The following is a 72,089-nucleotide window of genomic DNA, read 5'->3' on the forward strand; positions in this document are numbered from 1 at the left end:
CACGGCATGTATTAAACAAAACTGGTACATTGATTAAGACCAATGCAAATCTTTGTCATGGCTAAAGTTAGATAAATACAGATTTTGGAGTTAACGAAAATTTCGGATCAATTGAACGATTAATCAATATGAAATGAAAAATAAACTTCGTACTTACGGTACAATTGTCTGAATATAGTCATACTGTTTTTGAAAAGGCATAGAATCTAGGTCCACTCCGGTCCTTTTAGGGCTGGTGAAGGTAAAACTAGCGTGTTTGTGATAGCAGTGATCTCCTCGTCTTTGTCTGGTGGCAAAATCTCCCATTCGAACTGAAATTGTTTAAATGACATGTCGATTCAAAAAACAAAAAACGGACACGGCATGTATAAAACAAAACTGGTACATTGATTAAGACCAATGCAAATCTTTGTCATGTCTAAAGTTAGATAAATACAGATTTTGGAGTTAACGAAAATTTCGGATCAATTGAACGACTAAACAATATGAATTGAAAGATAAACTTCGTACTTACGGTACAATTGTCTGAGTATAGGCATACTGTTTTTCAAAAATCATAGAATCCTGGTCCAGTCCGGTCCTTTTAGGGCTGGTGAAGGTAAAACTAGCGTGTTTGTGATAGCAGTGATCTCCTCGTCTTCGTCTGGTAGCAAAATCTCCTGATTGTATTGAAATTTTTTAAATGACATGTCGATTCAAAAATAAAATAACGGACACGGCATGTATAAAACAAAACTGTTGCATTGATTAAAACCAATGTGAATCCATGACATGGCTAAAGTTAGTTAAATACAGATTTTGGAGTAAACGAATATTTCGGATCAGTTGAACGACTAATCAATATGAATTGAAAGATAAACTTCGTACTTACGGTACAATTGTGTAAATATAGGCATACTGTTTTTCAAAAGGCATAGAATCCAGGTCCACTCCGGTCCTTTTAGGGCTGGTGAAGGTAAAACTTGCGTGTTTGTGATACCAGCGATCTCCACGTCTTCGTCTGGTAGCAAAATCTCACATTTGAACTGAAATTGTTTAAATGACATGTCGATTCAAAATAAAACGGACAAGGCATTTATAAGACAAAACTGGTACATTGATTAAGACCAATGCAAATATTTGTCATGGCTAATGTTAGTTAAATACATATTTTGGAGTTAACGAAAATTTCGGATCAATTGAACGACTCATCAAAATCAATGGAAAGTTAAACTTCGTACTTACGCCAAAAAATTGTGAGTATAGGCATACTGTTTTTCAAAAGGCATAGAATCCAGGTCCATTCCGGTCGTTTTAGGGCTGGTGAAGGTAAAACTTGCGTGTTTGTGATAACAGCGATCTCCACGTCTTCGTCTGGTAGCAAAATCTCACATTTGAACTGAAATTGTTTAAATGACATGTCGATTCAAAAAACAAAAAACAGACACGGCATTTATAAAACAAAACCGTACATTGATTAAGACCAATGCAAATCGTTGTCATGGCTAAAGTTAGTTAAATACAGATTTTAGAGTTAACGAAAATTTCGGATCAATTGAACGACTAATCAATATGAATTGAAAGATAAACTTCGTACATACGGTGATAGTCTGAGTATAGGCCTTTTGTTTCTCAATAGGCATAGAATCCAGGTCCACTCCGGTCCTTTTAGGGCTGGTGATGGTTAAACTTGCGTGTTTGTGATAACAGCGATCTCCACGTCTTCGTATGATTGCAAAATCTCCCATTTGACCTGAAATTGTTTAAATGACATGTCTATTCAAAAAACAAAAAACGGACACGGCATTTATAAAACAAAACTGGTACATTGATTAAGTCCAATGCAAATCGTTGTCATGGCTAAAGTTAGTTAATTACAGATTTTGGAGTTAACGAAAATTTTGGATCAATTGAATGATTAATCAATATGAATTGAATGATAAACTTCGTACTTACGGTACAATTGTCTGAGTATAGGCATACTGTTCCTCGAAAGGCAAAGAATCCAGGGCCACTCCGGTCCTTTTCGGGCTGGTGAAGGTAAAACTAGCGTGTTTGTGATAACAGTGATCTCCTCGTCTTCGTCTGGTAGCAAAATCTCCTAATTGTATTGAAATTATTTAAATGACATGTCGATTCAAACAACAAAAAACGGACACGGCATGTATAAAACAAAACTGGTACATTGATTAAGACCAATGTGAATCCATGACATGGCTAAAGTTAGTTAAATACAGATTTTGGAATTTACGAAAATTTCGTATCAATTGAACGACTAATCAATATGAATTGAAAGATAAACTTCGTACTTACGGTACAATTGTCTGAGTATAGGCATACTGTTTTTGAAAAGGCATTGAATCCAGGTCCACTCCGGTACTTTTAGGGCTGGTGAAGGCAAAACTAGCGTGTTTTTGATAACAGTGATTTCCTCGTCTTCGTCTGGTGGCAAAATCTCCCATTTGAACTGAAATTGTTTAATTGACATGTCGATTCAAACAACAAAAAACGGACACGGCATGTATAAGACAAAACTGGTACATTGATTAAGACCAATGCGAATCTTTGTCATGGCTAAAGTTAGTTTAAAACAATTTTGGAGTTAACGAAAATTTCGTATCAATTGAACGACTAATCAATATGAATTGAAAGATAAACTTCGTACTTACGGTACAATTGTCTGAGTATAGGCATACTGTTTTTCAAAAGGCATAGCATCCAGGTCCACTCCGGTCCTTTTAGGGCTGGTTAAGGTAAAACTTGCGTGTTTGTGATAACAGCGATCTCCACGTCTTCGTCTGGTAGCAAAATCTCACATTTGAACTGAAATTGTTTAAATGACATGTCTATTCAAAAATCAAAAAACGGACACGGCATGTATAAGACAAAACTGGTACATTGATTAATACCAATGCGAATCTTTGTCATGGCTAAAGTTAGTTAAATACAGATTTTGGAGTTAACGAAAATTTCGGATCAAAAGAACGACTAAACAATATGAATTGAAAGATAAACTTCGTACTTACGGTACAATTGTCTGAGTATAGGCATATTGTTTTTCAAAAGGCATAGAATACAGGTCCACTCCGGTCCTTTTAGGGCTGGTGAAGGTAAAACTAGCGTGTTTGTGATAACAGTGATCCCCTCGTCTTTGTCTGGTAGCAAAATCTCCCATTTGAACTGAAATTGTTTAAATGAAATGTCGATTCAAAAAACAAAAAAACGGACATGGCATGTAGAAAACAAAAGTGGTACATTGATTAAGACCAATGCGAATCTTTGTCATGGCTAAAGTTAGTTAAATACAGATTTTGGAATTTACGAAAATTTCGTATCAATTGAAAGACTTATCAATATGAATTGAAAGGTAAACTTCGTACTTACGGTACAATTGTCTGAGTATAGGCACACTGTTTTTCAAAAGGCATAGAATCCAGGTCCACTCCGCACAGTGGTCTGAAATTGAAAAAAGCTGGACAAAAGTCCAAATGACGTTTTTTAGATAGAGACTTCAAACTTGGCGTAAATACTTATAAATGATTACCAACTATAGATGTATGTGCCTTTTTACATCAATACGACTCGTAACCGAGATGCAGTGGCCCAAACATGACCAACTTTTTAGAAATACGCGCGATCTCGTTTTTCTTCAGAAACCTTTGAGTTTAATCAGGTGGCGTTGCGTTGGCATGATTTTTATGGAATAAAAAACGCAATATTCCTTTGACCTGATGCTTTGCCTATACTTTCCATGAATTTTGAAGATTTTGGTTCTCATTTGACTGGTTTTACAACGCAAAATGGCGGGCCCGTTTTTCACGTGAAATTTGACGTAAAGTAGACATTATCTTTCGTTCACGAAATATATAACTCGGGAAATTCACATTATGGTGTAAAGTAGAGATTTCTTAATAATACTAAGCAGAAATCTTGGAAAAAAGTCTGCGACGAAGGAAATTGAGAGCGATTTTTCGATCGCGAGTCAAGACTGAGCTACACGCCGCGGGACCCTGAGGCTCGGTAACAGAGGTCGATGTTTCAAGTTTTTTGAAACTTTATTCGTGAAAACCGTCATTATAAGCACAGAACCTAGTCAGTATTGATCTAAAACACTATACTGATGACATTAACAAGCATTATGGATCGACCGAATTGACCATTTAACGCGTTACTCGAGTGAAAATGCTAGGGATTGGATATTTGTCGGAACCAACGTATAAGAAACATGCTTCGGGTATTGAAGTGGAGTTAAGAGATTAAGTTGGCATACTAAAGAGAGAGAAAAACAAACTATTTCCGTGAAAGGCAACTACCGATACCCTTTTCCATTTCCAACCTCGCCGAGGTGGGTCGCGCGGAAAGGGGCGTTTTATGACGACGAACAGCCTTTGAAGGTATTTAGCGGATTCTTTCCCCAGTCTTTATCATTTTTTAATTTAACCATGAGATGTACAATAGGGGAACGTTTTAGTGTAAAGGAAAAAAGTTTAAATTTAAATTCATAATTTTTTCATTATTATAAAATGTTATGTTAAATGAAGAGTTAACTTGACCAGGTAAAATTTCACTTTCGGTCGTCTAGCGCAAAGTCAATATACGTGGCAACATGTCTAATAAATGGAAATTGAAAATAAAATCATGCAAATGCATAGGAAAAATGTTTGATAATGTTTTGCTCTCTCCGTATAGGGATATTTAAATATGAATAAAATATAGCATCGATGGAAATCCACGGATTACCTTAAACTTTCATATAATATCAATGCAGAATCATAAATTGGGATATAAATAGAATGGATGTATATTTGTCACACATTATTGTTCTTCCTTTACTGAATTGTATTGAATTGTATAACTGATAGTTGCTGAATTGTATTTTTTTCATTTATAGAGTTTCCACCTTCAATCTGCCGATGAACTTATTTCCTCACTAGCGTTTGTTCCTCTTCTACACTCATAAAAAATAAGATCTCTTAAATCTTTTGGCATTTCCTTTGGTCTCCTCGGAGTTGATACCAGGATGGAGGAAGTAATGTATCAGACGATAATAATAGTCGTTTGAAAAGGTCTTCATACGATGCCTCTCTGGAGTGCTTTCTGTTGAATCTCAGACGGAATTTACGGGTGTCCTTATTCCGGGCTCCAAATGCCCCCTCAGATAATTGTCCCATAGGAAGAGTCAACTCTTTTGCAAAATCGCTTCTATGCAGATGCATCTTATGTACCGTGGTTGTTATATAATACCTGGGATACATCTAAGCGAATAACTCCGCAGTTCTCTGGCAGTAGTCCGAGAAAGCTATATAATTTAAAGTTATGCCACTTGATATTGCCCTCAGAATGATGGAAAAATGTTTAATGAGGTCAAAGTTGATAGCTGGAATCATGAAAAATTAATTTTCTTCTGATGGTGCATTACATTTTCTTATGAAAACATACAATTTAGATAAATTATATTACCATTTCATATGCAAATATGCGTGAATGTTACATATGCTTTACAGTGCATGGTTTGCATATGCTATTACCGTCGACATTTACTCAATTACCCGTCTTATCATCGGTCAAGTTTGGGGAATCGAAGAAACGCATCGCGATGTTACCGTCATTCATGTTCCCTGATAAAGGCCTTGGAATATGAACAATAAACCCCATCTTTCCCCTAAAATCATTCTAAAATATAAATTTTCTGTTCACAAGTATTGTTTTCAGATTTCCTCGGGCCTGTAAAGAATGTTGGCCGTAATAAAAAGGCATTTTCACCATTGAACTAGATTCCAGATTTGTTGTATTCTTTCTTGCCTGCAACTTTATTAATTATATCCTGTACGATAAAAAAATCGGATGTAGCAATGTGAGGTTGATAATCCAAAAGATATTTGATCACACCAACAAGTCGATTCTATATTGCCTTCAAATCATTCACCACCGTAGCTGTTGATCCGAAGATGTAGCACTAAAATATTTCCTTATTCCGTCAATATTGTCTCCACATTTTTTCATAATAGGACGAGAATCTCAACTTAAGTCGTTCACGGAGACAATCTTTAGCAGCCTCGTAGCTCCCAACATTTAATCTCCGCTACAAAAAATCCAAAAAGTGTATTTTTTGGCCTGGTGTCATTTCCTTCGTTTGTAATAATTCATAATGAAACTCAAAACGAGTAACTTGGTTTGAATCCATTTGTACGTCAAAAAGCGCTCGAAACCCTACGAGGTGAATTGAAAATTATAAATATAAGTTAAGGAACACGCATCATAATTGCCATGGTTACTGAGTGACAAAAATAGTAAAAATCGATAGGTAATTAAAATATATCATTAAAATGAACTAAAACAACTCATCTTTGAAAAGGAAAGAATAAATAAACTTACTGTTTAAAATTTAAGCTGGAAAATCACTGCGACGTCAAACTCCGAGAAAAGATAGAATTTCAGAAAAACCCGCAAGAAATCAATAGGCAAAACGAACTTGACAATCACACTACTGCACGACACAACACTAGGAGAACAAGCTCGACACTACTTCACCTTTTCCAAAATAAGACTGCAAGTTGACACGTATTTTTGCTCAGGAAAGGGAAAAACCCTTGAGGAAGAATCCGCTAAATGCCTTCAAAGGCTGTTCGTCGTCATAAAACGCCCCTTTCCGCGCGACCCACCTCGGCGAGGTTGGAAATGGAAAAGGGTATCGGTAGTTGCCATTCACGGAAACAGTTTGTTTTTCTCTCTCTTTAGTATGCCAACTTAATCTCTTAACTCCAATTCAATACCCGAAGCATGTTTCTTATACGTTGGTTCCGACAAATATCCAATCCCTAGCATTTTCACTCGAGTAACGCGTTAAATGGTCAATTCGGTCGATCCATAATGCTTGTTAATGTCATCAGTATAGTGTTTTAGATCAATACTGACTAGGTTCTGTGCTTATAATGACGGTTTTCACGAATAAAGTTTCAAAAAACTTGAAACATCGACCTCTGTTACCGAGCCTCAGGGTCCCGCGGCGTGTAGCTCAGTCTTGACTCGCGATCGAAAAATCGCTCTCATTTCCTTCGTCGCAGACTTTTTTCCAAGATTTCTGCTTAGTATTATTAAGAAATCTCTACTTTACACCATAATGTGAATTTCCCGAGTTATATATTTCGTGAACGAAAGATAATGTCTACTTTACGTCAAATTTCACGTGAAAAACGGGCCCGCCATTTTGCGTTGTAAAACCAGTCAAATGAGAACCAAAATCTTCAAAATTCATGGAAAGTATAGGCAAAGCATCAGGTCAAAGGAATATTGCGTTTTTTATTCCATAAAAATCATGCCAACGCAACGCCACCTGATTAAACTCAAAGGTTTCTGAAGAAAAACGAGATCGCGCGTATTTCTAAAAAGTTGGTCATGTTTGGGCCACTGCATCTCGGTTACGAGTCGTATTGATGTAAAAAGGCACATACATCTATAGTTGGTAATCATTAATAAGTATTTACGCCAAGTTTGAAGTCTCTATCTCAAAAAACGTCATTTTGGACTTTTGTCCAGCTTTTTTCGATTTCAGACCACTGTGCTCCGGTCCTTTTAGGGCTGGTGAAGGTAAAACTTGCGTGTTTGTGATAACAGCGATCTCCACGTCTTCGTCTGGTAGCAAAATCTCACATTTGAACTGAAATTGTTTAAATGACATGTCGATTCAAAAAAAAAAAACGGGACGGCATTTATAAAACAAAACTGGTACATTGATTAAGACCAATGCAAATCGTTGTCATGGCTAAAGTTAGTTAAATACAGATTTTGGAGTTAACGAAAATTTCGTATCAATTGAACGACTAATCAATATGAATTGAAAGATAAACTTCGTACTTACGGTACAATTGTCTGAGTATAGGCATACTGTTTTTCAAATGGCATAGAATCAAGGTCCACTCCGGTCTTTTTAGGGCTGGTGAAGGTAAAACTTGCGTGTTTGTGATAACAGCGATCTCAGAGTCTTCGTCTGGTAGCAAAATCACACATTTGAACTGAAATTGATTAAATGACCTGTCGATTCAAAAAACAAAAAACAGACATGGCATGTATAAAAAAAAAACTGGTACATTGATTAAGACCAATGCGAATCCATGACATGGCTAACGTGAGTTAAATACAGATTTTGGAGTTAACGAAAATATCGTATCAATTGAACGACTAATCAATATGAATTGAAAGATAAACTTCGTACTTACGGTACAATTGTCTGAGTATAGGCATACTGTTTTTCAAATGGCATAGAATCCAGGTCCACTCCGGTCCTTTTAGGGCTGGTGAAGGTAAAACTTGCGTGTTTGTGATAACAGCGATCTCCACGTCTTCGTCTGGTAGCAAAATCTCACATTTGAACTGAAATTGTTTAAATGACATGTCGATTCAAAAAAAAAAAAAACGGGACGGCATTTATAAAACAAAACTGGAACATTGATTAAGACCAATGCAAATCGTTGTCATTGCTAAAGTTAGTTAAATACAGATTTAGGAGTTAACGAAAATTTCGTATCAATTGAACGACTAATCAATATGAATTGAAAGATAAACTTCGTACTTACGGTACAATTGTCTGAGTATAGGCATACTGTTTTTCAAAAGGCATAGAATCCAGGTCCACTCCGGTCCTTTTAGGGCGTGTGAAGGTAAAACTTGCGTGTTTGTGATAACAGCGATCTCCACGTCTTCGTCTGGTAGCAAAATCTCACATTTGAACTGAAATTGATTAAATGACATGTCTATTCAAAAATCAAAAAACGGACACGGCATGTATAAGACAAAACTGGTACATTGATTAATACCAATGCGAATCTTTGTCATGGCTAAAGTTAGTTAAATACAGATTTTGGAGTTAACGAAAATTTCGGATCAATTGAACGACTAATCAATATGATTTGAAAGATAAACTTCGTACATACGGTCATTGTCTGAGTATAGGCATACTGTTCCTCAATAGGCATAGAATCCATTTCCACTCCGGTCCTTTTAGGGCTGGTGAAGGTTAAACTTGCGTGTTTGTGATAACAGCGATCTCCACGTCTTCGTATGATTGCAAAATCTCCCATTTGAACTGAAATTGTTTAAATTACATGTCAATTCAAAAAACAAAAAACGGTCACGGCATGTATAAAACAAAACTGGTACATTGATTAAGACCAATGCGAATCTTTGTCATGGCTAAAGTTAGTTAAATACAGATTTTGGAGTTAACGAAAATTTCGGATCAATTGAACGACTAATCAATATGAATTGAAAGATAAACTTCGTACTTACGGTACAATTGTCTGAGTATAGGCATACTGTTCCTCAAAAGGTAAAGAATCCAGGTCAACTCCGGTCCTTTTCGGGCTGGTGAAGGTGAAACGTGCGTGTTTGTGATAACAGCGATCTCCACGTCTTCGTCTGGTAGCAAAATCTCACATTTGAACTGACTTTGTTTAAATGACATGTCTATTCAAAAAACAAAAAACGGACACGGCATTTATAAAACAAAACTGGTACATTGATTAAGACCAATGAAAATCGTTGTCATGGCTAAAGATAAAAAATAACAAATTTTGGAGTTAACGAAAATTTCGGATCAATTGAAAGATTAATCAATATGAATTGAAAGATAAACTTCGTACTTACGGTATAATTGTCTGAGTATAGGCATACTGTTCCTCAAAAGGCAAAGAATCCAGGTCCACTCCGGTCCTTTTAGGGCTGGTGAAGGTAAAACTTGCGTGTTTGTGATAACAGCAATCTCCACGTCTTCGTCTGGTAGCAATGTCTCACATTTGAACTGAAATTGTTTCAATGACATGTCGATTCAAAAAACTAAAAACGGACACGGCATGTATAAAACAAAACTGGTACATTGTTTAAGACTAATGCAAATCTTTGTCATGGCAAAAGTTAGTTAAAAACAGATTTTGGAGTTCACGAAAATTTCGGATCAATTGAACGACTAATCAATATGAATTAAAAAATAAACTTCGTACTTACGGTACAATTGTCTGAGTATAGGCATACTGTTTTTGAAAAGGCATAGAATCCAGGTCCACTCCGGTCCTTTAAGGGCTGGTGAAGGCAAAACTAGCGTGTTTTTGATAACAGTGATCTCCTCGTCTTCTTCTGGTGGCAAAATCTCCCATTTGAACTGAAATTGTTTAAATGACATGTCGATTCAAACAACAAAAAACGGACACGGCATCTATAAAACAATTCTGGTACATTGATTAAGACCAATGCGAATCCATGACATGGCTAAAGTTAGTTAAATACAGATTTTGGATTTAACGAAAATTTCGGACCCATTGAACGACTAATCAATATGAATTGAAAGATAAACTTCGTAGTTACGGTACAATTGCCTGAGTATAGGCATACTGTTTTTCTAAAGGCATAGAATCCAGGTCTTCTCCGGTCCTTTTAGGGCTGGTGAAGGTAAAATTTGCGTGTTTGTGATAACAGTGATCTCCTGGTCTTCGTCTGGTAGAAAATCTCACATTTGAACTGAAATTGTTTAAATGACATGTCTATTCAAAAATCAAAAAACGGACACGGCATGTATAAGACAAAACTGGTACATTGATTAAGACCAATGCGAATCTTTGTCATGGCTAAAGTTAGTTTGATACAGATTTTGGAGTTAACGAAAATTTCGTATCAATTGAACGACTAATCAATATGATTTGAAAGATAAACTTCGTAGTTACGGTACAATTGTCTGAGTATAGGCATACTGTTTTTCGAAAGGCATAGCATCCAGGTCCCCTCCGGTCCTTTTAGGGCTGGTTAAGGTAAAACTTGCGTGTTTGTGATAACAGCGATCACAACGTCTTCGTCTGGTAGCAAAATCTCACATTTGAACTGAAATTGTTTAAATGACATGTCGATTCAAAAAAAAACGGACAAGGCATTTATAAAACAAAACTGGTACATTGATTAAGACCATTGCAAATCTTTGTCATGGCTAAAGTTAGTAAAATACAGATTTTGGAATTAACGAAAATTTCGGATCAATTGAACGACTAAACAATATGAATTGAAAGATAAACTTCGTACTTACGGTACAATTGTCTGAGTATAGGCATATTGTTTTTCAAAAGGCATAGAATACAGGTCCACTCCGGTCCTTTTAGGGCTGGTGAAGGTAAAACAAGCGTGTTTGTGATAACAGTGATCCCCTCGTCTTCGTCTGGTAGCAAAATCTCCCATTTGAACTGAAATTGTTTAAATGAAATGTGGATTCAAAAAAACAAAAAAACGGACACGGCATGTAGAAATTAAAACTGGTACATTGATTAAGACCAATGCGAATCCATGACATGTCTAAAGTTAGTTTAATACAGATTTTGGAGTTAACGAAAATTTCGTATCAATTGAACGACTAATCAATATGATTTGAAAGATAAACTTCGTAGTTACGGTACAATTGTCTGAGTATAGGCATACTGTTTTTCAAAAGGCATAGCATCCAGGTCCACTCCGGTCCTTTTAGGGCTGATAAAGGTAAAACTTGCGTGTTTGTGATAACAGCGATCTCCACGTCTTCGTCTGGTAGCAAAATCTCACATTTCAACTGAAATTGTTTAAATGACATGTCGATTCAAAAAAAACGGACGAGGCATTTATAAAACAAAACTGGTACATTGATCAAGACCAATGCAAATCAATGGCATGGTTAAAGTTCGTACTTACGCCAAAAAAAGTCTGAGTAGAGGTTTACAGTTCCTCAAAAAGCATACAATCCAGGTCCGTTCCTCTTCTTTTAGGGCTGGTGAAGGTAAAACTTGCGTGTTTGTGATAAGAGCTATCTCCACGTCTTCGTCTGGTAGTAAAATCTCCCATTTGAACGTTAATTGTTTAAATGACATTTCAATTCAAAAAAATAGAAAAAAAACGGACACGGCATTTAAAAAACAAAACTAGTACATTCATTAAGACCAATGCAAATCTATGTCATGGCTAAAGTTAGTTAAATACAGATTTTGGAGTTTACGAAAATTTCGGATCAATTGAACGATTAATCAATATGAATTGAAAGATAAACTTCGTACTTACGGTGCAATTGACTGAGTATAGGCATACTGTTTTTCAAAAGGCATAGAATCCAGGTCCACTCCGGTCCTTTTAGGGCTGGTAAAGGTAAAACTAGCGTGTTTTGATAACAGCAATCTCCACGTCTTCCTCTGGTAGCAATGTCTCACTTTTGAACTGAAATTGTTTAAATGACATGTCGATTCAAAAAACAAAAAACGGACAAGGCATTTATAAAACAAAACTGGTACATTGATTAAGACCAATGGAAATCTTTGTCATGGCTGAAGTTAGTTAAATACAGATTTTGGAGTTAACAAAAATTTCGGATCAATTGAACGACTAATCAATATGAATTGAAAGATAAACCTCGTACTTACGGTACAATGGTCTGGGTATAGGCATACTGTTTTTCAAAAGGCATGGAATCCAGGTCCACTCCGGTACTTTTAGGGCTGGTGAAGGTGAAACTAGCGTGTTCGTGATAACAGCAATCTCCACGTCTTCCTCTGGTAGCAAAATCTCACATTTGAACTGAAAATGTTTAAATGACATGTCGATTAAAAAAAAAAACGGGACGGCATTTATAAAACAAAACTGGAACATTGATTAAGACCAATGCAAATCGTTGTCACGGCTAAAGTTAGTTAAATACAGATTTTGGAGTTAACGAAAATTTCGTATCAATTGAACGACTAATCAATATGAATTGAAAGATAAACTTCGTACTTACGGTACAATTGTCTGAGTATAGCCATACTGTTTTTCAAATGGCATAGAATCCAGGTCCACTCCGGTCCTTTTAGGGCTGGTGAAGGTAAAACTTGCGTGTTTGTGATAATGCGATCTCCACGTCTTTGTATGATTGCAAAATCTCACATTTGAACTGAAATTGATTAAATGACATGTCGATTCAAAAAACAAAAAACAGACACGGCATTTATAAAACAAAACTGGTACATTAATTAAGACCAATGCAAATCGTTGTCATGGCTAAAGTTAGTTAAATACAGATTTTGGAGTTAACGAAAATTTCGGATCAATTGAACGACTAATCAATATGATTTGAAAGATAAACTTCGTACATACGGTCATTGTCTGAGTATAGGCATACTGCTCCTCAATAGGCATAGAATCCAGGTCCACTCCGGTCCTTTTAGGGCTGGTGAAGGTTAAATTTGCGTGTTTGTGATAACAGCGATCTCCACGTCTTCTTCTGGTGGCAAAATCTCCCATTTGAACTGAAATTGTTTAAATGACATGTCGATTCAAAAAACAAAAAACGGACACGGCATGTATATACAAAACTGGTACATTGATTAAGACCAATGCAAATCTTTGTCATGGCTAAAGTTAGTTAAATACAGATTTTGGAGTTAAGGAAAATTTCGGATCAATTGAACGACTAATCAATATGAATTGAAAGATAAACCTCGTACTTACGGTACAATTGTCTGTGTATAGGTATACTGTTTTTCAAAAGGCATAGAATCCAGGTCCACTCCGGTCCTTTTAGGGCGTGTGAAGATAAAACTTGCGTGTTTGTGATAACAGCAATCTCCACGTCTTCGTCTGGTAGGAATGTCTCCCATTTGAACTGAAATTGTTTAAATGACATATCGATTCAAAAAACAAAAAAACAGACATGGCATTATAAAACAAAACTGGTACATTGATTAAGACCAATAAAAATCGTTGTCATGGCTAAAGATAGTTAAATACAGATTTTGGAGTTAACGAAAATTTCGGATCAATTGAACGACTAATCAATATGATTTGAAAGATAAACTTCGTACTTACGGTGCAATTGACTGAGTATAGGCATACTGTTTTTCAAAAGGCATAGAATCCAGGTCCACTCCGGTCCTTTTAGGGCTGGTGAAGGTAAAACTAGCGTGTTTTGATAACAGCAATCTCCACGTTTTCCTCTGGTAGCAATGTCTCATTTTTGAACTGAAATTGTTTAAATGACATGTCGATTCAAAAAACAAAAAACGGACAAGGCATTTATAAAACAAAACTGGTACATTGATTAAGACCAATGCAAATCTTTGTTATGGCTAAAGTTAGTTAAATATAGATCTTGGAGTTAACTAAAATTTCGGATCAATTGAACGACTAATCAATATGAATTGAAAGATAAACCTCGTACTTACGGTACAATTGCCTGAGTATAGGCATACTGTTTTTGAAAAGGCATAGAATCCAGGACCACTCCGGTCCTTTTAGGGCTTGTGAAGGTAAAGCTTGCGTGTTTTTGATAACAGCAATCTCCACGTCTTCGTCTGGTAGTAATGTCTCACATTAGAATTGAAATTGTTTAAATGACATGTCGATTCAAAGAACAAAAAACTAACACGGCATGTATAAAACAAAACTGGTACATTGATTAAGACCAACGCAAATCGTTGTCACGGCTAAAGTTTGTTAAATACAGATTTTGGAGTTAACTAAAATTTCGGATCAATTGAACGACTAATCAATATGAATTGAAAGATAAACTTCGTACTTACGGTACAATTGTCTGAGTATAGGCATAGTCTTTTTCAAATGGCATAGAATCCAGGTCCACTCCGGTCCTTTTAGGGCTGGTGAAGGTAAAACTTGCGTGTTTGTGATAATGCGATCTCCACGTCTTCGTATGATTGCAAAATCTCACATTTGAACTGAAATTGATCAAATGACATGTCGATTCAAAAAACAAAAAACAGACACGGCATTTATAAAACAAAACTGGTACATTAATTAAGACCAATGCAAATCGTTGTCATGGCTAAAGTTAGTTAAATACAGATTTTGGAGTTAACGAAAATTTCGGGTCAATTGAACGACTAATCAATATGATTTGAAAGATAAACTTCGTACATACGGTCACTGTCTGAGTATAGGCATACTGCTCCTCAATAGGCATAGAATCCAGGTCCACTCCGGTCCTTTTAGGGCTGGTGAAGGTTAAATTTGCGTGTTTGTGATAACAGCGATCTCCACGTCTTCGTATGATTGCAAAATCTCCCATTTGAACTGAAATTGTTTAAATGACATGTCGATTCAAAAAACAAAAAACGGACACGGCATGTATAAAACAAAACTGGTACATTGATTAAGACCAATGCAAATCTTTGTCATGGCTAAAGTTAGTTAAATACAGATTTTGGAGTTAAGGAAAATTTCGGATCAATTGAACGACTAATCAATATGAATTGAAAGATAAACCTCGTACTTACGGTACAATTGTCTGTGTATAGGTATACTGTTTTTCAAAAGGCATAGAATCCAGGTCCACTCCGGTCCTTTTAGGGCGTGTGAAGGTAAACCTTGCGTGTTTGTGATAACAGCAATCTCCACGTCTTCGTCTGGTAGCAATGTCTCACATTTGAACTGAAATTGTTTAAATGACATATCGATTCAAAAAACAAAAAAACAGACATGGCATTATAAAACAAAACTGGTACATTGATTAAGACCAATAAAAATCGTTGTCATGGCTAAAGATAGTTAAATACAGATTTTGGAGTTAACGAAAATTTCGGATCAATTGAACGACTAATCAATATGATTTGAAAGATAAACTTCGTACTTACGGTGCAATTGACTGAGTATAGGCATACTGTTTTTCAAAAGGCATAGAATCCAGGTCCACTCCGGTCCTTTTAGGGCTGGTGAAGGTAAAACTAGCGTGTTTTGATAACAGCAATCTCCACGTTTTCCTCTGGTAGCAATGTCTCACTTTTGAAATGAAATTGTTTAAATGACATGTCGATTCAAAATACAAAAAACGGACAAGGCATTTATAAAACAAAACTGGTACATTGATTAAGACCAATGCAAATCTTTGTCATGGCTAAAGTTAGTTAAATACAGATTTTGGAGTGTACGAAAATTTCGGATCAATTGAACGACTAATCAATACGATTTGAAAGATAAACTTCGTACTTACGGTGCAATTGACTGAGTATAGGCATACTGTTTTTGAAAAGGCATAGAATCCAGGACCACTCCGGTCCTTTTAGGGCTGGTGAAGGTAAAACTAGCGTGTTTGTGATAACAGCGATCCCCACGTCTTCGTCTGGTAGCAAAATCTCACATTTGAACTGAAATTGTTTAAATGACATGTCGATTCAAAAAACAAAAAACGGACACGGCATGTATAAAATAAAACTGGTACATTGATTAAGACCAATGCAAATCTTTGTCATGGCTAAAGTTAGTTAAATACAGATTTTGGAGTTAATGAAAATTTCGGATCAATTGAACGACTAATCAATATGAATTGAAAGATAAACCTCGTACTTTAGGTACAATGTCTGAGTATAGGCATACTGTTTTTGAAAAGGCATAGAATCTTGGTCTACTCCGGTCCTTTTAGGGCTGGTGAAGGTAAAACTACCGTGTTTGTGATAACAGTGATCTCCTCGTCTTCGTCTATTAGCAAAATCTCCCATTTGAACTGAAATTGTTTAAATGACATGTCTATTCAACAAACAAAAAACGGATACGGTATTTATAAAACAAAACTGGTACATTGATTAAGACCAATGCAAATCGTTGTCATTGCTAAAATTAGTTAAATACAGATTTTGGAGTTAACGAAAATTTCGTATCAATTGAACGACTTATCAATATGAATTGAAAGATGAACCTCGTACTTAAGGTACAATTGTCTGAGTATAGGCATACTGTTTTTGAAAAGGCATAGAATCCAGGTCCACTCCGGTCCTTTAAGGGCTGGTGAAGGTAAAACTAGCGTGTTTGTGATATCAGTGATCTGCTCGTCTTCGTCTGGTAGCAAAAACTCCCATTTTAACTGAAATTATTTAAATGACATGTCGATTCAAAAAACAAAAAACGGACACAGCATGTATAAAACAAAACTGGTACATTGATTAAGACCAATGCGAATCCATGACATGGCTATAGTTAGTTAAATACAGATTTTGGAGTTAACGAAAATTTCGGATCAATTGAACGACTAATCAATATGAATTGAAAGATAAACTTCGTGCTAACGGTACAATTGTCTGAGTATAGGCATACTGTTTTTCAAAAGACATAGAATCCAGGTCCACTCCGGTCCTTTTAGGGCTGGTGAAGGTAAAACTAGCGTGTTTGTGATAACAGCGATCTCTACGTCTTCGTCTGGTAGCAAAATCTCACATTTGAACTGAAATTGTTTAAATGACATGTCGATTTAAAAAAAAAACGGACAAGGCATTTATAAAATAAAACTTGTACATTGAGTAAGACCAATGCAAATCTATGTCATGGCTAAAGTTAGTTAAATACAGATTTTGGAGTTACCGAAAATTTCGGATCAAGTGAACAAATCATCAATATCAATGGAAAGTTAAACTTCGTACTTACGCCAAAATTCTGAGTATAGGTATACTGTTCCTCTAAAAGCATGCAATCCAGGTCCGTTCCTCTCCTTTTAGGGCTGGTGAAGGAAAAACTTGCGTGTTTGTGATAACAGCGATCTCCACGTCTTCGTCTGGTAGTAAAATCTCCCATTTGAACGTTAATTGTTTAAATGACATGTCGATTCAAAAAAAAAAAAACGGACACGGCATTTATAAAACATAACTGGTACATTGATTAAGACCAATGCGAATCCATGACATTGCTTAAGTTAGTTAAAGAGGGATTTTGGAGTTAACGAAAATTTCGGATCAATTGAACGACTAATCAATATGAATTGAAAGATAAACTTCGTACTTACGGTGAAATTGACTGAGTATAGGCATACTGTTTTTCAAAAGGCATAGAATCCAGGTCCACTCCGGTCCTTTTAGGGCTGGTGAAGGTAAAACTAGCGTGTTTTGATAACAGCAATCTCCACGTTTTCCTCTGGTAGCAATGTCTCACTTTTGAACTGAAATTGTTTAAATGACATGTCGATTCAAAAAATAAAAAACGGACAAGGCATTTATAAAACAAAACTGGTACATTGATTAAGACCAATGCAAATCTTTGTCATGGCTAAAGTTAGTTAAATACAGATTTTGGAGTGTACGAAAATTTCGGATCAATTGAACGACTAATCAATATGAATTGAAAGATAAACCTCGTACTTACGGTACAATTGTCTGAGTATAGGCATACTGTTTTTGAAAAGGCATAGAATCCAGGACCACTCCGGTCCTTTTAGGGCTGGTGAAGGTAAAACTAGCGTGTTTGTGATAACAGCGATCCCCACGTCTTCGTCTGGTAGCAAAATCTCACATTTGAACTGAAATTGTTTAAATGACATGTCGATTCAAAAAACAAAAAACGGACACGGCATGTATAAAATAAAACTGGTACATTGATTAAGACCAATGCAAATCTTTGTCATGGCTAAAGTTAGTTAAATACAGATTTTGGAGTTAAAGAAAATTTCGGATCAATTGAACGACTAATCAATATGAATTGAAAGATAAACCTCGTACTTAAGGTACAATTGTCTGAGTATAGGCATACTGTTTTTGAAAAGGCATAGAATCCAGGTCCACTCCGGTCCTTTTAGGGCTGGTGAAGGTAAAACTAGCGTGTTTGTGATATCAGTGATCTGCTCGTCTTCGTCTGGTAGCAAAAACTCCCATTTTAACTGAAATTATTTAAATGACATGTCGATTCAAAAAACAAAAAACGGACACAGCATGTATAAAACAAAACTGGTACATTGATTAAGACCAATGCGAATCCATGACATGGCTATAGTTAGTTAAATAGAGATTTTGGAGTTAACGAAAATTTCGGATCAATTGAACGACTAATCAATATGAATTGAAAGATAAACTTCGTGCTAACGGTAAAATTGTCTGAAAATAGGCATACTGTTTTTCAAAAGGCATAGAATCCAGTTCCACTCCGGTCCTTTTAGGGCTGGTGAAGGTAAAACTAGCGTGTTTGTGATAACAGCGATCTCTACGTCTTCGTCTGGTAGCAAAATCTCACATTTGAACTGAAATTGTTTAAATGACATCTCGATTAAAAAAAAAACGGACAAGGCATTTATAAAACAAAACTGGTACATTGATTAAGACCAATGCAAATCTTTGTCATGGCTAAAGTTAGTTAAATACAGATCTTGGAGTGTACGAAAATTTCGGATCAATTGAACGACTAATCAATATGAATTAAAAGATAAACCTCGTACTTACGGTACAATTGTCTGAGTATAGGCATACTGTTTTTTAAAAGGCATAGAATCCAGGACCACTCCGGTCCTTTTAGGGCTGGTGAAGGTAAAACTAGCGTGTTTGTGATAGCAGCGATCCCCACGTCTTCGTCTGGTAGCAAAATCTCACATTTGAACTGAAATTGTTTAAATGACATCTCGATTAAAAAAAAAACGGACAAGGCATTTATAAAACAAAACTGGTACATTGATTAAGACCAATAAAAATCGTTGTCATGGCTAAAGTTAGTTAAATACAGATCTTGGAGTTAACCAAAATTTCGGATCAATTGAACGACTAATCAATATGAATTGAAAGATAAACCTCGTACTTACGGTACAATTGTCTGACTATAGGCATACTGTTTTTGAAAAGGCATAAAATCCAGGTCCACTCCGGTCCTTTTACGGCTTGTGAAGGTAAGACTTGCGTGTTTGTGATAACAGCGATCTCCACGTCTTCGTCTGGTAGCAAAATCTCACATTTGAACTGAAATTGTTTAAATGACATGTATATTCAAAAAACAAAAAACGGACACAGCATTTATAAAACAAAACTGGTACATTGATTAAGACCAATGCAAATCTTTGTCATGGCTAAAGTTAGTTAAATACAGATCTTGGAGTTAACCAAAATTTCGGATCAATTGAACGACTAATCAATATGAATTGAAAGATAAACCTCGTACATACGGTACAATTGTCTGAGTATAGGTATACTGTTTTTCAAAAGGCATAGAAACCAGGTCCACTCCGGTCCTTTTAGGGCTGGTGAAGGTAAAACTAGCGTGTTTGTGATAACAGCGATCCCCACGTCTTCGTCTGGTAGCAAAATCTCACATTTGAACTGCAATTGTTTAAATGACATGTCGATTCAGAAAAAAAACGGATACGGCATGAATAAAACAAAACTGGTACATTGATTAAGACCAAATCAAATCTTTGTCATGGCTAAATTTAGTTAAATACAGATTTTGGAGTTAACGAAAATTTCGGATCAATTGAACGACTAATCAATATGAATTGAAAGATAAACTTCGTACTTACGGAATAATTGTCTGAATAGTGGCATACTGTTTTTCAAATGGCATAGAATCCAGGTCCACATCGGTCCTTTTAGGGCTGGTGTTGGTAAAACTAGCGTGTTTGTGATAACAGCAATCTCCACGTCTTCGTCTGGTAGCAATTTCTCACATTTGAACTGAAATTGTTTAAATGACATGTCGATTCAAAAAACAAAAAACGGACACGGCATGTATACAACAAAACTGGTACATTGTTTAAGACCAATGCAAATCTTTGTCATGGCTAAAGTTAGTTAAATACAGATCTTGGAGTTAACCAAAATTTCAGATCAATTGAACGACTAATCAATATGAATTAAAAGATAAACCTCGTACAAACGGTAAAATTGTCTGAGTATAGGCATACTGTTTTTGAATAGGCATAGAATCCAGGTCCACTCCGGTCCTTTTATGACTTGTGAAGGTTAAACCTGCGTGTTTGTGATAACAGCGATCTCCACGTCTTCGTCTGGTAGCAAAATCTCACATTTGAACTGAAATTGTTTAAATGACATGTCGATTCAAAAAAAATGGATACGACATGAATAAAACAAAACTGGTACATTGATTAAGACCAATGCAAATTTTTGTCATGGCTAAAGTTAGTTAAATACTGATTTTGGAGTGTACGAAAATTTCGGATCAATTGAACGACTAATCAATATGAATTGAAAGATAAACTTCGTTTTTACGGAATAATTGTCTGAGTATAGGCATACTGTTTTTCAAATGGCATAGAATCCAGGTCCACTCCGGTCCTTTTAGGGCTGGTGCAGGTAAAACTTGCGTGTTTGTGATAACAGCGATCTCCACGTCTTCGTTTGGAAGCAAAATCTCACATTTGAACTGAAATTGATTAAATGACATGTCGATTTAAAAAACAAAAAACAGACACGGCATTTATAAAACAAAACTGGTACATTGATTAAGACCAATGCAAATCTTTGTAATGGCTAAAGTTAGTTAAATACAGATTTTGGAGTTAATGAAATTTTCGGATCAATAGAACGACTAATCAATATGAATTGAAAGATAAGCCTCGTACTTTAGGTACAATTGTCTGAGTATAGGCATACTGTTTTTCAAAAGGCATAGAATCCAGGTCCACTCCGGTCCTTTTAGGGCTGGTGAAGGTAAAACTAGCGTGTTTGTGATAACAGCAATCTCCACGTCTTTGTCTGGTAGCAAAATCTCACATTTGAACTGCAATTGTTTATATGACATGTCGATTCAAAAAAAAACGGATACGGCATGAATAAAACAAAACTGGTACATTGATTAAGACCAAATCAAATCTTTGTCATGGCTAAATTTAGTTAAATACAGATTTTGGAGTTAACGAAAATTTCGGATCAATTGAACGACTAATCAATATGAATTGAAAGATAAACTTCGTACTTACGGAATAATTGTCTGAGTAGAGGCATACTGTTTTTCAAATGGCATAGAAGCCAGGTCCACTCCGGTCCTTTTAGGGCTGGTGAAGAAAAAACTAGCGTGTTTGTGATAACAGCGATCTCCACGTCTTCGTTTGGTAGCAAAATCTCACATTTGAACTGAAATTGATTAAATGACATGTCGATTCAAAAAAAACGAACAAGGCATTTATAAAACAAAACTGGTACATTGATTAAGACCAATGCAGATCTTTGTCATGGCTAAAGTTTTTTTAAATACAGATTTTGGAGTTAACGAAAATTTCGGATCAATTGAACGACTAATCAATATGAATTGAAAGATTAACCTCGTACTTACGGTACAATTGTCTGAGTATAGGTATACTGTTTTTGAAAAGGCATAGAATCCAGGTCCACTCCGGTCCTTTTAGGGCTGGTGAAGGTAAAACTAGCGAGTTTGTGATAACAGCAATCTCCACCTCTTCGTCTGGTAGCAATATCTCACATTTGAACTGAAATTGTTTAAATGACATGTCTATTCAAAAAACAAATAACGGACACGGCATGTATAAAACAAAACTGGTACATTGATTAAGACCAATGCAAATCTTTGTCATGGCTAAAGTTAGTTAAATACAGATTTTGGAGTTAACGAAAATTTCGGATCAATTGAACGACTAATCAATGTGAATTGAAAGATAAACCTCGTACTTACGGTACAACTGTGTGAGTATAGGCATACTGTTTGGAAAGGCATAGAATCCAGGTCCACTCCGGTCCTTTTAGGGCTGGTGAAGGTAAAACTAGCGTGTTTGTGTTAACAGTGATCTCCTCGTCTTCGTCTGGTAGCAATGTCTCACATTTGAACTGAAATTATTTATATGACATGTCTATTCAAAAAACAAAAAACGGACACGGCATGTATCAAACAAAACTGGTACATCCATTAAGACCAATGCGACTCCATGACATGGCTAAAGTTAGTTAAATACAGATTTTGGAGTTAACGAAAATTTCGGATCAATTGAACGACTAATCAATATGAATTGAAAGATAAACCTCGTACTTACGGTACAATTGTCTGAGTAGAGGCATACTCTTTTTGAAAAGGCATAGAATCCAGGTCCACTCCGGTCCTTTTAAGGCTGGTGAAGGTAAAACTAGCATGTTTGTGATAACAGCGAAATCCACGTCTTCGTCTGGTAGCAAAATCTCACATTTGAACTGAAATTGTTTTAATGACATGTCGATTAAAAAGAAAACGGACAAGGCATTTATAAAACCAAACTGGTACATTGATTAAGACCAATGTAAATCTTTGTCATGGCTAAAGTTAGTTAAATACTGATCTTGGAATTTACCAAAATTTCGGATCAATTGAACGACTAATCAATATGAATTGAAGGATAAACCTCGTACTTACGGTACAATTGTCTGAGTATAGGCATACTGTTTTTGAAAAGGCATAGAATCCAGGTCCACTCCGGTCCTTTTAGGGATTGTGAAGGTAAAACTTGCGTGATGGTGATAACAGCGATCTCCACGTCTTCGTCTGGTAGCAAAATATCACATTTGAACTGAAATTGTTTAAATGACATGTCGATTCAAAAAACAAAAAACGGACACGGCATGTATAAAACGAAACTGGTACATTGATTAAGACCAATGCTAATCTTTGTCATGGCTAAAGTTAGTTAAATACAGGTTTTTTAGTTAACGAAAATTTCGGATCATTTGAACGACTAATCAATATGAATTGAAAGATAAACCTCGTACTTACGGTACAATTGCCTGAGTATAGGTATATTATTTTTCAAAAGGCAAAGAATCCAGGTCCACTCCGGTCCTTTTAGGGCTGGTGAAGGTAAAACTAGCGTGTTTGTGATAACAGCAATCTCCACGTCTTCGTCTGGTAGCAAAATCTCACATTTGAACTGAAATTGTTTAAATGACATGTCGATTCAAAAAACAAAAAACGGACACGGCATGTATAAAACAAAACTGGTACATTGATTAAGACCAATCCAAATCTTTGTCATGGCTAAAGTTAGTTAAATACAGATTTTGGAGTTAACGAAAAATTCGGATCAATTGAACGACTAATCAATATGAATTGAAAGATAAACCTCGTACTAACGGTAAAATTGTCTGAGTATAGGCATACTGTTTTTGAACAGGCATAGAATCCAGGTCCACTCCGGTCCATTTGGGCTGGTGAAGGTAAAACTAGCGTGTTTGTGATAACAGTGATCTCCTCGTCTTCTAATGGTAGCAAAATCTCCCATTTGAACTGAAATTATTTAAATGACATGTCGATTCAAAAAACAAAAAAAAGACACGGCATGTATTAAACAAAACTGGTACATTGATTAAGATCAATGCAAATCTTTGTCATGGCTAAATTTAGTTAAATACAGATTTTGAAGTTAACGAAAATTTCGTATCAATTGAACGACAAATCAATATGAATTGAAAGATAAACTTCGTACTTACGGTACAATTGTCTGAGTATAGGCATACTGTTTTTCAAATGGCATATAATCCAGGTCCACTCCGGTCCTTTAAGGGCTGGTGAAGGTAAAACTCGCGTGTTTGTGATAACAGCGATCTCCACGTCTTCGTCTGGTAGCAAAATCTCACATTTGAACGAAAATTGAATAAATGACATGTCGATTCAAAAAACAAAAAACAGACACGACATTTATAAAACAAAACTGGTACATTGATTAAGACCAATGCAAATCTTTGCCACGGCTTAAGTTAGTAAAATACAGATTTTGGAGTTAACGAAAATTTCGGTTCAATTGAACGACTAATCAATATGATTTGAAAGATAAACTTCGTACATACGGTCATTGTCTGAGTATAGGCATACTGTTTTTCAAAAGGCATAGAATGCAGGTCCACTCCGGTACTTTTAGGGCTAGTGAAGGTTAAACTTGCGTGTTTGTGATAACAGCGATCTCAACGTCTTCGTATGATTGCAAAATCTCCCATTTGAACTGAAATTGTTTAAAAGACATGTCTATTCAAAAAACAAAAAACGGAGACGGCATTTATAAAACAAAACTGGTACATTGATAAAGACCAATGCAAATCGTTGTCATGGCTAAAGTTAGTTAAATACAGATTTTGGAGTTAACGAAAATTTCGGATCAATTGAATGACTAATCAATATGAATTGAAAGATAAACCTCTTACTTACGCTACAATTGTCTGAGTATAGGTATATTATTTTTCAAAAGGCAAAGAATCCAGGTCCCCTCTGGTCCTTTTAGGGCTGGTGAAGGAAAACTAGCGTGTTTGTGATAACAGCAATCTTCACGTCTTCGTCTGGTAGCAATGTCTCACATTTGAACTGAAATTGTTTAAATGACATGTGGATTCAAAAAACAAAAAACGGACACGGCATGTATAAAACAAAACGGGTACATTGATTCAGACCAATGCAAATCTTTGTCATGGCTAAAGTTAGTTAAATACAGATTTTGGAGTTAACAAAAAATTCGGATCAATTGAACCACTAATCAATATGAATTGAAAGATAAACCTCTTACTAACGGTACAATTGTGTGAGTATAGGCACACTGTTTTTGAAAAGGCATAGAATCCAGGTCCACTCCGGTGCTTTTAGGGCTGGTGAAGGTAAAACTAGCGTGTTTGTGATAACAGTGATCTCCTCGTCTTCTAATGGTAGCAAAATCTCCCATTTGAACTGAAATTATTTAAATGACATGTCGATTCAAAAAACAAAAAACGGACACGGCATGTATAAAAAAAACTGGTACATTGATTAAGACCAATGCAAATCTTTGTCATGGCTAAAGTTAGTTAAATACAGATTTTGGAGTTAACGAAAATTTCGGATCAATTGAACGACTAATCAATATGAATTGAAAGATAAACCTCGTACTAACGGTACCATTGTCTGAGTAAAGGCATACTGTTTTCGAAAAGGCATAGAATCCAGGTCCACTCCCGTCTTTTTAGGGCTGGTGAAGGTAAAACTAGCGTGTTTGTGATAACAGCGATCTCCACGTCTTCGTCTGGTAGTAAAATCTCCCATTTGAACGTTAATTGTTGAAATGAAATGTCGATTCAAAAAACAAAAAACAGACACGGCATTTATAAAACAAAACTGGTACATTGATTAAGACCTATGCAAATCTTTGTCACGGCTAAAGTTAGTTAAATACAGATTTTGGAGTTAACGAAAATTTCGGATCAATTGAACGACTAATCAATATAATTTGAAAGATAAACTTCGTACATACGGTCATTGTCTGAGTATAGGCATACTGTTCCTCAATCGGCATAGAATCCAGGTCCACTCCGGTCCTTTTAGGGCTGGAGAAGGTAAAACTTGCGTGTTTGTGATAACAGCGTTCTCCACGTCTTCGTATGATTGCAAAATCTCCCATTTGAACTGAAATTGTTTAAATGACATGTCTATTCAAAAAACAAAAAACGGACACGGCATTTATGAAACAAAACAGGTACATTTATTAAGACCAAATCAAATCGTTGTCATGGCTAAAGTTAGTTAACTAAAGATTTTGGAGTTAACGAAAATATCGGATCAATTGAACGACTAATCAATATGAATTGAAAGATAAACTTTGTACTTACGGTACAATTGTCTGAGTATAGGGATACTGTTTCTCAAAAGGCATAGATTCCAGGTCCACTCCGGTCCTTTAAGGGCTCGTGAAGGTTAAACTTGCGTGTTTGTGATAACAGCGATCTCCAAGTCTTCGTCTGGTAGCAAAATCTCACATTTGAACTGAAATCGTTTAAATAACATGTCAATTCAAAAAAAACGGTCAAGGCATTTATAAAACAAAACTGGTACATTGATAAAGACCAATGCAAATCTTTGACATGGCTAAAATTAGTTAAATATAGATTTTGGAGTTAACGAAAATTTCGGATCAATTGAACGACTAATCAATATGAATTGAAATTTAAACCTCGTACTTACGGTACAATTGTCTGAGTATAGGTATACTGTTTTTGAAAAGGCATAGAATCCAGGTCCACTCCGGTCCTTTTAGGGCCGGTGAAGGTAAAACTAGCGTGTTTTTGATAACAGCAATCTCCACGTCTTCGTCTGGTAGCAATGTCTCACATTTGAACTGAAATTGTTTAAATGACATGTCGATTCAAAAAAAAAACGGACACGGCATGTATAAAACGAAACTGGTACAATTTTCTGAGTATAGGTATACTGCTTTTCAAAAGGCATAGAATCCAGGTCCACTCCGGTCCTTTTAGGGCTGGTGAAGGTAAAACTAGCGTGTTTGTGATAACTGTGATCTCCTCGTCTTCGTCTGGTAGCAAAATCTCCCATTTGAACTGAAATTATTTAAATGACATGTCGATTCAAAAAAAAACGGACAAGACATTTATATAATAAAACTGGTACATTGAATAAGACCAATGCAAATCTTTGTCATGGCTAAAGTTAGTTAAATACAGATTTTGGAGTTAACGAAAATTTCGGATCAATTGAACGACTCATCAATATTAATGGAAAGTAAAACTTCGTACTTACGCCAAAAAATTCTGAGTATAGGTATACTGTTCCTCAAAAAGCATATAATCCAGTTCCGTACCTCTCCTTTTAGGGCTGGTGAAGGTAAAACTTGCGTGTTAGTGAAAACAGCAAGCTCCACGTCTTCGTCTGGTAGCAAAATCTCACATTTGAACTGAAATTGTTTAAATGACATGTCGATTCAAAAAAAAAAACGGACACGGCATTTATAAAATAAAACTGGTACATTGATTAAGACCAATGCAAATCTTTGTCATGGCTAAAGTTAGTTAAATACAGATTTTGGAGTTAACGAAAATTTCGGATCAATTGAACGACTAATCAATATGATTTGAAAGATAAATTTCGTACATACGGTCAATGTCTGAGTATAGGCATACTGTTCCTCAATAGGCATAGAATCTAGGTCCACTCCGGTCCTTTTAGGGCTGGTGAAGTTTAAACTTGCGTGTTTGTGATAACAGCGATCTCCACGTTTTCGTATGACTGCAAAATCTCCCATTTCAACTGAAATTGTTTAAATGACATTTCTATTCAATAAACCAAAAACGGACACGGCATTTATAAAACAAAACTAGTACATTGATTAAGACCAATGCAAATCGTTGTCATGGCTAAAGTTATTTAATTACAGATTTTGGAGTTAACGAAAATTTCGGATCAATTGAACGACTAATCAATATGAATTGAAAGATAAACTTCGTACTTACAGTAGAATTGTCCGAGTATAGGCATACTGTTCCTCAAAAGGCAAAGAATCCAGGTCCACTCCGGTCCTTTCCCGGCTGGTGAAGGTAAAATTTGCGTGTTTGTGATAACAGCAATCTCCACGTCTTCGTCTGGTAGCAAAATCTCCCATTTGAACTGAAATTGTTTAAATGACATGTCGATTCAAAAAAAAACGGAAGGGCATTTATAAAAAAAACTGGTGCATTGATTAAGACCAATGCAAATCTTTGTCATGGCTAAAGTTAGTTAAATACAGATTTTGGAGTTAACGAAAATTTCGGATCAATTGAACGACTAATCAATATGAATTGAAAGATAAACCTCGTACTTACGGTACAATTGTCTGAGTATAGGCATACTGTTTTTCAAAAGGCATAGAATCCAGGTCCACTCCGGTCCTTTTAGGGCTGGTGAAGGTAAAACTAGCGTGTTTGTGATAACAGTGATCTCCTCGTCTTCGTATGGTAGCAAAATCTCCCATTTGAACTGAAATTGTTTAAATGACATGTCGATTCAAAAAAAAACGGAAGGGCATTTATAAAAAAAACTGGTACATTGATTAAGACCAATGCAAATCTTTGTCATGGCTAAAGTTAGTTAAATACAGATTTTGGAGTTAACGAAAATTTCGGATCAATTGAACGACTCATCAAAATAAATGGAAAGTTAAACTTCGTACTTACGCCAAAAAATTCTGAGTATAGGTATAATGTTCCTGTAAAAGCATACAATCCAGTTCCGTTCTTCTCTTTTTAGGGCTGGTGAAGGTAAAACTTGCGTGTTAGTGATAACAGCGAGCTCCACGTCTTCGTCTGGTAGCAAAATCTCACATTTGAACTGAAATCGTTTAAATGACATGTCGATTGAAAAAAAAACGGACACGGCATTTATAAACCAAAACTGGTACATTGATTAAGACCAATGCAAATCGTTGTCATGGCTTAAGTAAGTTAAATACAGATTTAGGGGTTAACGAAAATTTCGTATCAATTGAACGACTAATCTATATGAATTGAAAGATAAACTTCGTACTTACGGTACAATTGTCTGAGTATAGGCATCTTGTTCCTCAAAAGGCATAGAATGCAGGTCCACTCCGGTCCTTTTAGGGCTCGTGAAGGTTAAACTTGCGTGTTTGTTATAACAACGATCTCCACGTCTTCGTATGATTGCAAAATCTCCCATTTGAACTGAAATTGTTTAAATGACATGTCGACTCAAAAAACAAAAATCGGACAAGGCATTTATAAAACAAAACTGGTACATTGATTAAGACCAATGCAAATCGTTGTCATGGCTAAAGTTAGTTAATTACAGATTTTGGAGTTAACGAAAATTTCGGATCAATTGAACGACTAATCAATATGAATTGAAAGATAAACTTCGTACTTACGGTACAATTGTCTGACCATAGGCATACTGTTCCTCAAAAAGCAAAGAATCGAGGTCCACTCCGGTCCTTTTCGGGCTGGTGAAGGTAAACCTTACGTGTTTGTGATAACAGCAATCTCCACGTCTTCGTCTGGTAGCAATGTCTCACATTTGAACTGAAATTGTTTAAATGAAATGTCGATTCAAAAAACAAAAAACGGACACGACATGTATAAAACAAAACTGGTACATTGATTAAGACCAATACAAATCTTTGTCATGGCTAAAGTTAGTTAAATACAGATTTTGGAGTTAACGAAATTTTCGGATGAATTGAACGACTAATCAATATGAAATGAAAAATAAACTTCGTACTTATGGTACAATTGTCTGAGTATAGGCATACTGTTTTTCAAATGGCATAGAATCCAGGTTTACTCCGGTCCTTTTAGGGCTGGTGAAGGTAATACTTGCGTGTTTGTGATAACAGCGATCTCCACGTCTTCGTCTGGTAGCAAAATCTCACATTTGAACTGAAATTGTTTAAATGACATGTCTATACAAAAAACAAAAAACGGACACGGAATGCATAAAAGTAAACTGGTACATTGAATAAGACCAATGCAAATCGTTGTCATGGCTAAAGTTAGTTAAATACAGATTTTGGAGTTAACGAAAATTTCGGATCAATTGAACGACTAATCAATATGAATTGAAAGATAAACTTCGTACATACGGGCATTGTCTGAGTATAGGCATACTGTTCCTCAAAAGGCATAGAATCCAGGTCCACTCCGGTCCTTTTAGGGCTGGTGAAGGATAAACTTGCGTGTTTGTGATATCAACGATCTCCACGTCTTCGTATGATTGCAAAATCTCCCATTTTAACTGAAATTGTTTAAATGACATGTCGATTCAAAAAAAAATCGGACAAGGCATTTATAAAACAAAACTGGTACATTGATTAAGACCAATGCAAATCTTTGTCATGTATGAAGTTAGTTAAATACAGATCTTGGAGTTAACCAAAATTTCGGATCAATTGAACGACTAATCAATATGAATTGAAAGATAAACTTCGTACTTTCGGTGCAATTGTCTGAGTATAGGCATACTGTTTTTTAAAACGCATAGAATCCAGGTCCACTCCGGTTCTTTTAGGGCTGTTGAAGGTAAAACTAGCGTGTTTTTGATAACAGTGATCTCCTCGTCTTCGTCTGGTAGCAAAATCTCCCATTTGAACTGAAATTGTTTAAATGACATGTCGATTCAATAAACAAAAAACGGACACGGCATGTATAAAACAAAACTGGTACATTGATTAAGACCAAAGCAAATCTTTGTCATGTATGAAGTTAGTTTAATACAGATCTTGGAGTTAACCAAAATTTCGGATCAATTGAACGACTAATCAATATGAATTGAAAGATAAACTTCGTACTTTCGGTGCAATTGTCTGAGTATAGGCATACTGTTTTTGAAAAGGCATAGAATCCAGGTCCAGTCCGGTCCTTTTAGGGCCAGTGAAGGTAAAACTAGCGTGCTTGTGATAACAGTTATCTCCTCGTCTTCGTCTGGTAGCAAAATCTCCCATTTGAACTGAAATTATTTAAATGACATGTCGATTCAAAAAAAAAAAAAACGGACACGGCATATATAAAACAAAACTGGTACATTGATTAAGACAAATGCGAATCCATGACATGGCTAAAGTTAGTTATATACAGATTTTGGAGTTAACTAAAATTTCGGATCAATTGAACGACTAATCAATACGAATTGAAAGATAAACTTCGTACTTACGGTACAATTGTCTGAGTATAGGCATAATGTTTTTCAAAAGGCATAGAATCCAGGTCCACTCCGGTGCTTTTAGGGCTGGTAATGGTAAAACTTGCGTGTTTGTGATAACAGCGATCTCCACGTCTTCGTCTGGTAGCAAAATCTCCCATTTGAACTGAAATTTTTTAAATGACATGTCGATTCAAAAAAAAACGGATAAGGCATTTATACAATAAAACTAGTACATTGATTAAGACCAATGCAAATCTTTTTCATGCCTAAAGTTAGGTAAATACAGATTTTGGAGTTAACGAAAATTTCGGATCAATTGAACGTCTAATCAATATGAATTGAAAGATAAACTTCGTACTTACGGTACAATTGTCTGAGTATAGGCATACTGTTCCTCAAAAGGCATAGAATCCAGGTCCACTCCGGTAATTTTAGGGCTGGTGAAGGTAAAACTTGCGTGTTTGTGATAACAGCGATCTCCACGTCTTAGTCTGGTAGCAAAATCTCACATTTGAACTGAAATTGTTTAAATGACATGTCGATTCAAAATAAAAAACGGGCACGGCATTTATAAAACAAAACTGGTACATTGATTAAGACCAATGCAAATCGTTGTCATGGCTTAAGTTAGTTAAATACAGATATTGGAGTTAACGAAAAATTCGGATCAATTGAACGACTAATCAATATGAATTGAAAGATAAACCTCGTACTAACGGTAAAATTGTCTGAGTATAGGCATACTGTTTTTGAACAGGCATAGAATCCAGGTCCACTCCGGTCCTTTTAGGGCTGGTGAAGGTAAAACTAGCGTGTTTGTGATAACAGTGATCTCCTCGTCTTCGTCTGGTAGCAAAATCTCCCATTTGAACTGAAATTATTTGAATGACATGTCGATTCAAAAAACAAAAAACGGACACGGCATGTATTAAACAAAACTGGTACATTGATTAAGATCAATGCAAATCTTTGTCATGGCTAAATTTAGTTAAATACAGATTTTGAAGTTAACGAAAATTTCGTATCAATTGAACGACAAATCAATATGAATTGAAAGTTAAACTTCGTACTTACGGTACAATTGTCTGAGTATAGGCATACTGTTTTTCAAATGGCATATAATGCAGGTCCACTCCGGTCCTTTTAGGGCTGGTGAAGGTAAAACTTGCGTGTTTGTGATAACAGCGATCTCCACGTCTTCGTCTGGTAGCAAAATCTCACATTTGAACGAAAATTGAATAAATGACATGTCGATTCAAAAAACAAAAAACAGACACGACATTTATAAAACAAAACTGGTACATTGATTAAGACCAATGCAAATCTTTGTCACGGCTTAAGTTAGTAAAATACAGATTTTGGAGTTAACGAAAATTTCGGATCAATTGAACGACTAATCAATATGATTTCAAAGATAAACTTCGTACATACGGTCATTGTCTGAGTATAGGCATACTGTTTTTCAAAAGGCATAGAATCCAGGTCCACTCCGGTACTTTTAGGGCTAGTGAAGGTTAAACTTGCGTGTTTGTGATAACAGCGATCTCAACGTATTCGTATGATTGCAAAATCTCCCATTTGAACTGAAATTGTTTAAAAGACATGTCTATTCAAAAAACAAAAAACGGAGACGGCATTTATAAAACAAAACTGGTACATTGATAAAGACCAATGCAAATCGTTGTCATGGCTAAAGTTAGTTAAATACAGATTTTGGAGTTAACGAAAATTTCGGATCAATTGAATGACTAATCAATATGAATTGAAAGATAAACCTCTTACTTACGCTACAATTGTCTGAGTATAGGTATATTATTTTTCAAAAGGCAAAGAATCCAGGTCCCCTCTGGTCCTTTTAGGGCTGGTGAAGGAAAACTAGCGTGTTTGTGATAACAGCAATCTCCACGTCTTCGTCTGGTAGCAATGTCTCACATTTGAACTGAAATTGTTTAAATGACATGTGGATTCAAAAAACAAAAAACGGACACGGCATGTATAAAACAAAACTGGTACATTGATTAAGACCAATGCAAATCTTTGTCATGGCTAAAGTTAGTTAAATACAGATTTTGGAGTTAACAAAAAATTCGGATCAATTGAACCACTAATCAATATGAATTGAAAGATAAACCTCTTACTAACGGTACAATTGTCTGAGTATAGGCATACTGTTTTTGAAAAGGCATAGAATCCAGGTCCACTCCGGTCCTTTTAGGGCTGGTGAAGGTAAAACTAGCGTGTTTGTGATAACAGTGATCTCCTCGTCTTCTAATGGTAGCAAAATCTCCCATTTGAACTGAAATTATTTAAATGACATGTCGATTCAAAAAACAAAAAACGGACACGGCATGTATAAAAAAAACTGGTACATTGATTAAGACCAATGCAAATCTTTGTCATGGCTAAAGTTAGTTAAATACAGATTTTGGAGTTAACGAAAATTTCGGATCAATTGAACGACTAATCAATATGAATTGAAAGATAAACCTCGTACTAACGGTACCATTGTCTGAGTAAAGGCATACTGTTTTCGAAAAGGCATAGAATCCAGGTCCACTCCGGTCTTTTTAGGGCTGGTGAAGGTAAAACTAGCGTGTTTGTGATAACAGCGATCTCCACGTCTTCGTCTGGTAGTAAAATCTCCCATTTGAACGTTAATTGTTGAAATGAAATTTCGATTCAAAAAACAAAAAACAGACACGGCATTTATAAAACAAAACTGGTACATTGATTAAGACCTATGCAAATCTTTGTCACGGCTAAAGTTAGTTAAATACAGATTTTGGAGTTAACGAAAATTTCGGATCAATTGAACGACTAATCAATATGATTTGAAAGATAAACTTCGTACATACGGTCATTGTCTGAGTATAGGCATACTGTTCCTCAATCGGCATAGAACCCAGGTCCACTCCGGTCCTTTTAGGGCTGGAGAAGGTAAAACTAGCGTGTTTGTGATAACAGCGTTCTCCACGTCTTCCTATGATTGCAAAATCTCCCATTTGAACTGAAATTGTTTAAATGACATGTCTATTCAAAAAACAAAAAACGGACACGGCATTTATAAAACAAAACAGGTACATTGATTAAGACCAATGCAAATCGTTGTCATGGCTAAAGTTAGTTAACTAAAGATTTTGGAGTTAACGAAAATATCGGATCAATTGAACGACTAATCAATATGAATTGAAAGATAAACTTCGTACTTACGGTACAATTGTCTGAGTATAGGGATACTGTTTTTCAAAAGGCATAGATTCCAGGTCCACTCCGGTCCTTTTAGGGCTCGTGAAGGTTAAACTTGCGTGTTTGTGATAACAGCGATCTCCAAGTCTTCGTCTGGTAGCAAAATCTCACATTTGAACTGAAATCGTTTAAATAACATGTCAATTCAAAAAAAGCGGTCAAGGCATTTATAAAACAAAACTGGTACATTGATAAAGACCAATGCAAATCTTTGTCATGGCTAAAATTAGTCAAATACAGATTTTGGAGTTAACGAAAATTTCGGATCAATTGAACGACTAATCAATATGAATTGAAATTTAAACCTCGTACTTACGGTACAATTGTCTGAGTATAGGTATACTGTTTTTGAAAAGGCATAGAATCCAGGTCCACTCCGGTCGTTTAAGGGCCGGTGAAGGTAAAACTAGCGTGTTTTTGATAACAGCAATCTCCACGTCTTCGTCTGGTAGCAATGTCTCACATTTGAACTGAAATTGTTTAAATGACATGTCGATTCAAAAAAAAAACGGACACGGCATGTATAAAACGAAACTGGTACAATTTTCTGAGTATAGGTATACTGCTTTTCAAAAGGCATAGAATCCAGGTCCACTCCGGTCCTTTTAGGGCTGGTGAAGGTAAAACTAGCGTTTTGTGATAACTGTGATCTCCTCGTCTTCGTCTGGTAGCAAAATCTCCCTTTTGAACTGAAATTATTTAAATGACATGTCGATTCAAAAAACAAAAAACGGACACGACATGTATAAAACAAAACTGGTACATTGATTAAGACTAATGCAAATTCTTGTCCTGGCTAAAATTAGTTAAATACAGATTTTGGAGTTAACGAAAATTTCGGATCAATTGAACAACTAATCAATATGATTTGAAAGATAATCTTCGTACATACGGTCATTGTCTGAGTATAGGCATACTGTTCCTCAATAGGCATAGAATCCAGGTCCACTCCGGTCCTTTTAGGGCTGGTGAAGGTTAAACTTGCGTGTTTGTGATAACAGCGATCTCCACGTCTTCGTATGATTGCAAAATCTCCCGTTTGAACTGAATTTGTTTAAATGAAATGTCGATTCAAAAAAAAAACGGACAAGACATTTATATAACAAAACTGGTACATTGAATAAGACCAATGCAAATCTTTGTCATGGCTAAAGTTAGTTAAATACAGATTTTGGAGTTAACGAAAATTTCGGATCATTTGAACGACTCATCAATATTAATGGAAAGTAAAACTTCGTACTTACGCCAAAAAATTCTGAGTATAGGTATACTGTTCCTCAAAAAGCATATAATCCAGTTCCGTTCCTCTCCTTTTAGGGCTGGTGAAGGTAAAACTTGCGTGTTAGTGAAAACAGCAAGCTCCACGTCTTCGTCTGGTAGCAAAATCTCACATTTTAACTGAAATTGTTTAAATGACATGTCGATTCAAAAAAAAAACGGACACGGCATTTATAAAATAACACTGGTACATTGATTAAGACCAATGCAAATCTTTGTCATGGCTAAAGTTAGTTAAATACAGATTTTGGAGTTAACGAAAATTTCGGATCAATTGAACGACTAATCAATATGATATGAAAGATAAACTTCGTACATACGGTCAATGTCTGAGTATAGGCATACTGTTCCTCAATAGGCATAGAATCTAGGTCCACTCCGGTCCTTTTAGGGCTGGTGAAGTTTAAACTTGCGTGTTTGTGATAACAGCGATCTCCACGTCTTCGTATGACTGCAAAATCTCCCATTTCAACTGAAATTGTTTAAATGACATTTCTATTCAATAAACCAAAAACGGACTCGGCATTTATAAAACAAAACTAGTACATTGATTAAGACCAATGCAAATCGTTGTCATGGCTAAAGTTAGTTAATTACAGATTTTGGAGTTAACGAAAATTTCGGATCAATTGAACGACTAATCAATATGAATTGAAAGATAAACTTCGTACTTAAAGTAGAATTGTCCGAGTATAGGCATACTGTTCCTCAATAGGCAAAGAATCCAGGTCCACTCCGGTCCTTTTCCGGCTGGTGAAGGTAAAATTTGCGTGTTTGTGATAACAGCAATCTCCACGTCTTCGTCTGGTAGCAAAATCTCACATTTGAACTGAAATTGTTTAAATGACATGTCGATTAAAAAAAAAACGGAAGGGCATTTATAAAAAAAACTGGTGCATTGATTAAGACCAATGCAAATCTTTGTCATGGCTAAAGTTAGTTAAATACAGATTTTGGAGTTAACGAAAATTTCGGATCAATTGAACGACTAATCAATATGAATTGAAAGATAAACCTCGTACTTACGGTACAATTGTCTGAGTATAGGCATACTGTTTTTCAAAAGGCATAGAATCCAGGTCCACTCCGGTCCTTTTAGGGCTGGTGAAGGTAAAACTAGCGTGTTTGTGATAACAGTGATCTCCTCGTCTTCGTATGGTAGCAAAATCTCCCATTTGAACTGAAATTGTTTAAATGACATGTCGATTCAAAAAAAAAAAGAAGGTTATTTATAAAAAAAACTGGTACATTGATTAAGACCAATGCAAATCTTTGTCATGGCTAAAGTTAGTTAAATACAGATTTTGGAGTTAACGAAAATTTCGGATCAATTGAACGACTCATCAAAATAAATGGAAAGTTAAACTTCGTACTTACGCCAAAAAATTCTGAGTATAGGTATACTGTTCCTGTAAAAGCATACAATCCAGTTCCGTTCTTCTCCTTTTAGGGCTGGTGAAGGTAAAACTTGCGTGTTAGTGATAACAGCGAGCTCCACGTCTTCGTCTGGTAGCAAAATCTCACATTTGAACTGAAATCGTTTAAATGACATGTCGATTGAAAAAAAAACGGACACGGCATTTATAAACCAAAACTGGTACATTGATTAAGACCAATGCAAATCGTTGTCATGGCTAAAGTAAGTTAAATACAGATTTAGGGGTTAACGAAAATTTCGTATCAATTGAACGACTAATCTATATGAATTGAAAGATAAACTTCGTACTTACGGTACAATTGTCTGAGTATAGGCATCTTGTTCCTCAAAAGGCATAGAATGCAGGTCCACTCCGGTCCTTTTAGGGCTCGTGAAGGTTAAACTTGCGTGTTTGTTATAACAACGATCTCCACGTCTTCGTATGATTGCAAAATCTCCCATTTGAACTGAAATTGTTTAAATGACATGTCGACTCAAAAAACAAAAAACGGACAAGGCATTTATAAAACAAAACTGGTACATTGATTAAGACCAATGCAAATCGTTGTCATGGCTAAAGTTAGTTAATTACAGATTTTGGAGTTAACGAAAATTTCGGATCAATTGAACGACTAATCAATATGAATTGAAAGATAAACTTCGTACTTACGGTACAATTGTCTGACCAAAGGCATACTGTTCCTCAAAAAGCAAAGAATCGAGGTCCACTCCGGTCCTTTTCGGGCTGGTGAAGGTAAACCTTACGTGTTTGTGATAACAGCAATCTCCACGTCTTCGTCTGGTAGCAATGTCTCACATTTGAACTGAAATTGTTTAAATGACATGTCGATTCAAAAAACAAAAAACGGACACGACATGTATAAAACAAAACTGGTACATTGATTAAGACCAATTCAAATCTTTGTCATGGCTAAAGTCAGTTAAATACAGATTTTGGAGTTAGCGAAAATTTCGGATGAATTGAACGACTAATCAATATGAATTGAAAAATAAACTTCGTACTTACGGTACAATTGTCTGAGTATAGGCATACTGTTTTTCAAATGGCATAGAATCCAGGTTTACTCCGGTCCTTTTAGGGCTGGTGAAGGTAAAACTTGCGTGTTTGTGATAACAGCGATCTCCACGTCTTCGTCTGGTAGCAAAATCTCACATTTGAACTGAAATTGTTTAAATGACATGTCTATACAAAAAACAAAAAACGGACACGGAATGCATAAAAGTAAACTGGTACATTGAATAAGACCAATGCAAATCGTTGTCATGGCTAAAGTTAGTTAAATACAGATTTTGGAGTTAACGAAAATTTCGGATCAATTGAACGACTAATCAATATGAATTGAAAGATAAACTTCGTACATACGGGCATTGTCTGAGTATAGGCATACTGTTCTTCAAAAGGCATAGAATCCAGGTCCACTCCGGTCCTTTTAGGGCTGGTGAAGGATAAACTTGCGTGTTTGTGATATCAACGATCTCCACGTCTTCGTATGATTGCAAAATCTCCCATTTTAACTGAAATAGTTTAAATGACATGTCGATTCAAAAAAAAATCGGACAAGGCATTTATAAAACAAAACTGGTACATTGATTAAAACCAATGCAAATCTTTGTCATGTATGAAGTTAGTTAAATACAGATCTTGGAGTTAACCAAAATTTCGGATCAATTGAACGACTAATCAATATGAATTGAAAGATAAACTTCGTACTTTCGGTGCAATTGTCTGAGTAAAGGCATACTGTTTTTTAAAACGCATAGAATTCAGGTCCACTCCGGTTCTTTTAGGGCTGTTGAAGGTAAAACTAGCGTGTTTGTGATAACAGTGATCTCCTCGTCTTCGTCTGGTAGCAAAATCTCCCATTTGAACTGAAATTGTTTAAATGACATGTCTATTCAAAAAACAAAAAACGGACACGGCATGTATAAAACAAAACTGGTACATTGATTAAGACCAAAGCAAATCTGTTCATGGCTAAAGTTAGTTAAATACAGATTTTGGAGTTAACGAAAATTTCGGATCAATTGAACGACTAATCAATATGAATTGAAAGATAAACCTCGTACTTACGGTAAAATTGTCTGAGTATAGGCATACTGTTTTTGAAAAGGCATAGAATCCAGGTCCAGTCCGGTCCTTTTAGGGCCAGTGAAGGTAAAACTAGCGTGCTTGTGATAACAGTGATCTCCTCGTCTTCGTCTGGTAGCAAAATCTCCCATTTGAACTGAAATTATTTAAATGACATGTCGATTCAAAAAACAAAAAACGGACACGGCATATATAAAACAAAACTGGTACATTGATTAAGACCAATGCGAATCCATGACATGGCTAAAGTTAGTTAAATACAGATTTTGGAGTTAACTAAAATTTCGGATCAATTGAACGACTAATCAATACGAATTGAAAGATAAACTTCGTACTTACGGTACAATTGTCTGAGTATAGGCATACTGTTCCTCAAAAGGCATAGAATCCAGGTCCACTCCGGTACTTTTAGGGCTGGTGAAGGTAAAACTTGCGTGTTTGTGATAACAGCGATCTCCACGTCTTCGTCTGGTAGCAAAATCTCACATTTGAACTGAAATTGTTTAAATGACATGTCGATTCAAAATAAAAAACGGGCACGGCATTTATAAAACAAAACTGGTACATTGATTAAGACCAATGCAAATCGTTGTCATGGCTTAAGTTAGTTAAATACAGATATTGGAGAAAGCGTAAATTTCGGATCAATTGAACGACTCATGAATATCAATGGAAAGTTAAACTTCGTACTTATGCCATGTATTCTGAGTATAGGTATACTGTTCCTCAAAAAGCATACAATCCAGGTCCGTTCCTCTCCTTTTAGGGCTGGTGAGGGTAAAACTTGCGTTTAGCGATAACAGCGACATTCTCGTCTTCCTCTGGTAGCATAATCTCCCACTTGAACTGAAATTTTTTAAATTGACATTTCGATTCAAAATGCAAAAACAAATACGGCATTTATAAAAAAACATTGGCACATTGATTTAGGACCATTACAAATCGTTGTCATGCTTAAAGTTAGTTAAAAACCTTTTTTGGGGATAGCGTAAATTTCGGATCAATTGAACGACTAATAAATATGAATTGAAAGATAAATTTCGTACTTTTCGTATAATTGTCTGAGTATAAGGATACTTTTCCTCAAAAAGCATAGAATCTAGGTCCACACTTGGACTTTAGGGGCAGGTTAAGGTAAAACATGCGTGTTTGAGTTACGGAGATCTTTGCGTCTTCGTCTGGTAGAAAAATCATCCATTTCAACTGGAAATACTAAAATTGACATTTAGATTCAAAACCCAAAACGAACTAGGCCTGGATGAAATAACTGTTGGATATGCGATCTCAATTGCTTTTGGATTCATCCTAATGCAGTGTCATTATTGTGTACGAGTTATGATTATGTTTTGTTTCCTTTTGTGACGAATAAAGTTTCGTTTTTGTTTCTTGGATATGCAACCGGAAACGATTGGAGAATGGCGTGGTTTATTTCTTTTTCCTCGCAACCGATATCCTAAATTTGGAGTGAATTTCTAATAATAACACTGGTGCATTAACTAAGGAGCAAATTATATCGCTGTCATGGTTTAAGTTAGTTAAAAACAGATTTTTGAGTAAGCGAAAATTTCGGATCAATTGAAAGACTAATCAATATGATTTGAAAGATAAACTTCGTACTTACGGTACAATTGTCTGAGTATAGAAATACTGTTCCATTGACATTGACATTTAGATTCAAAACCCAAAAACGAACTAGGCCTGGATGAAATAACACTGGTGCTATAACTAAGGAGCATATTATACCGATTCTTGGTTAATTAAAAACAGATTTTGGAGATAGCGAAAATTTCAATTCCAATTTAAAACGAACTAGGAATGGATGAAATAACACCCTGCATTAACTATGGAGCAAATTATATCGTTGTCATGGTTTAAGTTAGTTAAAAACAGATTTTGAATATAGCGAAAATTTCAGATCAATGGAACGACTCATCAATGTCAATGGAAAGTAAAACTTCGTACTTACGCCAAATATTCTGAGTATAGGTATACTGTTCCTCAAAAAGCATAGAATCTAGGTCCGATTCTCTCCTTCTAGGGCTGGTGAGGGTAAAACTTGCGTATTTGCGATTACAGCGACATTCTCGTCTTCCTCTGGTAGCAAAATCTACCATTCGAACTGAAATTATTTATATTGATATTTTAATTCAAAATGCAAAAACAAACACGGCATTTATAAAAAAACACCGGCACATTGATTAAGGACCAATGCATATCGTTGTTATGGTTTAAGTCAGTTAAAAACCTATTTTGGAGATAGAGTATATTTCGGATCAACTGGTTGACTAATCAATATGAATTGAAAGATAAACTTCGTAATTACGGTACAAATGTCTGAGTATAGGCATACTGTTCCTCAAAAGGCATTGAAGCCAGGTCCTTCTTGTCCTTTTAATGTTGGTGAGGGTAAAACTTGCGTGTTTGTTATAACAGCGATCTCCTCGTCTTCGTCTGGTAGCAAAATCTCCCATTTTAACTGCAATTGTTTAAATGACATGTCGATTCAAAAAAACTAAAACGGACACGGCATTAATAAAACATCACTGGTACATTGATTAACACCAATGCAAATCGTTGTCATGGCTAAAGTTAGTTAATTTTTGATTTTGGAGATAGCGTAAATTTGGGATCAATTGAACGACTAATCAATAGGAATTGAGAGATAAACTTCGTACTTACGGTACAATTGTCTGAGTAAAGGCATACTGTTCCTCAAAAGGCATAGGATATCAGGTCCACTCCTTTCCTTTTAGGGCTGGTGAGGGTAAAACCTGCGTGTTTGTGCAATCATCGATCTCCTCGTCTTCGTCTGGTAGCAAAATCTCCCATTTGAACTGAAATGGTTTGAATGACATATTATTAAAAAAAATACGGACACGGCATTTATAAAACAACACTGGTACATTGATTAAGACCAATACAAATCGTTGTCATGGTTAAAGTTAGTTAAATTCAGATTTTGGAGATAGGGTAAATTTCGGATCAATTGAGCGACTTATTAATATGAATTGAAAGATAAATTTCGTACTTACGGTATAATTGTCTGAGTATAAGCATACTTTTTATCAAAAAGCATAGAATCAAGGACCACGCTAGGACTTTAGGGGCAGGTGAAGGTAAAACTTGCGTGTTTGAGTTACAAAGATCTTTGCGTCTTCGTCTGGTAGCAAAATCATCCATTTCAACTGGAAATACTAAAATTGACATTTCGATTCAAAACCCAAAAACGAACTTGGCCTGGATGAAATAACACTGGTGCATTAACCCTCATATGGATTTATAAAATTAGTTACGTCGTTGGATTTACGGCGCCGCAGCGGTGCCACGTAATTTTTTCTATTATCTTTCAAAGTTAGCCTGAATTTACAAATTTCATGATTGATAATGGTAAATACATCTATTATCTGTATTTCTTACCGTGGTTTGCTAGATTTAAACCTTTATTGTTTTAAGTTATAACAAAAAAAACCTGAACGCTGCAATCTTTTCTATTTCTTGCCATAATTCTTTTTATTTAAGTTCCCTTTGTTTGTTATTTTCGAGTGAAAGTTTTTATTTTGTGTGTAATTGTTGTTTGAAATATGTTTCTGATATGCAGAGCTTGACAAACTCCGCTTTTTAATGTTTATATTGTTTATAATTTTATGTATCTAAATACTAAAAATGATGACCGAATAAAATTCGTTTATTACTATATGACATAATTTTGCTTCACTGCGTCCACCCATATGTTATATCTTCGCAGTGCATATAGAAGGATAAGTTATTAAACGTTAATAATGGAACAGCTGTAGGTGAAGCGAGAAGAGACGAGTGTTACTTTCGTGTTTTTTACAAGATTCTCGCGATCAGGACAAATCTTACGAATATTCTGGGATCTTATGCCCTGCAATTAAAAAAAATCAAGGCTTATGGGATTTGAAATATAAATAATATGGGATGATAAGCGACTTGTCAAAGAACCCAACGCTTATTTGGAGTTGGAGATAGAAGAGTCGGTACTCCTTTCCTACCACGGAAACCTATTCCCCCACTGGGACGTGTAGCACAAGGGAAAGGTTTCCTTAGATATGGGCGGGTAAATGTTTTGCGTGGGAGTGCATCGGATTAGGTTTTACTCCTGTGTTGGTGGAATATCAAAAAAAAAAATTTTTAGAAGTACCTATGTATTATTGGTGGTAGGGGAGAAGGAGCAGCTGCCTTTTTTCTTTCGTCCAGCTCTGCGTGAGAAAGTGATGAAAGAATGCTCTGGGGTGACAAAAATACCCTCACTTTGGAAGGACTTCCCTAACATTTTCTTTCCGTTACCTTTCTTAGCGTTTCACTGACCCAAACATTGAGACTGTCCATACCTTCCCACTATGCTCCCTTATTCGTCATTCACCACCTTCTTCCCCCCACCCACAGAACTTGATTGAACTTCTCTCCACCCTAATGACCCACCCGAGCTGGACCTTCTTGGAATGAAGGGAGGGCCACCGCGGGGCGTTTTGACAAGGCTTTTGTTCCCTGTCCCTCATGCAGCGTTGGAAGGATGAAGAAAAAGCAGGCTTTTGTATCTAATTGCCTCCTTGCACTCCCAGCCTTTTTCGCGATAGGGATTTTCTACTCCTACCTGTCCTAACGATCTGGGTATTCCCCGATCCTTAGCAGTCGACACACTACCACCCCTTCACTCCAAAACAACCTCCTGGCATTCCTTCTCCTCCTCACTCACCCCTTTACGTTAGTAACACCCCCAGTGCATAAAAAATCTGTGCATTTCAGTACATAAAGAAACGAGAAATATGTTCACAAATTTTCACCTCACGGTAAATTGTCTTTTCACCTATTCATAATGAAACGATTTTTACCATCCAAAGTCTAAACTCATCGTCAGGAAAGAAATTATTTTCTATCACACAATTAGTTGGGTAGTTATCTTGATTTCACCCCAATGGTAAACTGTCACGTCATCAGTAACAATATCAACGGCAGCAATTTAGTATAGACTATCGTAGCCGCAAAGGGTTTTTTTTTCGAATGAAAGGTACAAGACACATAACAATAACTGTGCGATGTGTTCTTCACAGTAGTCGGTGAAACTAATCTCCTGGCAAGTTACAGTTACTCATTCAGCGAGAAATGTTCACACAACGGTGAGAAAGCATTATTCTACGAATTCGGATAATGCATTGTGTTAAATTTTTCTGAGAATTTCTGCTTGGAGTAATTCTAAACAGAGTCACTCTAGGATTTACCCTAAGGTGACTATCACCACGGCAGGTACGTGGACGCGGAGCGGAGAAGGTGCCCAAGAAAAACTAAGCCGGAGGCTCATGAATAAACAACTTTGAATAGCCATGAGTTTTTATGACTAATTCTTATAAAAAGATGAAGTTTTGTCATTGAACATCATAACGAGGCAAATATTTTGATTCTTTAGTAAAATAGAAAGCGAAATTGGTAAGGTAATATTTTCCTTTTGTTTAACAATTTCATTTTGTTTAAAATGTTTAGAAATATAAATAATATGATTATAAATATATTATATCATTTCATACGAAACATAAATGCTTTGACATTAACATTGTGACTGCAGTCAACGACGAGGCGACAAGGAAATACTGAGCGCCGCAGAGGCGCCGAAAATCCAACGACGTAACTTTTTCCATTAGAGGCAAATAAAATGTAATCTATCGACACTATGCTAAACAAAATTTTACATGTAGACGAGGAGAGAAAAAAAATAGACTACTGACAATTTCAAAATGATTCATGGGAATGGAAAATTTTTACACCACTTTTAAAACCTCGAGCGCCGCTAAGGCGCAGCAAATCCATATGAGGGTTAACTAAAGAGCAAATTATATCGTTTTCATGGTTTAAGTTAATTAAAAACAGATTTTGGAGAAAGCGAAAATTTCGGATAAATTGAACGACTAATCAATATGAATTGAAAGATAAACTTCGTACTTACGGTACAATTGTCTGAGTATAGGCGTACTGTTCCTCAAAAAGCATACAATCCAGGTCCGCTCCTCTCCTTCTATGGCTGGTGAGGGTAAAACTTGCGTATTGGCGATAATAGCGACATTCTCGTCTTCCTCTGGTAGAAAAATCTCCTATTTGAACTGAAATTATTTAAATTGATATTTAGATTCAAAATGCATAAACAAACACGGCATTTATAAAGAAACACTGGCACATTGATTAAGGACCAATGAAAATCGTTTTCATGGTTTAAAATAGTTAAAAACCTATTTTGGAGAAGGCGTAAATTTCGGATCAATTGAACGACTAATTAATATGAATTGAAAGATAAATTTCGTACTTACGGTATAATTGTCTGAGAATAAGAATACTTTTCCTCAAAAACCATGGATTCCAGGACCACTCTTGGACTTTAGGGGCAGGTGAAGGTAAAACTTGCGAGTTTGAGTTACAGAGATCTTTGCGTCTTCGTCTAGTAGCAAATCATCCATTTCAACTGGAAATACTAAAATTGACATTTAGATTCAAAACCCAAAAACGAACTAGGCCTGGATGAAATAACACTGGTGCATTAACTAAGGAGCAAGTTATATATCGTTGTCATGGTTTAAGTTAGTTAAAAAAAGATTTAGGAGTTAGCAAAAATTTCGGATCAATTGAACGACTAATCAATATGAATTGAGAGATAAACTTTGCACTTACGGTACAATTGTCTGAGTATAGGCATACTGTTCTTCAAAAGGCATAGAATCCAGGTCCTTCCTGTCCTTTTAAAGTTGGTGAGGGTAAAACTTGCGCGTTTGTGATAACAGCGATCTCCTCGTCTTCGTCTGGCAGCAAAATCTCCCATTTGAACTGAAATTGTTTAAATGACATGTCGATTCAAAATACAAAAAACGGACACGGCATTTATAAAACCACACTGGTACATTGTTAAGACCAATGCAAATCGTCGTCATGGCTTAAGTTAGTTAAATACAGATTTTGGAGATAGGGTAAATTTCGGATCAATTGAACGACTCATCAATATCAATGGAAAGTTAAACTTCGTACTTACGCCAAATAATCTGAGTATTGGTATACTGTTCCTAAAAAAAAATAGAATCCAGGTCCGCTCCTCTCCTTCTCGGGCTGGTGAGGGTAAATCATGAGTATTTGCGATATCAGCGACATTCTCGTCTTCCTCGGGTAGCAAAATCTCCCATTTGGACTGAAATTATTTAAATTGACATTTCGATTCAAAATGCAAAAACTAACACGGCATTTATAAAAAAAACTGGTACATTGATTAAAGACCAATGCAAATCGATGTCATGGTTTGAGTTAGTTAAAAACTTATTCTGGAGATAACGAAAATTTCGGACCAATTGAACGAGTAATTAATATGAATTGAAAGATAAATTTCGTAAATACGGTATAATTGTATGAGTATAAGCATACTTTTCCTCAAAAAGCATAGAATCCAGATCCACTCCTGTCCTTTTATGGCTGGTGAGGGTAAAACTTGCGTATTTGCGATAATAGCGACATTCTCGTCTTCCTCTGGTAGCAAAATCTCCTATTTGAACTGAAATTATTTAAATTGACATTTCGATTGAAACCCAAAAACGAACAAGGCTGGATGTAAAACCACACTGGTGCATTAACTAAGGAGAAAATTATATCGTTGTCATGGTTTAAGTTAGTTAAAAACCTATTTTGGATATATCGAAGAATTCGGATTATTTGAACGACTAACTAATATGAATTGAAAGATAAATTTCGTACTTACGGTATAATTATCTGAGTATAAGCATACTTTTCCTCAAAAAGCATAGAATCTAGGTCCACTCTTGGACTTCAGGGGCAGGTGAAGGTAAAACGTGCGTGTTTGAGTTACAGAGGTCTTTGCATCTTCGTCTGATAGTAAATCAGCCATTTCAATTGGAAATACTGAAATTGACATTTAGATTCAAAACCCAAAAACGAACTTGGCAAAGATGAAATAACAGTGGTGCATTATCTAAGGAGCAAATTATATCGATTCGTGGTTTAAGTTAGTTAAAAACAGATTTTTGGGATAGCGAAAAATTCGGATGATTCAACGACTAATCAATATGAATTGAAAGATGAACCTTGTACTTACGGTACAATTGTCTGAGTATAGGTATACTGTTCCTCAAAAGGCATAGAATTCAGGTCCACTCCTGTCCTTTTAGGGCTGGTTAGGGTAAAACTTGCGTGTTTGTGATAACAGCGATCTCCTCGTCTTCGTCTGATAGCAAACTCTCCCATTTGAACTGAAATTTTTTAAGTGACATTTCGATTCAAAATTCAAAAACGGACAAGGCATTTATAAAACAACCCTGGACCATTGATTAAGGACCAATGCAAAACGTTGTCATGGTTTAAGTTACTTAAAAACAGATTTTGTAGATAGCGTAAATTTCGGATGAATTGAACGACAAATTAATATGAATTGAAAGATAAATTTCGTACTTACGGTACAATTGTCTGAGTATATGCATACTGTTCCTCAAAATGGAATAGAATCTAGGTCCACTCCTTTCCTTTAAGGGCTAGTGAGGGTGAAACCTGCGTGTTTGTGATAACAGCGATCTCCTTGTCTTCCTCTGGTAGAAAAATCATCCATTTCAACTGGAAATACTTAAATTGGTATTTCGATTCAAAATCAAAAAACGAACTTGGCCTCGATGAAAAAACCCTGGTGCAATAACTAAGGAGCAAATTATATTGTTGTAATGGTTTAAATAAGTTAAATAGATATTTTGGAGATAGCGTAAATTTCGGATCAATTGAACGACTCATTAATATGAAATGAAGTATAAACGTCGTACTTACGGTGTTATTGTCTGAACATAAGCATACTGTTCCTCAAAAATCATAGAATTCAGGTTCATCCATGCCCTTCTACGGCTGGTGAGGGTAAAAACTTGCGTGTTTGTGATAACAGCGACAATCTCGTCTTCGTCTGGTACCAAATTTTCTATTTGAACTGAAATTATTTAAATTGACATTTCGATTCAACATGCAAAAACAACACGGCAGTTATAAAAAAACACTGGTACATTGGTTAACGACCAATTCAAATCGTTGTGATGATTTAATTAATTTAAATACAGAATTTGGAGATAGCGAAAATTTCGGATCAATTTAACTTTTTCTAATTCGGATCAATTTAATTTAACTAATCAATATGAATTGATAGATAAACCTCTTACTTACGGTACAATTGTCTGAGTATAGGTATACACTTCCTCAAAAAGCATAGAATCAAGGTCCACTCCTCTCCTTTTAGAGCTGGTGAGGGTAAAACTTGCGTGTTTGTGATAACAGCAATCTCATAGTTTTCGTCTGATAGCAAACTCTCCCATTTGAACTGAAATTTTTAAAATGACATTTCGATCCAAAATTCAAAAACGGACAAGGCATTTATAAAACAACCCTGGTCCATTGATTAAGGACCAATGCAAAACGTAGTCATGGTTTAAGTTACTTAAAAACAGATTTTGTAGATAGCGTAAATTTCGGATCAATTGAACGACTAATTAATATGAATTGAAAGATAAACTTCTTACTTACGGTATAATTGTCTGAGTATAAGCATAGGCATGAGCATAAGCCTTAAAAAGCTTAGAATCCAGGTCCACTCCTTTCTTTTTTATGGCTGGTGAGGGTAAAACTTGCGTGTTTGTGATAACAGCGATCTTCGCATCTTAGTCTGATTGCAAAATCTCCCATTTGAGCTGACATTGTTTAAATTGACATTTTGATTCAAAACCAAAATACGGACACGGCATGGATAAAATTACACTGCTGCATTGATTAGGACCAATACAAATCGGCGTCATGTTAAAAATCAGTTAAATACAGATTTTGGAGATAACCTATATTTCGGATAATTTGCACGACTCATGAAAATGAATTGAAAGATAAACTTCGTACTTACGGTATAATTGTCTGTGTATAAAACACTTTTCCTCAAAGAGCATAGAATCTAGGTCTACTCATTACCTCTTAGGGCTGGTGAGGGTAAAACTTATGTGTTTGTGATAACAGCGATCGTCGCGTCTTCGTCTGGTAGCAAAATCATCCATTTGAACTGAAATTACTAAAATTCACATTTCCATCCAAATCCCAAAATCCCCCGCATTCTTGCAGAATTATGTTCATTGCTAATTTTTCCTCCTTTTTTTCTAATACTAACACTGTGTAGTTGTCAATAAATCCATAACAGCTAATGGTCATCTATTTTACATCACACTCGTTATGAAGTAATAATTACATATTTTATCAGACTTAAATTGACTTGATTTCCATGAAATGGACCATTTCAGCATTATTAGTTTGATTTAAACAAATAAGAGTGGAAAATAGTCGACTTTCATAGGCGAGGACCTCAAAAAGAATATAGAGCCTGACAGGCTCAGCGCGAGTACTTGCGTTCCAAAAAGGGACGCGAGTCTCGCAGGGTTAAACTGTATTGGTTTTAACGCTCAGCATTTACCACATTTAAGTTTTGCTTCAAGAGAACGATTCTCTAATATTCTACGGTGGACGATTTTCAGCCGAGGTTAGTGCACGTATCATTAAAGTTCATTTAGACATCTTTGGATACGATCGCAGACCATAATTCTATTAAAAGCGTTCGAACCTCGAAAAAGTGACTTTTCTCCTGGGTACTCGTAAAAGAAGACATCCCAGAAAGACGTGCTCCGTCCGGCCAGGAACTAGGAAAGTGTTATGGACACGAAAATGCTACCATGCAAGTAAAACTACCAGTTAGTTATAGAAAAACGAACAGTTAGCGTAGCAACTGTATATGCACCAGTCATAACATGCCAATAAATGCATGCAGAAACCTATAGTATTGATAATTATAGTAAGGTCTTGACTATACACGAAGAACCCATTTTATCAAGCCCTAGTCAAGTTATTTTAGAGCTAAACTATCATAGTTATTGTGGTCAATTGTTGTACACGGAAAAAAATACATCTGAAATCTCTGGGTTCCACAGAATATTTCCCTAATCTTATACATATGATCGTTTCTGCCATCTACATCTACATTACACCCCGCAAGCCGCCTCAATAGGCGGGTGGCAGGGGGTGTTAGGACACCAGCCGTCTCCATATAAAAAGGAACTGCTCCAACGAAATCACGCCTAGCATTTATTTAAGTCCTTTATCGTGCGGGGGAAAAACGTATTCTCATACCTATCCGTTCGGCGAAGTGTCTCTTAATTTTATAGTTTCAGTAGGACATGGAAAGGTATTTGGATTCTTATATGATGTTCTCCGCGTCAATCTTCAAGATAACCATCGGCTGGTCAAGCCTAGCGCGACCCCTCCGAGTCTCTTGCGGCTCCCAGCCTAATTCACTTAACATATAGGTTACACCTTCTGGATGTTGTATCAGAGTGTCATCGGAAGCGGATTCAGTCCGAGTCGATCGGGAACCTACCCTACGCTGGTCTTTCTTGCGTTTCACACTTACTATCGGAAAGCGTTCCGATTTCGGTATGACATCAATAGGATCAATCATCCCAAACGGTAAGGATAAAACGTTACAATTTTCAAGAGACAAGTGAGCAGCGAAAACAACCTCCCGCAAGATTTGACACTTCACAATGGAAGCGAAAGCTATACGCGGGCATGCATAAGTGCTAATTGATGCATAGTAACATAATTGACGTTATTGCGGGGTAAAACTATTCTAGAATTGTCCGTTTGCAGTTTTTTTAAATGTAATCTCCTATCGCTTTGTGAAAATTACGGGAATTAGGGTAAATTTAAAACGAGTTTGTTAGTTCATTCACGTGAGAGCACAGTTGATTGTTAAGGTCATGTATCGGAATAATTAAAATACAGGCAGGGGTGCCGAGTTATAAAAAATATTAGGGGGCCCATAGCGGGGGTCTTCCCCCCCTAAACATTTTATAAATATTGAGTTTTAACGTTTTTTAAAGCATTTTTAGAGAAGTTCGATTCACGCAGCTTTCCCATGCATACCTATCTTATTAAGTTGACGAATCAAGTCTTTCTGCGCCGGATCCCTCATACTCGCTGTACATTCAATGTGTGGCCAGCTTGGAGTGCGCAACAGCACCTCTCTTTTACTTTCTCGGGCGAAAATCTCCCATAATACGCTCGACGAATGCTAACTTCTTCAGCGCTCAGCCATAAATATTTCTTATGTGTGCTCCCCATGACAAGTTCGAAGTAATAATAGCTCCTAGACAATTCAATTAATCTATCTCGTTTATGATTACACCATCTTTAGCACTTATATGGGGATAGTTTGATGACCTCTGCAAGAAATATACCGTCGTACATTTGCTCAGATTAAGACCAAATTGATTGTATACACATGAACGTTGTTTAAATCGAATGATAGTATTTCAAAGAATGAGTGATCACCAATTTCGCAATAGATGACATCTTCGTTTGCCAATTGACGTATTTTACTGCTAATTGGAGACCATAGGTATTTTCTTATGTTTTGTAAAAAGGGGGACCGATTACGCTTCCTTGTGGGACACCTAGTCACTTCATCTACATCAGAGCTAATTCCGTCGAGAACAAATACTTGCTTACGATCACTCAAAAGTCGCCCATGTAGTTAACTACTGTTTCGTTTAGTCCACATGGTCATAATTTATATAAAAGTTTGCTTGGATTTACCGTATCGAAGACTTTCTTAAAATCTACAAATATTGCACCGAAATGTCTTTTCGCTTACAATAGATTTCAGTACGTCACGTCAACGAATAGGTATTTCCAAATTATTAAGAGTAGCAATTTTTCATCATCATCATTTATCATGAAATTTTTTTCCATGGTAATCTTTGTAGAACAGCTTAGCGTGATACTATACGCGAAAAAACTGTAATTTGGGGACTCGTTAATTTTTTAAAATGAAAGTGCGACAAAAACACTGAGGAATCGTATAAACCATTTAATTGATTCATAATATTTTCGAAAATTTTTAAAGAAAGGCCTTCAAACCGATAAACAACCCACAAACTCATTTTGATCTGTGTGAAGCAATTATTAATGCGCCTATTATTTTCATTTTATGGGTATATCCATGACTGCTTCCAAATTGAATCAAACGTTTGTGATCAACGTTCTAGGCTGTTATTTCGTCGTAAATTTAACTCTGACTTATCTGATTTGTTGGTATTCCATGTCACTATGTTGATTGATAAAAATAAGTTCAACAGTTCTACTCAAAAGGCATGAAACACGTGTCCGGTTACAACTTATCGCAATATCAGGTGCACTTACGAAATTGCCACACTTTTCAGAGACTTTTTGCATCGGAATTTTCTGAAGTGAAAATTTATGATATTTGAGGCACAAGAAAAATATGAAAATGACATACCTACCCGACATTCATACATACAGTCATTCGCTGAAACGTTCAAGGTGATTTCGACATGTTTTCTTCAGTCATGAAGTCCACAAAGGTCAATTTATACCTCTCCTTACTTCCCTTCTGTAATGGCTATAGATTGTTGACCAAATTAGACAATTTCTTCGGCCAACACACGAAATTAATTATTAAATCTAAAATTGGATATCAATATTTTTCGTAATGTGAGGAATATTGGCTTTCAGTTGCTTTAAAATTACATTATATTAAGTGACTCCAATGCAATCACTCGGGAAACTATTACTGGAAATACAATATTGAGCAGCAAAGTACCATACTGAATTGAAAATAGACAACCAACATCTTCGATGCAATAAAGCGACTCAAAATTTACTTTCACTTCGTTTAGACCAACGCCGCATGCATCGCATTCGCAGCTGATCGTTAGGGGCGCGCACGTGGGGCTGGACGACGCGGAAAAGATAGTCAAAATTCACTTCACAGTCAACCACCCAAATGGTTTTACAAGATAGGAGAAAAACTTCAGCAAAAAGTGTACGAGAATTCAGTAGCCATGCAGCATATTTTCTGAACGTCGTACTAGGTTTTGTGAAACTAATGTATATGAAAAATGTCCTCTGTGAGTGCGCAGCATCAAGTCATCCGTCACTGAGACTCGATCCAAGGAATTTCTGGTTTGTTGCTTGATTCTTCACCCCCTAAACCACCGGAGCGATTGTTTCCTTGGGTAGTTTCAATTCCTAAAATGTCTGTTGTGTTCACGGATATCCCGAGGAGTGTAAGCTTCACTCTTGAAGAAACCTGAGCGAAGCATATTTCAGAGAATATGAGGAAGTATTCGTAGTTAGTTGTCTTATACGCGGTTTCATCATGAGATGGACATGATTAATTTCCACGGCATAAGGGGAGTATAGTTTTTTTTTAATTTCCGGTTGTATGAGAGCCTTTCGAGGACAAAAATTTAGAAGACGGACTCACAGTCGGCTGAAATCGGAAAAAAATGGACAAAACCTCAAAATCGATTTTTTTTAGTGCGGAATACGAAACTTTGTACAGTTGTTGCCAACACATTAGTGCTTTTTTTTACGCAAGCCGTTTTTCATAGATAAAGTTTTTAAACAAATTACTTGGCCTCAAAGTTGAACAAATTTCGAAAAACGAAACAAAAGTGTTTGGGGAAAGCATTAAAATGCCTGGTCTTGAGGTTACTCATCTAAAAAACTGTTATCTCATCTTTACGCTTTATAAAAACTGTTGAATCCGGAATTCAAAAGATCGTCGTAAGATTTCATTATTTTGATGCGATTGATATTATGCGAATTATGTGACAGAAACGTTGACTCGCAAGGAAACATTTAAGCCACCAAGGGTTTCAGTTATATTCTCAAGCGAAATTTATTATTTGATTGCAAATTAAATGAAAAGCGTCATCAGAAACCACTCGAGAATATCTACCACCTATATAGACCCCACCTAATAAGACACCTATTTCGCCAGCACCTTCGATTCCATTAATGTCGAACACCGCACAGATAATTGCAAAGAAATCCTGAGGCTTGCCGATCGAACTGCTGAATTAACTCTTATTTTTAGACGATTGCTTTGACATTCTGCAACAAGGAAGTGGAAGGGACAGTTCTTTTACCGAAACCAAATCATGCAAATACGTGTGCGGTATATCCAACAGCTATCAACCTATCTTGTGCTAATCCTTTATTTAAATGAAGAGGAAACTGAGAAAAGGGCCATAGTTTGTGTATCTCATTAATTAAATATTAAGACTAACGATATACGCAAAACGGTCGATATGACTATACACATCAATTGTAAATTACGCCGCGTCCGGCATTCCATACTATCAGGGGCTGCCGCGGACTGCGCGCGCGGCAAAACATCGATTTTTATTTTGCGTGATACTAATGGTAGTAGTTGATTTTTTTGGATGGACACTCTAAAACGCTTGATGTAATTTTAACTTAAATATCTCGAGGTAACTCGGAGATACTTTTTTTTATAATCGTACGTGAACACAAAATTTCCTTTGTTTACTACGAGTCCTCCAATTTGTCAATTTGTATCGAATCAACGATAAATATCGCAAGACAGCGAAGAAATTAGGTTATAAGAAAAGTAAAATAAATGTGACCCTAAATAAATTATATCTTATACACAATTCACTTGCTAAAAGATTCACTTCCCAACGTCCGTCGAGCACGGTAATCCCCGTGGTCTACTGCAAGCTTCGAACTGTGCCGCACGTTAGAAATATCGATGTTTATTTCGGCGTCGCAGGTGGTCGCAATTCTCTTTTTGGTATCATACTCTATAGGTTATGTTGTATATGTGGTGTAAATATCTCGCGGTAACTCGGTGATCCTTTTTTTATAATCCTAAACGAACACAAAATTTCGACAAAAAAGAGGGTCCAATATTTTGTATCGTATCGGCCCCAAATAATACAACTGAGTCGTGAAATTTGCCAAGAATTAACAACAATAAATCACATAATAATATTTTAAGTTTTTGTTTGTATTTAATCACTACAGAAGGTGTGGCATTAGTTTTAACATTCTGAATTTCGAAAAATATTCAATGAGGGCAATTTTTGCGAAATTTGTTGAACTTTGACGCCAAGTAATTTGTTTAAACATTTATCTATGAAAAACGGTTTGCGTCAAAAAATGCACTAATGTGTTGACAACAACTGTGTAAAGTTTCAAATTCCGCACTCAAAAAAATCGTTTTTAGGGTTTTGACCAGCTTTTTTTCGACTTCAGCCCACTGCGTGATCGTCTTCAAGGATTCGTGGGCTGAGATTCCCTTTCAGACTACAATATGCTTTGCGTTAATTTTTCCACCTCTGTACTAAGGGGGGAGGGGAAGTATCCCAACAAAGTTCGCGCCACCACTATCGCTCAACGGGAGAGTATGTTTCCTTTCCAATGGGTTGTTATTCTCTGGTCAGTGAAGGAAATTCAAACAAGGCAAATCATTTCCTTTCTTCGTTGTCTAAATACGCGACCGAACAGTGAGTCTCCCGCAACCCACAGCATGACTCGCGATGAACTCCGTAGAATTGAGGTGCATTCGACGGCATCACGCGCGCACGTACGGAAAGCTATTCTGAATTTTCCTTCGCATATCTCAACGAAACGACAAAAATCACTACAGGCCATAGCAAGCTTTCACTTGAGGTAAACAAGACAGTCAACTCGCAGATTAGATGGGCCACGCATTTGAATGCAGTTGACTTTGAAGAAGTTTTAGCTTTTCTCGAAGAACTGACGAGCACATCACCAGAACGCATTTTTCTTTGGATCAAGAAGGATATGCTTCCTATCTTGCTTTGAGATACCTTTATAAACAGGCGAGAAGGGAAAAGTAGTCGGTATGTTGGAGGCAGTAGCGGTAGCTAGCTTAACGTTAGCGGAAACATAGCGAAAGATGAATAGAAATAGAAGTACTGTGTACTACTGGGAGAAATGCAACAAGGAGTGTAATGAAGCATTACAAATCGAAGAAGAGTTGTACAATGTACACCTGGGTGTACAGCCGGAGATGTTGACGCTAATATATAATACATCGAAATGCTGTCAAGATTTCGAATTTAATTAAAGGAAGAGATATTGTCCCAAGTGAAGTGTGAATTCATTGGAGTATGTTTTTCATGCATTGATTTTTTTGTCCACATTAATTTAGATATTTTCTTTGGCTCTTAAATATTGCCAAAAGTAATTTGACTGCAATAAACGTCATGAATTGTTTCAATTAAAAAAAATTGGTTTGCAGAGCAATTTAAAAGAAAGCGATGTATCAAACCAAAGAAAAATAAAGTCCTTTATGTTTGTTTTGGCCACTCCCTAAGACAAAATAAAATTTAATTTTTACGATTTATGGAATTTACTTCGGAAAATTGTGTTTCCTCACTTAAATTTGTAGGAAATGTGAGTAAGAAACATTTTAAGTCGCAATTAACGTAAGTTACCAAAACATTTTAAAGTGATGATTTGTTTAGGTGTTTAGAGAAATTCATGATGCTCAAAATCGCTCCTCACCATTGCTGCCTTGCAGATTACGTCTAGCAAATATTCATGCAGTAAATTATCATAGACGAGGAAATGAGGAAGAGGGTGTGGGCTTTACGTGAATTTGAGGACGAAAGCCAGAGTAGCTTCGAAGAAGAAAAGGAAAGGGGGTTTAGAGGGAGGTTGCGGAAAAAGGAAGGCACAACAGATAAGGATATCGAATGAGCTAACATTCTGGTGGGCCGTACGAAATACGTTCGAGCCTCGGTTCGAGGCAGGCAAATTAACCGTCACGACCTTGGTGGCTTAAATAAGACCGTAATTGAATTTCCCTCGTCTCTTTCCTAAGATTATACACCGTTAGAGAGGGAAATGTCATGGATTACGTGGACATTTCAATTATTTGTAAGTGCAAGGAGCTGAACCCCTTGGAAAAATAAAATCGTGTAAAGAATTCGTTTGATCGTAGAGTCACTTTGAAAAATGATGATGATATAATCGCCTTTCGCCTCATTATTCATCCATTCTCCCACAAAGCGATGGTGGCGGCACAGACTCTGCTGGGATACTTTTTTACGCCACTGTACGTCCACAGAGAAAATTAAAATGTTCACGAGAGGATTTACGAGTCGGTCCATAAATGTGTTTTTACCCACCGCGCATTTCATTGGGCTTCCGCAAGTCGCCGCTCGCGTCACTAACGGGCAAGGCGATCCGAAAATCACGAAGGAGTGAGGCTGCGGCTGTTGACATTAATTCATATTCGTAAAGATATTATCTATCAAATTCCTCCGTGCAGTCCCAATGATTTCGGCACTTTCGCAAAAAGTGGAATTTGCCTTCTTAACAACATTGACTGTGATTATGTCCATGTGGGCGCACAAGGAAATTAATATAAGCAATGTGATAATATAAGAATATTTTAAAGCTATTTAAGAACGCTGACCAAAAGAAGGAACAGAATTTGCCAAACTTTTAAATGGCAGTAACTATGAGTGTTAATTTAGGTGGTAATGTCATGTATTTGTAAGTGCACGGAGCTGGGTTCCCTTGGAAAAATAAAATCATTTAAAGAATTCGGTTTATCCTGAAGTCACTTTGACAAATGATGATATAATTGTCTTTCGCCTCTTCACAGTTGATGGATTCAGTCGGTAGGACCAACTGAACTCAGTTTGGAGTGTATGGTGGACATCATTATGAACATCATTATTGCGTATTCGATTTACAGGGAGAGATGCACTGAGGGATAATAAAATATGATCTTCTGAGGTCAAAACAGTATAGCGTTAGCTAATGAAATCGTTCAATTTAAGAGGGCTCGCATTAAATATCAGTTTAAGTATTGAGACTAGGCAGAAATTGCTGAAACTTTTTGAATGTAGTGCGCTGACACATGGATGTGAGACATGGACACTAAGGAAGAAGGTAACCAAACTTGAAAAAAGCAGACATGAGGTTAGAAGGAGATGTATAAGAACTATGTGGACACGATTCTAATTGGGCACGAACCAAAAGAAGTCCATCCAGAAAAATAACAAATGGTAAAAAGAAGGAAATTAAGAAACTTGAAATCATCGGACAGTTACCCAAGCAACACAACTTCAAACGGAATCTCATAAAAGTAAAGTTCTTTGGAAAATAAAGAAAGGACGACCGAGACCTTGATGCATTCAAGTTTTGCCGATGGAAATGAGATGCAACTACAACAACGACATGAAAAGGATGGCCGAAGATAGAGATTGTTAAAGTCATGACCGCAGAAGTGAGGGCAACTTTTAAAAGAGGAAGGACATTAAGAAAAAAATGTATTCGGAACAGTCAAAGATTTGCGAAAGACTATAATTAATTTCAATTACCCTAGTGATAAACGCTTCCCTTCCGCAAAATTCAGCAAGCAGAGTTCAGGAGTAAGCAAATATGTTACAATTATTCGATCGCATTTTCAACCGTATGTTACATAAAATTTTGTTTTCTTGTTTTATTGCGGAGGCAAATACTCCAATTGAAATGTGCGACTGAAAAATACCCGCATAAATAACGTTGGAAAACAATAAAAGGACTGTGATAGGTGTCCCTAAGAGTAAAAAAACAGCAGGATAGTTTATTCAAGCGTTACACGGGAGTATCTATAGCAAGGATTTCGTAATCGCCCAGAATCCTTAACTAGCTCTATAACCAAATGAGTTTGGAAGAAGTGAACGATTAAGTAAGGTGCCTTTGCCATACGCTTTACCAACCTTTAGATACCAGCGCAAGAACTTATCAAAAACTGCTACCGTTGCCAAGAAGAGAGAGTGCATTGAAGGCGAATAGATTTTCAGAAAATTTCTATGGCAGAAGATTATTTTATCTAGTTAAAATACTATCGAATAACAGCAGGAGAATCGATAGAAAATAATAATGAGACGTAAACGTGTTAATATTACATGAGAACCAATCTAGTAACCCAAAAAAATGACAGCTGCGAAATAAATCAGGTCAACTATACACCAAGTGTCATTGTAATGAGAAGATAAATTGTCAAGTGTATTCAGAAGACGCTAATATTCATAACGAAGTGTACGTAATATTTTAGATACCTCTGATTCTAAGAGGTCTAATGATACGTTTAGCCAAACAAGTAAACTATGAATGGGATCATAAATACAAGAATCCGTCTGCTTCATCTCGAGAACAGCATAAAAAAAACCCGAACCCAAAAATCACCTCGTACCTTATCTGGTACTTATTTGAAAGTTTTTTGAGAAATCACGGAGGAAGAAGCCAAACAAAAATGTTATTGTGTGTTATTTCGCTTGAGTATATCATGCCCGTCATTTGAAAAAAATATCCATCTATTTCTAGTAAACACTGAATATTAGCATACCAATGGCGACGTTTTGGTATATAACATAATATAATGTTGAAAGAAGAAATTTGCTTACCTTTCATTCCTCACGATGTGGAAGAATTCCAAGAAATATTACTTGTAGAATAGCACACCACTACTTTCACACGGCTCGATTTTCTGGAAATAATAAGAAAAAAGACACACATTAACACAGCACTGTTATCATGCACGAATCGGGAGTACAAAATAAATAAAATCTGAATATATTGTACTAATGCAGCAAAATCAGGTTACCAAGGTGACGGAAAATTTTCAACGAGAAATTAAATTAGCGAGAAATGATAGTAAATCAACTTACTTATTCAATCGTCTTTACTTATTGATTGCTCAGGCCATGTAAGTCGACGGACAAGGAGAGAAAATAAAAGACTAGAACTGAAAGTTCTTGGTTGTATTCGGAGGAAACTCCCGAATAATTGAGATAAATATAAGGAATGACAACCACTAGGCGAGTACACTAAAGAGAGGCGTCTAATTCAACTCAGAACACGAAATATTAAGAACTCAGTCCCGTAGGCTCCGCATAATACTATGTGACTGATAACATCTATGGAAGGCAGTCTGCAGTCAAATGGGACAGTCCTACACAACTCGATCATCTTGATGACAAGCCACCGGTATATCTTCCAAAATTTTCTTTCGGCGATTAGGTGAAAACTCGATCACAATAGTTTTTAGCCAACGATGGGAGTCAAATCATAGCATTTTGAGTGTTCTCAAATCCTTAAGAAATCAAGCAAGTAGCACGCACGAAAGACCTTGGGTAAAGCACTTCGTCAACGATCCACAAACACAAAAATCAGGTAAAATTAATCAGAATCCACCGAAGTGACAAGATGATCACGATAGCATCAATGGACAATCTACCACTATCTGATACGTGTGACATGAAATCGACACTTCCGAACCTACATTACGAGGCATCGCACGTAATGATGAACAATCCAGACGAATCGCGTCTCAAAGCAGCAATGGAACCCTTGAAAAAGAATAAGCGGCAATAACAATGGACGGATTGTAAAAATATTCTCGCTATTCTCGTATCGGCAGGAAAAATGAAAGAATACAAATCACCTACTAATTGTAAGTAATACATAGGTACTCCCTTCAAGCCTTGTCGTACTTGGCAAACGGTAAAAAATTATCGTAGGCGAAATAAAGCAGTGTAATCGCAAATAATTATCGGCATTAATCGCATCAAATATAATGATATCATAAACTCTAACATGAAACAGTAATGGAACACATATAAAAAGGAACCGATAACTTTAGGATGGCTTGCTTACGTACCTCTTCACTCCAAGCCGGCTAACATCAAACTGATGTATCGAAGCGCTTCAGAATGAATAGCGCCAGAGGATAGTTACCTGATTGGATAACGAATGTGACGTCACGAGAAAGTCAGATATATTTTCGCAAAAAAAACAATAAAATGGATTGTTTTAACATATGAATGTATAGGATTTATTTGAATTAAATATTAAAAGGTAATACTTTATATCAATTCGTGTAAAATAGTTAATTTTTCCGAAATCTAATTTTTATGGTGAGTAAATATTACTACGTCACATGCGGTTCGTCTATGGCGAAAATTGATTGTCTTTTGTTTTCTTGTGACGTCGTTCACCTCTTTCGCAATAAGTTCGCTAGTCTCGGAGCCCGGCCGCTTTTGACTCTCCGACGGTCTCAATGCCCTATTCAATCATGTCCCACTATATTCCATTGTTAACCTCCACACCCACTGACTTTCGCGGTATATCTCCTCCCCCACCCTATATTAATGATCTTTTTTTACCTTAGAGACTATGACTCATTCTCACGTGCCATTTCAAACTACTTCCTCTAACAGTGTTCACTCTGACTGACCACCGTCAGTTACTCCATTTACATCGATGTGACGCCCAACGGATTCACGGATGCAGCGACGCGACTGTTTATTGCATACATACCACGCTGGAGAAATTAAAAAGGAGAATGTGAATGTGCAAGTGAAACTTCAGTTAGAAGATAACCTGGCGCAAACAGCGGCTTATTTGGACGAAATTCACGTTATCGATCGTGATTATGCGAGTGAGTACAAAATTGTTGTGTAGTTTTATTGCCATTATACATTTCATTCCATCACTTAGTGCGCGGGTTCTCCACAATTTACCATCAAAAATACAAAGATAATGTCGATTTTTTTAATTAAATGATACTATTCCAGTGTAGAGCAAACTCTAAATAGCTTCTTAAGAGGTGATACAGGGTAAGAACTGATATTCCTTCGAACTTTGGTATTCTCCGATAAACTCTCGGGAATGGCATAAAAACTTATTTGTGTCAGTCTTATACGTGCGTTTTTCAGCAACCTTCTCCATTACCGTGTGTTTTGACAATTTTCCTATGGTCTGACATTGTATCTGCTTTACTGTTTACGGGGAATGTGATTTACTACTGATTGTTACGGAGTGAAAGGGGAAGATTTGGCACAGACGTGCGCGCGGAGTCAAAATCCAATGGAGTGATCGTCATTATTACGTGAGTGTTGAAGTCCTATCTATTAAGTGCCGTCATCTTAGATCGGAAATTCGGAAAACCGTTTCACGCAGTACTCAATGCTATTCTTCTGTCAGCTATCACTTCCATATTTGCGTCTATACAAACCATCACTTGGTTTGAGGAAATGAGTGAGCGATGAAATTGGTTATATTTTTCATGAGCCACTCAATTAAACTTCATCGCCCCAGCCCAAAATTTCAGTCGTGCACTTAGTACCGTCACTTCAATTGGCACCCATGATTAATATTCCCGAAACTTATTGCGTGGATTTTAATGTAATATCGGCATTGTTTTTCAATTTTCAGACCCATAAAAGGTAAATGTTTTCAATTCCTCAAGTTACATTCCTGTTTCTCAGCAAGATTTTATTAGCATACAAAAACTGTGGTTAATCATTTACATTTTCTGGAGCCATTGGTTCATTTAATCATTTTATCTATACATTCCCAAGAAGTGCTGCAGATGAAGATAATGCATAGCATTTCTTCAAAGCATTCATTTATGATGATTATCAACTCTCCCGACTTCCAGTAATATTTCTAACGTCGCTCTATTTGTGCAATTTTGCAGTTGCTGAACTACGAGTTGTCCTTCCAAATGATCATGGTGTTCGTCGGGACAGCTGTCACGCCTATGAAGTGAGAAGAAAATCTGGTGTGGGCCCCTGTTACGTGCATGTTTGCGGAGCGGAAACACACCGGAATAATCGTAAGTTAAAAATTAATTTTCATGTACATGAAAGTGAATTTGCAATCTATACAGGGGTACCAACTCCCTCCACGGCTCACCATCACAAACCTGACGATTAAATATTGCAAAACAGATGACTCGCCTCCTACTCCCATAACCATTAATTTTTATTTCAATGAGCCTCCTTTTTCTCACAAGCGCCCCTCATCACCATCCTAAGTGATATTCACATTTTTGGGTGATGACCCTAAAATTCGTCTGGACCGCTGGATAGCTCAGTGAATACTGGACGGTGTAAAAGAGTAATTTTATACGAACATGCATTTAGAGAGTTCCCTCTTGGGGAGGGAATTTATCTTCGAAAAAATTCCACTTGTGACTACGAGTATTTTCCTTGCTATTGCGCGTCTCCAGTGTATAATGGAAGAAAAAGATCGAAATTTAAATTAAATTCATTTCGAAATATACCCTCCGCTAATGCAATCCATGGAATTAACAAGCGACTATCGGACCGATTTCCTTACTCCCACGACCTTCAGATTTTCGCACATTTTTGAGGAACCGTTTGAGCCCCCACCTCCAAACTCCTTCCTCACACTTACCCTACCCACTTCGAATAGTACCTAATTTATTATTTCTTGGAGTGTGGGTCCGACTTGGGTTACTATAAGGGTGTTTACAGATGTCAGCTACTTTATACACGAAATGTCCTTGCGCGCGTACACAACAGGCATCAATTTCCAAACATTTATCACGAAGTGTTTCCAACAGACATAACATTATGTTGATGTAAGTAAATTATATTCACATCGACTTGTTTTGCGCTAAATATGAATCCGAATTTTCGACGCCCGTAACTGTACAGCTATGCTAAAGCCTTGTTCACAAATAAATTCATCACTTGATTAATGGCGGATCAGAACAACAAACGACTTAATCTTTCAATCACAGAACAAATCGCGAATCAATCCTGAAATGAATATCAGAAGATTTAAGTTCATAACGATTGTTTTCCTTGGTAGATACAACTATCTGACTTGATACCGGATAATATCAATAGAAATTTTAGCCAGCATCAGCTGATGATCATTCTAAGCAGAGTTATAGAATTTTTGAGTGGTGTGACCCAACACACAACCCTCTTGTAGAATTTCATTCCATGGCTTGTTCAATTTGGGAAGAGGAATACGCAAAATACACGAAACGCCGGGATCGTGCACAAAATATTCCATGTGAACCTATTTTAGCCGGTAGAGTAGCTTTACCTATAATGCATCTGGGAAAAGTGTTTTTTTAACTTCCGGACGTCTTATGAAAACTTTGTATGCGTGGATGTCGTTGTGATGACTGCTTATTCCATGTATTAATTAGAAATATTCCGGTACATACCAATAGAGCTCATAGTAATAATTGGTAATGGGCGGGTGACGTCACTACTTTGGTCCCAACATGCCTCAGAGCGTCAATGGTAATGTGGCATTGCATCACGTGACATATGTACGCACGATTAACAAATTGGTGCGCATTTGAGTGACAAGAGAAATCATTCGAGGGAATCCTAGTGGCCTTATATTGGTTATTAAGTTTTAAAGTATTTTATTTCAAAGTATTTAAGTTTTAATATATTGTATTTCATTTTGATATGTACCTAATTTTCCTCCATCCCCGGTTAATTAATGTCTGAATTTCCCACGTCACGTGATACATATGATGTTCATAAGTGTTTACCGGATAGGATGTTAGGCAGTTTATTTAAATCGGCATTTCACCAATAATAAAACTCCAGAATTGTAGGATCTATGAAACAGACTGGAGTTAGTAATTGAAAAACTCTTTCCTCACACTTGCCCTACACACTTCGAGTAGTTCCTAATTTATTATTTCTTCGAGGCATTGGAATTGGGGAATGGATCAACTTCGAGAAGTTGCGTCAGTAGATTTTACATTAATTGTGTATATTTTTGTCGCTATAAATTTAAAAAAATGTTATTATATGTTCATTATAATGCGATTCAAGTTATACAATTAGCCTTCTTACAGTACAAACTTATATTACTCAGATACCAACACGTTAATAAGAACGATATAAAGGAATATTTTCCCAAAGGAAAATATTAAACTTCTACTTTAAAAGTTGAAAATTCTCACCTGAATCTTTAACACGCATGTATGACCTCACAATAAGTCATTGCCAGAGTGGGGGAGGGCCTTCTGCCAAAATTTAATGCTGTGTAAGGCGTCACGTAGCAGTCAGACATCCCACGATCACGATGGCATTTCCATTTATCAAATGCGATGACATATTTTATGGATGCGACATTTTGCATTTGCAATTGTATTCTCACACATCCTTCCCAGCAAAGCGCACTAAAATTATTGAAATTATAGCCGCGGAGGAAATGAGAACTTCAGTCTACTTCGTAAGTCAACGCTGCGAGGAATTCACGCTAGGTGGGAGACCATAAGATGAACCACGCCTCCTCGTGGGAGCACAACAAACCTACAAGCGCTGCAATGGGAGAGGCTTTTCTTGGATGGGGTCCAAATGGAGTGATTACTTATAGAGGAAGGGAATTTGAGTAGCAGAGTGATTTTTGTGATTTGGTGCGCTCGAGTCCGAACAATTGACCCTCCCTTTTAAACTCACGAGGGATTTTTTGTTCTGCGATGTCGAAAGATTGGTTTAGCTTCGTCGCCAATTCGGCGTTTATTCTCGAGAAAAATTTCGGCTCCTGGGTGGTAAGGTTTTTGTCTCCGAGACTATACTAATGCTGCGCCTTTAAGGTAAAGGATTCTAACTACACTAAGAGTGGTTAATTATTTCAAATTTAATAACTATAAATTTTCCGACATAATAATTTTCTCACATGCGTGGAATTTAATTTACGTGGAAATTTTACGTGTCATTGGAAAATTTGGAATAATTACTTCACAAGGCGGAATAGGCACACCACTGAGAAATAAAATCAACACCCGTCACACGGTTATCCAACAATTGAACTATATTCTGATTGCCAATTTCAAATGAAGGAGGCAATAATATTGTGAAATATAAGATTCTCCATTCAGCTGCCACTCGCTATGCATTTTAACTGGTTTACAAAAGAGGGTGATCCGAACTTCATGGGGATATTATTAGATAAAGTTAATAATTAGTTTTAAAAAGTTAAAATCATTCTTACTTGCTTGTTTCCTTGGATTTGTAGCCTCGACTCTTTCAACAGGAATGAAGTTTAATCCTAAGGTCCGAGTATCGTTTGATGTCTTATTCCTCTTCTGTAACTCTCATTGTATCACAAAATGCTAAACACAATGTAATACAATCACCACATGTGCCTACACACACACACACCACCGAACACAATTATCGCTACGCCATGGGCTGACTCAGTGATTTCCAAATACCGATTTTATCCCACTCCGCATAGACCAATGCACTTGTTCACAATGCGCAACGAACAGTAAACGTTTTTTAGATGCATAAATCATTTCCTTAAATTTATTGAAAAATGGAATAATTACTTCACAAGATGGAAAAGGCACGCCATTTGGAAAAACTCGACATTCTCATCACACGGCCATCCAGAAACTGAACCACAATCTGAGTGGCTTCGCACTGAACGGAAATTTTCTCCACCCTCAAATCAATATTGAGTCATGCCGAAGGCCTAAAGCCACGATCAACCCAACCAGTCAGTGCATGACGCCACAAATTGTTAGTCCCTAAAAAATTGCATAGGTACGTCCGGTTAAACGGCAGTGATGCGCTTTGTCTACCGCACGCGCAAATTTTAGTTATTACTCACGGTGGATTCGTATGGGCATTCTTCGCTCCGAGAGCATTGCCTGATTCATTATGAAGCGAAGGATAAAAGACCAACTCTCACCGCGGTATACAATAGATTCGACAGTAAAATAAAAGCGTAAGGTGAGGTGGGGAGTCATAAATCCATAAGTATAATATTATAACGATCGTCATATTTCTCCATCGGCTGGAGCATAGATGTCCCCCACGAGACGTACCACGCAGACTGGGCACTACACTTGGGCAGGACCTCGGCACATTTATTTTAAACAGGAAAGATTCGGCAAATGCTAATTCAAGAGGCACAAATGTTACAAAATAGAGAATTTTATAATCAGCGAATTTTTCTCACCGCAAATTTAAACGGCTTTGCAAAAGAGACAAAGTGATCAGAAAAGGGTGGTTTCCTATTATTTTTTTATTGCCTAAATCGAAAGATTATTACTCCTGGAGTACGTATTTCACGCTTTTAGATTTTTAAATGACGATATCTATTTTTTGCGATTAAATGAAAAGTGAAAATTTTCGAGCGCGCGAAAATGCGACGGCTAAGTTTGAATGCTGGGTAAACTCCGTGTGATGTCGTTCTGGTTCCCGCTGCCGCAAGTAAGGTGACCTTGGGGCGAGGCTTTGAGCGCTGATACTACGCAGAATGCGGGCAGGTACCAGAGTACCCTGCTAGCAGGTAGCGCTTGGCTTAAATAAGGATTATTAATACCTCATCAAGCAAAGGAAACTTTACGACCTTAGGCAGTTTTAATAGGTGATCATTAAGACATGTTTCCCTGAGCTCTGTGCCTCATGCATGCATTGGTAATCTCAGATAATGTAAAACTCCTATCTACTCGTATAGAAACTAGGTCTATGTGACGTCACGTGGAGTGGAATCGCATGGGCGCCAATCTGGCTTTTTTAAATGAGGATAAAATTGACCATTGCCATTCGTCTAAACCGGTATTTCTAAAACTAAATGATTTGTACATTATGAATACTCTAATGGTGGATAACGCATCGCAATCAATGCCTTTAGTTGTCTTTGATGAAGGAAACTACCCAATTTCACGGGGAAATAAGATAGTATTATGGGTGTTAAGAGAAATTCACATTCGAGATGATAATCTATCAAAATCATTCCATTTCCGCGCTATTCCTCGTGATGAAAGATTATCCATTGCAAATACATATAATGGGAATAAATTGATTTGACTCTGACCTCATCTCTAGGATACAGTTTTTGAAAACCGTTTTCTAGGCAAGCCAAGTAACATTATAAACGTAACGTCTAAGAGACACGCTGTGGTCTCCACTATGTGGAGACATTTTCGAACATCAGTTTTATTAACACTTTCCATGCGGATGATTTCCTTAAGCAGTCGTGCCCGTCACCGATGAGTAGGGTACTCTTTTCGGCCCGTCGTCATCAACTGAACCCATAGCCTCCCTAAGGCAATAGTGGTTTTTGACGAATGTAGATATTAATAGTTTATAAATTATATTATTAAATTAGCCATGGCTTTTAATATATTATTTATATTAATAAATATCATTTATTAATATTAATAATATTATAAAAGCTATGGCGCATGGCTGTATAAATTTTTTAATGTTTTTTTTCGCAGAAATATGATTATATTCATTCATTCATTCATTCATTTATTTACGGGATAACCCATTAACATATTCATACATATAGTTTTACATATGATAAACAATACAAAATACTGAACACACATGCAGTAAACCCAGAAAAAGAAGAAAAAAAATCTATACAGAATTGCACATCAATGAATAAAACATGTAGAGAGATACAACAAAATAAAATTTAAAGTATAAACATGTTCTCCAGTAAAAAAGTTCATCTTTGCCACAGGTGACATTTGAATCTGGAAAAGGACATAGAGAAATCGTAACTTTGGCCGAGTCTATTAAAATTCCTCATCATTCTAGATAGCGGGGAGTTAAAGGCATAATTTGTTCTATGATAGTTAATAACAAATGGGTGCGGATTTCTGGAATTATGTCGGGGTGCGTTAAAATTTACTAAAGAAAGAAGAAGGGAACAGTCAATATAAGAATTAATAATTTTGTAAAGGAATAGGGCATCAATGGAGGAACGCCTGTCAGATAAGGATTTCAGATTTAAAAGGGATAGAAGATATGATGTATTGTAATCAGAATGAGGTATTCCTAATTTGAAATTAATAAATTTGAGAAATTTGTTTTGGACCCGTTCAAGCCGTATTGAGTCTGTGTTATAATAAGGTGACCAGTTTACAATAGAGTATTCTAATTTTGAGCGTACCAGAGCTATATAAATAGTCCTTAAAGCATGAAGATTGTTAAATTTTAGACAGGTTCTCTTTAAGAAACCTAAATTCTTTAGGGCATCGCAGACAGTTCGGTCTAGATGTACCTTGAATGAGAGCTGGCTGTCAAACCAAACACCTAAATCGCAGACAGCAGTAGTTCCACAATTCAGCATAGTGACAATGACGTAGACAGTGACAGTGAAGTCCTTGATGAATTTGAACCTGCTGAGAGTTTAGGGGGAAGTAATTGTAACCCCACTGACATTGAGGACGATTCTGGTGACCTTAGCCCTGGGGAGGAAGCTGCAAACGGAGGCAGTGATTTCTCCACGTCAGATTCGGAGTTAGACGATAATTTCGATCTGGGAGAATTCCGAAAAGGTCTTTCAGAATGGGCAAGTGAAGGAGTTTCAATGAGGAAATGCAATGAGTTATTAACGTTGCTGAAACGACATCACTGTTTCACGTACCTGCCCTCAGACTCCAGAACTTTGCTGAAAACGCCGCGTAGCTCTATTGTCAAGCACATTGGTGGTGGTACTTACAGCCATATAGGAGTGCAAAAGAACTTATTGCGCATAATCAGAGAATCTCCCGATGTTCGTGGCATTCAAGTGTTAAGACTCCAGTGTAATGTCGATGGCCTTCCTCTTGCAAAGAGCTCCAGCAGTCAGGTGTGGGTTATTTTGATGTGCTTGGAAGACTTTCCGGTAATCCCACCTTTTCCTGTGGGCATTTTCCATGGCAATGGTAAACCCACTTCGTGCTCTGAGTTTCTGCATGACTATGTCCAGGAGATGAGGGAACTTAAAACAAGTGGCATCAATTGTGACGGTGACGATTTTCGTGTTGATGTCACATGCTATGTTTGTGATGCCCCTGCTCGTGCATTTGTTGCCCAAATCAAATCACACACGGGATACTCTGGTTGTGGCAAGTGCACTTCACAGGGGGAATATGTGGAAAATAGAGTGGTGTTCGATGAACTTAGTTCCCCTCTAAGGTCTGACGCTACATTCCGCCTAAGGTTAGATGAAGACCATCACATTGGGCATTCCCCACTGTTAGACATTCCAGAGGTAAAGATGGTTTCACAATTCCCGTTCGAATATATGCATTTGGTGTGCCTAGGGGTTATGCGCAAGATACTTCTAGCTTGGGTAAAAGGGAGTCTCCTTGTTAGACTACCAGCTGCAAAAGTGGCATCTTTGAATGAGAGGGTAGCTGTCATCACTCAAGGTGTACCTGCAGATTTCTCACGGAAACCAAGATCTTTGGTTCATTTGCAGCGGTGGAAAGCTACCGAATTTCGTACCTTTCTCCTGTATACTGGGCCCTTTCTAACGAAAGATATTGTAAACATTAATGTTTACAAACATTTTTTGGCTCTCCATTATGCCCTAAGACTGTTGGCCAGGAATGATTGCCTTGTTAATTTAGATTATTCAAAATCCCTCCTTCAATACTTTGTGAAGAAGTTTGGTGTATTGTACGGCCGGCAACATCTATCATATAATGTGCATGGACTACTCCATCTGGCAGATGATGTAAGATTACATGGGCCTGTCGATAAATTTAGTGCTTTTAAATTTGAGAATGCACTAGGCAAAATAAAGAGACTGGTGCGGAAGCCAAACCTTCCTCTTCCTCAGATTGTGCGACGCATTGAAGAGGCATCTTTGTTTAATCACCGTATAAGGGAGTCAAAGACAAGGCCTCATGCAGGCTGGCGGATCCCAAGAGTTCTCCCTTTTGGTTTGCAGCCTCCTTGTTACAGCAAATATGAGTTAAACTCATTACTGTTTTCAGACCAACAACCAGATAACTGTGTGGTTACTGATAGCGGTGAAATTGTTATTATCACTTTAATTGCCACACAAGGAACTGAAGTGCAAATTGTTGGAAAAGCTTTCAGTGATGTTACTAGCTTTTATGAAGTACCTTCTTCATCCAAGAATGTGGGAATATATGTAGCTCGGGGATGGACAGCATCACGTTTGTGGCCAGTGAAGAGTATTAAAAGGAAGGCAATGTGTATCCCCTTACTTGATGAATCTGATGGCCAATCTTTTTATATTAGTGAGCTCCTCCATCATTGATGTATAATGATCATCAGTGTTGAGTGCAGTTTTCCGGCAACTACAGGTGTTCATCTTTAGTGAGCGAAGACAGTTCATAAATTCTGCTTCCACCCCACATAGTACTTTCCATTGTTCTGCAGAATACTGATGGGGTGGACATGGTTTCCATTTTCTATAATCTTCCTTGGATGTTAGCTGCTCACCTTCACCAATACCTTTGCCAAATTCCCGGAAAACTGCACTCACGGACATTGCTGGAGAAACCTTCGCAGGATGATCGTCAGCATTGCCCTTTGCATTTTTGGTAACTGAAACTATGTTGTCTTGCCTGTGTTTTTTTTTTATTTTCTATATTTCTTTACATACAATATTTTCTTTCAGGATGCCATTTGTGGTGGCTGAGTTTTTACCTCACCGGGATTTCAAGGACGTCACTGTCCAGACAATTCCAGCCTGCTGGATAGTTGGTGAGAATGTAACAAGGTACCCACCCCCTGGGTACTCCTGGGCTGCAATGAGCAGACTGATCCATAAAGAGGTTGCTCCCAAGGACAACTGGGAAATGCTGGGGGTGAAGTTTGTTTCCCCCACCTTTGGTATGTATCTGTGTGTAGTGCTTACTTTTCATTATGAGCATGGTTTTCGTCATGTGCATAGATTTCCACTTGGACCATAAATCTTTTAATTAAAAACTTTCCACAGATTCTTATTTGGAAGCAGTAAGTGTAGAGCGCAAGGCTGCTGAGTGTAGCGACACTGACCTTGAGGTGGTATTGGAGAGCATGGCTGGTGAGGAGAGGAAGCGGAAAAGGAAAACTAAAAATATCCGTTACCCAAGCGAGCCCATCACTGATACGAGTGTAGACGAAGATAATGGTTGGCTTAGTGATCCTCCTCATTCGCCAGGTACATATGTCTTTAAGAGATAGTTGATAGGTCTTTGTTAGACCTGTTGCACTTTATTGAAATGTTGCATTCACCTCTTTCGTCAGAACCATCAGTGGGTGTGCATACGTCCACTTCGTACAGGCCTGGTGTCCCTGGGAGAAGCCAGTTGCCTAGGCCTCATCCTAAGGCTGCGGTTGGAGCCATAGATAGATCTGTCTCAGCATCTTCATCCGAGCCTGGTGTTCAAACAATGGGTGCAAGAAGGGAGCCAAAAAACCCACTTGGGATGCAATACAGCTCAGCTATGACAAGTAAGTTGCCTTGTTGTTTATGATTCTGCTTTTGTTTGTAAGG

At 36.7% G+C, this 72,089-nt stretch overlaps 1 protein-coding gene across 1 annotated transcript in view; it reads left to right on the forward strand.

Moving 5' to 3' along the window:
* The first annotated feature begins 70,583 nt into the window (after positions 1 to 70,583).
* Positions 70,584 to 72,089, forward strand: part of LOC124168391 — a 3,423-nt gene continuing 1,917 nt past the window's right edge. Inside the window, exons 1-4 of the mRNA XM_046546612.1 lie at positions 70,584 to 71,151; positions 71,229 to 71,443; positions 71,550 to 71,753; positions 71,840 to 72,046. Of these exons, the coding sequence (XP_046402568.1) occupies positions 71,006 to 71,151; positions 71,229 to 71,443; positions 71,550 to 71,753; positions 71,840 to 72,046 (772 nt within the window). The 5' untranslated portion in view covers positions 70,584 to 71,005. The remainder of the gene's footprint in view (positions 71,152 to 71,228; positions 71,444 to 71,549; positions 71,754 to 71,839; positions 72,047 to 72,089) is intronic.

Source organism: Ischnura elegans, chromosome 11 (assembly GCF_921293095.1).
Source record: "Ischnura elegans chromosome 11, ioIscEleg1.1, whole genome shotgun sequence".
In the NCBI taxonomy this organism is placed as follows: domain Eukaryota; kingdom Metazoa; phylum Arthropoda; class Insecta; order Odonata; family Coenagrionidae; genus Ischnura; species Ischnura elegans.